Consider the following 71,672-nt stretch of genomic DNA (forward strand, 5'->3'; position numbering starts at 1 on the left):
ACTGGCACCAGCCTAGAATGCCCACTACATACATTTTTCTACTTTCTTTTCACTTTTAAGTAAGGAATATCAATTATTTTATACTATCCCCAGTATTAGATTCCAGTCTTCCCCCCATGATTGGCTAAAATTCATTTGCTACAATTCCCAATATCCATGAATTAAAAAGCAATTATTATTACCTACTCCCCTTTTCATAGACTGAAGAAAACTAGGGTACATTGCAATCATATTTTATAAATTTTGATGATAATTAAAATTATACTCTTCTACTGAAAATCACAAAGCCTTAAGCTTCCACTTTCCCTCATAAATGAGATGACAGATCTTATTAGTGTGGCCTTTAAACTGGATACTTTCAATTGCTCTGGAGAATTTCACACCCTAGCCTGACATAGATTGAGCTAGGGGTTCTGGACAAGACCAGCAGGCCCACCTGGCCCACCAGCAGGCCCATGAGGCAGCCACGGGCAGGGAAGCCCACAGACCACGTGGCGCCATCCTCCACAAAGCCAAGAAAATGGGCCAGAGGACCTCTCTGGTTTCCTCTAGACTCTATAATTCTCGAATGTAGAGTCTGCCTTACACTGTCCTGTGACAAGGCAAGGTAACTAGTGATAATAAATTTGACCCTGTAATCCAGTGGGATCACAAAAGATTAGTGCAGTGGTTCTCAAACCTTTCAGTCTTAGACCCCTTTACAGGACCCCTCAGGACCCTCTTAAGGACACCAAAGAGCTTGCTTGTGGGAGTTATTTCTATGGTATTTACTGTATTAGATATTTAAACTGGTGAAGTTTTGAACCACAATCTCACACAGCACACATTCCATTAGCCTCAGAGGGATGGCATCAGATGTCATTCAGTCTCTGAAAACTGAATAGTGCACTTGCAAGAGTGAGAACTGAGAAGGCAAATAATGACTATTATTATCAAATTAGTTTGATCCTGGACCTACCAGTAGGAGAATATAGTTTGAGAAAATGGGCGTTTAAATCAGACTGTCTGCATTCAAATTCTGGCTTCACCATTTCACTGCTTCATGCCTCAGTTTCTAAAATATTTTACACTATTCATGCCTCAGTTTCTTCAGTTAGAAAATCAGGATAATAATATGACTTACCTCATGGGGCTGTTGGGAGATTAAATAATGTAAGTACATATAAAGCCCTTAGAAAAGCACCAGTGTATGTTAAGTTTACTTACTATTTATACATATCAATTACTATGGGCATAAGCTACTAGCTTTGATTAATAAATCACTATTATTAGTGTAAACCTTTGTGCCTTCCTCATGGGCCTGCCCCTCTGCGTGGTTTATGGATATTGGTGTCATGCCCCCAAGTGCTCCGTGAGCCTATGAGCTCCTGGGGGCCAGTCCTCTCTGATTCCTCCTTGGTAACTGCCCAGCGCTGTGTCCTACATCACGGAGGAGGCCACATTGACTGAATAACTGAATAGCTGACTGCCTCAAATGAGCAAACAGAGAAGTCACTTAGCAGCCAGGGCTCCAAACTCACTGTGTTGAGGAAAGCACCACAAAATAACAGTTTGTTCATGTGCTGTGGTCAAGGAGAGAATTAGCTTAAAACAGGACACTGTATTTTCTAGATCTGGAATTCTGGAACTTTAAAACCAATCATTGCATTCATAAATGCACACAGGAAACTGCACTGGACAGTCTCCACTTGCCCATCCAGACCCTTCCTCCACCCTTTAGCTCTCTGCTTTGTATCTGGGGGAGGCTGACTTCTAGGGACTGCGCCGACCTGCCTCCTAGTGGAGCTGGGCCATGGCAAGGCCAAGGCAGGAGGTCAGAAAAGTAAGCAGCCAGGTTTTCCTCTGGCTCTCTTCCTGCTGGAGCAGATTATTGTTCAACCAGAGGTTGCACCTCCTGCCAGGCAGTCCCCTCCAAGCTGTAGTTGAATCAACCCAGGCCCCGGTAACCTCCGTCTTCTCAGCCCTTCAGGCCTAGGGTGGAGATGGCTCCCCTGCGTTCCCAGTCTTTCCCAGCTGCCTCATCCCTTGTTAAGGTTTCTCCTAACCTTGCCCTACAACAACATGAATAAAACAGCTCTTCTCCATAATTCTGTTCCAGTGTGTCAGTGGTTTCTTCTGGGACCCTGGCTGAAGCAGGAACAGAATATGTGTGTGTGAGTGCACACATGTACACTCACACTAGTGTGGCAGCTTAAACACCAAAGTGTCAACAGAATTGTGGCCATGGAATTAGGAGTGATTTATTTCTTCCCTCTGCTTCTCTACATTTTCTGATTTTTATGCAGTGCAACAGGTATTATTTATATTAAAATTACTTAAGAAATAAAGTATGGCTTCCCAGATTTGTGAAATTTAGTTGTTTCTTCCTGGAAGATCAGGCTCGGGGGACTAGAAGCCCTTGGATCCAGATCCCTCAGGGGCAGATCGTGGTGCTGATTCACTCTGGCTGAAGGAAACGGAAGACACCGGCTATTACCCCCAGATCAGATGTCATGAGGATTAATGAGATAAACATGTCTGCAGCTTGGAATTCAAAATGTGATTAAAAAGAAAATAAGAGGCCCATTATCATTCCTTGGCTTTGGAAAGGCCCTTAGTCTTGGTGGCGCTGAATCCTGCTGCCATCCTGGCTGTACTATGACCATGCCAGGTACAAAGCAGAAGCAAGAGGGCAAGTCTATCATGTGAGAGGAGGATGGCTCAGCCACCTAGAAACTGAGGTATCATCTGAGTTTGTGCTAAATGCAGATTCCCAGGCACCTACCCAATAGGACCAAGATGGGGCCTGGGAATGTGCATTTTAAAGAAGCTGGCCTTCCTCTACTCCCACATACATTCACATCCTGCAGAACGGAGTTGCCTCAGTTCCTGAGCTTTGCGTACCTGTCCTGCCCCCTTTGTACTCTCTTCCCAAAGCTTCAGTGAGCAGAGGAAGGGAGAAGGTGGGGAGGAGGAGAGCCGGAGGGCTGGGCGGGGCAGCCAGGGCAGACCCGCACCACCCTGCTCATCACCGGGAGGGGAGGAAACCCACAAGGGGACATTGACCCCGTCTGGCGATCAGTGCTCCGGAAACCACAGAGACCCCCTGGAGGCTTTGCCTGATGCTGTGTTCTTTTCCATTTCTTCTCTGATTACATTGATCCTGTACTTTTGCTGACGTTGTGACAGTCTAATTATAGACTTCTAGGCTGCTGAGCAAACAGTCGTCCCCCTTGGTAAATCCGCCTGTTACACAAGCACCAGCCCTGGACACTGTCATTATATGCAGCCAACCCCAGGATGTCTGGGCAGCACTGCCACCCGCCCTCTACCTCCTTCACGTCACTGCTGGAGCCGCAGGTGCTGGAGCTAAGTCAGGACACATTCTTTTTTTTAACAGATAAGGAAACTGAGGCCCAGAGCACACACAGAAAGCTAGGAATGAAACCTGAGACTTGGGGTGAAGGGTGGGTAGCGTTATTCAAGGCCTCTTTCTTTTCTTCTTTCTTTTTTTCTTCCACCAAACAACCACTCAGTGCCTATTCTAAGAACTTTGAAGAGGAAAAGTGTCACCTGGCCAAGAGCAGAAAGTATTGTCAGGGTGGGGCCAGCTGGATGGCCTCCATCCTCCAAGCTTCTCAAGGAGCCATTTCCCAGTCCTCCAATTTATAGGCTTCAGAAACTTGTCTGCTTCTGTGTCCCAGAGCTACATGGATCAAATGATCCACTGATTCATTCGAGTAAAGCTCACAAGCGATGAATTTAAGGGCAGAAAGTAAGAGGTACTTGTTCTGATCATCCAGCATCTAAACCTCCTTTCTCTCTTTGGAGGATTCCTACCTTAGGAGGTAGAGCCCACTTGCCAGAAATAAAGCTGAAAATATTAGATAATATAATATTTTTAGATTATATTTTAGATTATATCTATTCCTGAGCCTTCTTGCAACTGGGTCTTCGGGCCACAATTTGAGCTCTGCTGATCAGATGCTCCTACCCAGATTTGGAATCAGAAGCTAGGGATGGGAAGAGGCAGGGACACAAGGACTCTGATTATGGATGGGTGATAGCAGTGCTGCTGGTGGTAATTTCATTGTTTCCAGAGGCAGCAGCAGTCACAGGCCCTGCCTACGTCTATGATGACTTCATGTCATCTTCCCTGGACCAGTTCTGCAGTACAGTTTTTGAGCCTTTTTCCTGGTAGCACAGCAATTGGCCAAGTTCTCCAGCCATCCTGCTGAATCTGTGGACTTCCCAACATCTTTTAAGTAAATTCCATTTTGTATAAATCATTCAGAGTCATTTTTTATTGCTTGCAACTAAAAATCTGTACTGATGAGGCCCGGAAGAGCAATGTTTGAATGCTGAGTACCTCACCTGGTTAGGTGAGCTAGCTGTCCCTAGGCCTTTCCTCTGGCAGCATGGGAACGGTCAAGGCCTCTTTGGAGACAGGCATGGACCCAGTGTGGGCAGCTTCGGGAATGGCTGCTGGAAAGAAAGACAACCAGGGCCTAAATGTAAGGCAGGCTCAGAGTGAACCTGGTGATTGGTCATAAGATATGAAATGATCAGTTAACAATTTACACTTTCATGGAATCCTTTTTCCCTGAAGGAAGATTTGAAAACACTAATCCTCAGATAAGACATCTGAGGCCCCAGAAGTGCAGGGTGCCACAGCAAGGTGTTGAGAATTTGCCCTCCTCTTCTCTCATCTGATTTACTTGCCAAGATGTCCTGGCAGTAAAGTGAGAAAAGGGCACAAAGTTGGCAAAGGGATAAATCTTGTGGAGGGACAACGTTTTCCTGTGTGCTCACTACCTCATTACCTCCATGAAGCTGGGAGGCTAATTCCCACTCCATGTTTGGGTTAGGAAGCTGAGACTCAGACAGGTTGAGCCATTTGCCAGAGATCCTAGCCATCTAACTAAAGTACATCCTTTCTCCAGTGACACCATTAGGGAGGTGGGCAGGGAGGGTGTCTAGAGACACGAGCTCAGAGGGATGAAGTTAGCACTGCTTGTTGCTGGAGCCCTTTTTCCTCCAGCAATGCCACCATCAGCTCTCCCCCTTTCTGGGCCCTGTCTTACTCCCTTCATGCTGGCCCAGTGCCCCAGGGCCTCCACTGCTGTTTTATGCTTGAGCCTGCAGTTACAGTCATACCCAAAGATGCAGCCCACTCCCTTTTCCCTGACCCATCAAATCTGGCCAGTACTGGGTGTACTGGGTTCATCCTCCCATGCTTTGCTCCAGATAAAACTTAGACCTTCTTACTCTAAACCTAGTTCTCTTTCTGTGACACCCAATAAAAATATTGACCTGCAGAAGCCTGAGAAGAGACAGGGATTTATTGGTGAGAATTCTAGGTGGAAGGGGAAAGCCAAGTCATGCCTTGGTCCCACCAGAGACTCACTAGAATGTAGCCGATGCCGCTGTGGTGGTTATTGAGCAGGTCCCCAAGGGCTGTGGTTCTTCTTTGTTTCTTGATCTGGGTGCAAGTGACAAAGGTTTGTTCAGCTTGTGAAAAGTCATTGAGCTGTGTTCTTATTATCTGTGTACTTCTCTATCTGTCAAAATACATCAATAGAAACTACTTAAAATTATTTCAAGGCAATCTTTAGGGGAAGGCATTTTAATAAAGGTTCCTCATAGTAATTCACCTTGAGATAAAGTAATAGAGAGACTCAAGATCTAAGAAATTGCTATATGAGGATAACTGGGCACTATACAAAAGGTTCTTCTTGGCTTACAAAAAAGATTAACGACATAATTTCTTTGTTTCTCTAGGCATTTAAAATAAAATTCTATTAAGACAGAAAGCTTTGTTAGGGTCATGGCCACAAGCAAGGCATGGCTGCATTTGAGACTTTCCTCCTTCTGCTTCTCTTTCTTCAGTTTTCCTAGGTACACATCAGGGGATCACTCTGAATACAAAGGTCTTTAGACCATTTTGATTGGATGTGCTCCAGCAGAGGCTGGAATTTGGCAAGAAGGAGGCTTCAATAATCTTGGAAGGACAGTTTCAATATCTGGTTCCACATCCAGTGGGCAGTACCTGGCGACTTCCTCAGACTCCTTCCAGCTCCAGGATGCCACGGTTTTATGAGGTAGAAAGAACATTGTGTATTTTTTAAAAGACACCAAAACAAATAACAACAAAAAAACGGAAACCAAATTCTAGGAAAATCAAGTTATGTCCCAGGAAAAAAAAAAGGGCCCAAGGAAAAATATATACATGTATGTGAATAATGAATATATTTTCTGGCTCTTGGCTCTCCCCTCCTTCCTACCACAAAGTTGCCTAATGAGCAAAATTTTACCTAAACAAAGGTAGAACCAAACAATGCCAGATAAAATTCTAGGTATGAATTTCTGAACTGTGTTCTACCCTGAGGCTACCTATATTAATGCTGTCCATGATGTACTGAAATAGTAGAAATGGCCAACATTATATAATAATTTGCATCGATTTTATTGTGATCATGTGTCTTGGATTTCTCTGGACAATGTGGATTTTAAGTAACCAGTCACTTTGTTCTCTTAACTGAATTTTTTATTCAACAAATATTCATTCATTCATCAAAACTGCTTGCCAATTTTGCTAAGCTAATTGGATATCCAAATGGGAAAAAATAAATATTGACACCCCAAACTGCACCAAAATTTAGAGATGAATCATAGACCTAATGTGAAGATTAAAACAATCAAGTTCCTAGAATATAACAAAGGAGATGACCTCAATGACCTTCTGCTGAGCAAAGGTTTCTTAAACAGTACATAAAAAGCACTTAGTTATAAAAAGATAAATAAATTAGAATTCTTTTTGATTAAGAATTTCTGTTCATCAAAAGATAACATTAAGGGAGTGAAAAGAAAGCCATAGACTGGGAGAAGATATTTGTAATATATATTTGGACAAAGGATTATTCATACCAGAATATGTAAAAAAAACTTATAGATCATTAAGACAGAACTCCTCCAAAGTGGCAAAAGACCTGGACACTTCCCTAAAAGGGTATCCAAATGGAAATTAGCATGTGAAAAGTTGCTCAACATGGTTGATTATCAGGGAAATGTAATTTTTTTTTCCACCTAATGTAATTTAAATGGAAATTAAATCACAGCGATACACACACAATCCTTTTTAAATTAAAAAGATTGACAATACCAATCTGGCAAAGATGTGGACAACCAGAAACCTCCTATCACTTGATGGAATATAAATTGTTATACCACTTTGGAAAACTTTGGCAGTAGATTTAAAGCTTAATGAGTGTGTAGTCTACAACCCTGCAATTCCAATCTGGGTATAAACCCAACATAAATGAATGCTGTGTCCACCAAAAGACATGTGTAAGGATGATGGTAGATCAGAGTGTATAAGGGCTCAGTTATGTAGGATAAATAAATTCTTAGGGGTCTAATGCACAGTATGGTGACTATAGTTAATAATACTGTATTTTATACTTGAAACATGCTAAGAGAGTTGATCTTAAGCATGTCACCACTCACACACCTGCAAAGGGTAACTAAGTGAGGTGATGGATATGTTAATTAGCTTGGTTGTGACAATTATTTCACAATGTTTATGTATATCAAAACATCATATAGTGCACTTTAAATATGCACAGTTTTTGTTACATTTTGACAATAAAGTGGGAAAGGGTGTAGCAGTTTCATTCATAATGGGCAAAAACTTGATGCAACCCAAACACCCACCAGTAGAATGGATACATAAATTACTGAATCTTTACATAATGAAATAATACACAGCAATGGAAAACAATGAACCATTGTGACATGCCCAACATGGATGAATTTCATTGACATGCTGCTGAGTTAAAGAAGCCAGACACGAAAATTCACATACTACGTAATTCATCCATATCAAGTTCAGACATTGGTAAAATACATCTATGGTGATAGAGGTCAGAACAGTGGTTACCCTTACGGGATATTGAATGGGAAGGCGCCTGTGGAATCTGGAGATGTCCTGTATCTTGATCCGGATGGCAGTTACATGGATGTATGTGCACAAGTAGAAATTCATCAGTCTGTACCCGTAAGCTTTGTGTAGTTCACTGAAATCGTACCTCAAAAAAAAAAAGTTAAAAAAAAAAATGAGACCACATATCCTGATTTGATGCCCAACAATAGAGCCACTGTGGCTTTCCCTACAGGCACTCATACCGCTATGCTATCTCATTAACGTTCCAGGGGACATCCCCATCCCCAGAGAAGGCATATATTTGAGAACTTTTTATATCTTGGCAGACACTTGAGAACCACACTTATTTCAGGCAAAGCGGAGGGCTGGGGTAGGGAAATATTGCATCTGGAAAGCAGTCTTTTCCCCCACCACCCAGTAAAGGATCAGTACAAGCTCAGTAATTGTTTACTGATAAATAACAACTGCCACTTTTTGATGTAAGTACCACTCACCACACACTTCCTATCAGGCACTGCACTAACAGCTTTCCGTTTTCTTATTTAATATTTATATAACTGTACAACGCTGTTCTATTTTTAGTCCTTACAGGTGAGGAAATGTAGATTTATGGAGGGTTGGTTAAGTTACTTTTGCCCAAGGCCTTGCAGATAGTTAGGTGAAGGGAGATCCCAACCCAGGGTACCTGAATTTAGAACCTGGACTCTGAAGTACTTGCTATGGAATGAGTGGATGGTGTCCAAGCGCCGCTCGCGTGTTATGTAACATACACAACTGAGCCCCGTGACAATGAGTAGGGATGAAGCTGTTGTGGTTGCCAGGCTTGGCGCGGGATTCCTGCAGGCCCTTAGCCCCACTAAACTGCGCACAGGTGGTAACTGCGGCCAGAGAACCAACTGTGCCGATGACCTCCAGCTAATTTGCTTGGGGAAATCAGGAAGGTTCCCCCGGCTTGGAAACCGTTAATTTTTTTCCTACTTCAAAACACACTCCGGAGGTAGGCGTGGGTTTCACTCCGCACTCCTGGAGAAAAGCAGCGCGAAAATGCTGAGAAGGAGAGGAAAAACAGGCCTGCGAGGGAGAGGGATAGAGACGGGAAAAACTCGGAGGAAAAGTTACGTGATAGAAATGGCACAGAGGAGTGTAGTGAAAAGTGGAAAAAAAGGGAGTCCCGGTAACTCTGAAGTTAGGGGCGAGGTGACACAGCCCCTCTCTAATGCGCCTGCGCAGTGCTACCTCCTTTAGCGCCACGCCCATCCTTTCTCCCCTGCCGAAGATTTACTTGTTTCTAGGCAACCATTCAGCTGAGGAGCCAATCAGAGGGCACCTTTCGCCCTGCCCTCGCCGTCAGCGCCCAGGAGGAAGGATCCCGTGGGCGATGGCTCCTCCCGTCCCCCCCGCGAGTGGGCAGGCTTAGAGGCGGGGTAGAAGGCGGGGGCAGCCGGCGGGGGCGTGACCAGGCCGTATAAGACCGGAGGGGGTGGCGGCGGGACGGTTCACTTGGTTCCGCTGCCCGACGGCTGTAGTGAGTTCTCCGCTCCTGCCGGGGGCTGCTCACGCCAAGGACCTGCCTCTGTAGTCTCTTTTTCCGCTGCCCAGGTGAGTCCACAGCCCCCTGCTCTAACGAGGCAAGGGTGCGGCGGCCCAAAAAGCCGCGCGCTCCGCCCTCGGGGGTCTGTCCTTGCCGAGCCGAGCTTAAGTCTTCGCCGAGCCTGGTTGGGGGCGCGGGACCGGAGGGGGAGGTGCGGACAGGTGCCGGGACCCAGTGCTCCCTACCCCTCCGGCTCCCGCGACGATTCCTTGTTTCTTCCCACCCTCCAACCCATACACCGCCCTTGAGGCCAGGAGAGACAATCCGAGAGGGAGCAACAACTTTCCGGAGACTTCGGTCGGGGGTTGGCAAACTTCAGCGAGTTCCTGCCCGCGCGTCCCGCGGGCTGCGTGCAGGCCGGCGCGGGCTGAGGAGCCAAAGAGTGGGCGATGGGTGCCTTCAGCTCCTCCGAAGGCGCCCCCGCCGTAGTTGTTTGCCTGCGGTCTCTCGGACTCTACTGGGTGCTCCCGCGGGCACACACACCTTTGCCAGCCCGCCGAGCGCGAATTCGAATTGGGCGGTTTCGGAAGGCACAGTTGGAGACGCAGGGGTCAGGGGCTTATATCAGGCCGGGGAGGAGAGGGGAGCTTCCCAGGCTCGGCGCCAAGGCCGAGGTTTTGAGGAGAGCGCGGAGATACCTAACTTTTCGTGGACTTGCACTAGACTGTGGACACTTTGGGCTGCAAAGTGATCCAAGCGAGTGACTTATGTGCTGCGCATCTCTCGGAAACTTCTCGGGAATACGGTGTCTGTGACCTGGTTCCTCCCCTTTTAGGAATGAAACTTGCTTACCTTGTAAACTAAAAGCCATGACAGTCAGTTGACGCGGCTAGCGGTGCTGCGGGGCTTAGAGGCGCGGCTGCCCCGGGAGGAGTTGCAGGCCAGATCGGGAAGGTGGGAAGGGAGTCGGAGGAGTGTGGCAAATCTGACGCGTGCAGGTTTGTAGCCTGGCCACCAAAACACGGAGCGCGGGCGGGCGAGAAAGCAAAACCCCGCCACCTCGAAGGGAGGACTTCCGGAGAAATGCCTGCGAGTTTCTCTGGAGAACTGGAGTCGACCCATTCTCGTTAGAACCTGTTTAGGGATGGACCACAAGCGAGGGGTCAGCGCAGTCCCCTGCCCCCCTCTCCTTTTTGGCAGAGGAAGGCTTTGCAGAGCTGGCCAAGTCCTTGTTTCAAGTAGGGGCCTTTTGAAACTTTAGTTTGTTTTTTATGGAGTGATAACATGCAAACGATGGAGTGCTTAAAGTGCACTTAATACAGTAAACGTTTATGAAGACTAATCATTTGTATTGTAACAATGGGTATTCAGGATAGTTGGTAGGTGGGTTAGCAACCTGAACCTCCCCAGGAAATGAAGTTAAGATCATAAAATCCTCCTAAAGTAAACTCCTGGCTTGGCCCAGCTGCCCTCCAGGAGGGATGAGAGTGGCCATTGTTGGCTACACTAACCTTTCAACATGAGTAACTTGGCAAGGAAGCCAGTCAGGCAGCTCTGAGGGTGGTAGGAGTGCTCACCAAGAATTGACCTGTGTCTGAAATCCCCAGAGGTACCACTGAGGGGGTGAGACCTGCACTGGGGACCCTGCCATTGAAGCGGGGGAGTGGGAGGAGAGAATGCTGACTTTTCTCTCCTACTTCCTAGAAGGGGTCTGAGCTGGACTAGCAGGGGTTCTGTCCTTTGACATTCTTGTTTGTGAAGATAGAAAACAATATTTCTGGAGTCAAGTTCTTACTTGAGATAACTAAAACCTTGTGTCTTAAGGTATACTCATATGTTTGTTCTCAATAAGGAGTTTTTAGAAAGGTTTCGATATATTTTTATGTAATTGTTGAGGTAGCTGTGAGGGAGTCTCATAACATCAAAGTGGTAAAAAAGTTTTTCCTTTCCAAAAGCCTCTAAATTGTCACCCAAAATAAAGGTCCCTAATTTTGTAAGTAATGTGAGTGTGTGTACACTGAGCCAACAGCAGTACTCTTCATGTTGCGTTTTTTTCCACAATACCTACCTTATATCCAGAGATTAAGTTGAGGTACCTCTGAAGGAAAGGATTTGGCTCATGGCCTGTCAGAATGAGCCTGATCTAGGTGAGCCCTGGTGGCTCTCCCTACTGTTTCTTCAGTTCTACTGTGAGTCCAAGTAGCTCACCAGAATTCCATCCAGAGTTGCAGGAACCCCCCCCACACCCCATTTCCAGTAGTGCCCCATTTAGCCTACTTCCTCAGTATTCAAGGCCAAGGCAGATTGTACACATCCCGCACTATCCAGCAGAGAACAGAAAAGTCGTAGTACTTCTGAAAGTCCGAGGAACTGCTTGGCAGTAAAGATAGCTTAGAGTGGACTATAGTGCCCTGTTCTCCCAGTGCTAGTAAGTGAACACATTTGATAGGAAAGTAGACAATTGTATGATTTTTAAAACTGCCCAAGTAGTACCTTGTTTTTATCTTTCATCTTTTATATGTTGTGGTGCATGGGGCGTCACTGAAGAGTGACAAGCCAAGAGCTCTGAATGGACGTGGTAAAGCTTGTGTTACTGAGACAAGTTGCGGAAGCCCATGACTAATTTCAGTTAGATTAAACTTGTGTTGTGGGGTTTGTTTTTTTTGGCCTCGCACCAGACTCTGAGATGTTTCTGTTCGTGTGTGTGTGTGTGTGTGTGTGTGTGTACCTATTGGGGGTTGAGGGATCTTAAGGGGAAACAATGCAGAGTCTGAGGTGTTAACTTGGGATAAAACATTTCCTTGGTTAGGTAAGGTCTGTTGCTTTTTTGTGTTGTCACTAAGGTAAACAAGGTGATAGAGGTAAGTCTGTCCTGCCGCCTTGGTGTTTTGACTATACAGCACCTTAAATTGGCATAATTTGTGTGAGGATGAAGTGGACACCTCTGTGTTTAAAGAAACATTAACGTGTTTAAGCCACTTGTGTACAGCAGTAGTGCTGATCTCCTGCTATACTTCTGAGACTTCCTGTCTCAATCTCTTTTATCCTTTTATTATATTATTAGGAAGCATTATAAGGAAGCTTATATTTGGAATTAAATGGTTTGGAGGAAACATCTTTGTATAACCCAACTATGTAAGAAATAACCTTATAGATTAGTTAGAATTAACAGATTTTGTACAGCTGGCCCCTGTAGCCTGTCTGAGAAATGTTTGCAGGACTTCTTGGAACAACAGGAGAAAACTAATATAAAGAAATAATTGTTGAAGTCAGGCAACTCTACATAAAATCCTACATATGTAGGATATTTTTTAGTCTTGAGCCCTTTGGAGTGTTGGTCACTAAACTGCATAAAGTGTTTATTTCTTGGCTAGCAGTGATTGAGTCAGTTAGTAGTTAAGTGCTTGCTAGGCCAGGTGTAGAGGCCAAGGGAATGGTGTGTGAAAAGGCCTGTGGAAGGGCTCTGGATGCAGGAGGAACTGGATCATAATGTACCTGAGACACTTAGTTTGTGCTCATGTGTCCTAGCCACTGGCATGTGAGTGCCAGGGAAGCAGGAGCCTGTGCTCATTGCTGAATCCCCAGTGCCAAGAGAGGGCCTGGCATCTGGAGGGTACTCCTGCTAATTGAATACACTCTCTGCTGGTATTTGAGTGCCCTTCCTCTGAAAGAGGGAGGCACGCTTAAAGTAGGTGTCATTCTGGTGGGCCCTAGTGCTGGAGCTTTTTGGATTGAAAGCATCCAGCCTAAAATGCAAGGTGGTTTCTGGGCCTTTTTCTAAGTGGAGGCAGCAGGGGTGTAGGTTTGGAGCTGAAGGGCTGTGGCTGCTACTGGCTAGCAGCTGAAACTCCTCAAGCTGAACTCCAGAGCTCTCCCTCTAGCACTCCCTATCCTGCCCACCCACCCTACCGGCTCACAGGGCTCGCTCAGCCCCCACCCTCTGCTTACTGGCTGGCTAGTTCTGCTGATTCTTTCTTTTTAACTTTTTGTTTCCACTGCCATCACTGACCTGCTTTAGGGCCCTATAGACAGCAACTTGATGAGAACAGTGCAGAGCTCTTCTCCCGGCCTCTGGCCAGTTCTGTGTCCCGTGCACCTGGAATGCCACCGCAAGCACTAACAAACCGCTTACCCTTTTGGAAGCTGAGCTCTCTCTCAGAACCTGTACCTTTCTGACCTGTTTATTCTCAGCCTCCCTTGATGAGTCTTCCTAATTGCCCTACTTTGCCTTGCAGAATACATACTCAAATATTTGAATACATTAATGCTACTCCTTCCTCAGCAAACCATATTTCAGTCCAGTTTTGGGTCCTCCTCAGAGACTTCTGATCTGACCCCACCTAAGGTGTTTCCAACACTTACCCTCCTCAACACTTCATTACAGCTTTGCCTTGCACCTTATTTTCTAGTTTTTTCAAACTTGATCTTTGCTTGGATGAACACAAAAAGTCCCGTTTGTGTCTCTACATTAGCTCTATGTAAATACATATTGAGAGGAAAATTATCCACGAATCTTGAACTGCTCCCACCCGCTCGTGTTACCATATGCTTCTCTTACCTTCTCAGCCCTTACAAAGGTGGGAAAAGAGTCAATACCTGGTTGTCTACCCTTCACCCCCAAACACACCCTGTTTATCCCTGACCTGTGCTTTTGATAGTTGAAGAGGTGGGTGTTAGGAGCCGCACAGTGGGCTCTCCCTGCCTGGTCTCTGCCAGCCCTGTCACTCACGTGGAGTAGGTGTGAGGCAACTGCAGCAGGAAGAACTCTGATCCACACGTAGGAATGAAGCGGACACTAGCACCTGCCATGTCCAGGTGCTGGCCCAACATTGCCCAGCCAGGAACTAGCACTGCTGTCTCCCATGCTTGGGCCCTAGGCCTTTGCTAGTCTTTATACTTACTTCCTCCCTGCCTCTGAGGCCACCTTCGGTTGTGAGGACACTTGGCAGCAAGCATCTTTACCTTCTCAGGCTTCAGTTTCTTCATTCTAATATGAGAGCCACAGTTAAGTGTCTAGTAGTCACATTAAGAAATAAAAATAAACAGGTGAGAATAATTATATTTAACCTATCATGGAAAATATCATTTTGCTATATAATCAGTGCAAAAAATATTGATGAGGTATTTTACTTTTTTTCTTGTACTGAGTCTTTGAAATCCAGTGTGTATTTACACTCAGAGCACTTCTCAATTTAGACTTGCCCCATTTCAAGTGCTCAAGGGTCAAATAAGGCTTATGGATACAGTATTGGGCAGGGCAGATCTAGACCATCACCAGTGTTTCATTCTCAAATTCTGTTTCTACACGTGTGGAAAGCAAGAGCTAACAACAGAAAGTTATGGAAGGAAAGCGAGCCAGGATATAAGCTCCACAAGGGCAGAGACCTTTGCCTCTTGCTTACTGATGGAGCATGAGCTCCTAGAACAGCACTTAGAACATAGTAGGCACTCAGACGATATTTGCAAGAATGAAAGGAAACTCAGTCATCGGGGCCAATTTACTGATGATAATCATTCACTTGTGAGTCTGACCTGACTCTAAAACACAGGATGTTTGATTCTTAGTCCAGCCTTTATTCTTCTGTTTTTCTATAGTTTCTTAGAGAATAATCATAAGATAGTAGAATTTTAAAGGACTGCAGATAAAATCTTCTGAGACTGATAGGGGAGCAGGACTCCAACAGTTTATCAACAAGTAAAATTTGAAAATGCAAGAGGAAATAACTTTGAAGTAAAAGGTGTCTAAGAGCTATCTAATAACAACAACACATGACTTGGTAAATGCTAATTTACTGGTAATCACCCTAATGAGCTGTATTTATTCATGGCTTGGACAGCTCCACATGTGTAGGAACTCGAAAGACAAGGTGGTTTGGCCACCTCAGGAGCAGTTGGTGCAGAAATAGTTACCACATTCCTTTTTTAATCTTGCTCCTTCACTTCAATCTTACCCCGCTTTGCCCACCTACCCAAATTTCTGCTTTTAGCAGCATTTCTCATGTCAGAGGGACTATTGAGTTTACTGATGTTTCCCTGAGGCTGTGACCATGCTCGGACCTGGAATTCGAGGGCCTGCTGGGCAAGTGTCAACTCCACAGGGAGTGGGGGTCCATGCAGAACTGAAACCTGGGTGGGACTGTGTGCGCAGTGAGCATCCTCACTGAGATCGCACACAGACACATGGGAGTGAGGGTGTGGATCTGTGTCTAAAGGATGATAAGTGCTGCGTGTGAGCAACTAGGACTTGCTTGTCCTGACCTGATAAGGCCCAGGGATGTTGCCAGTGACTAGACAGGACTGTTAGCAGACTGAGGTCCTCATTTTGGACAGCTGACAACCATTCAAAGCTCAAAGCTGGGTAGTTAGATGGTGAAGGAGCCTGTGGACACAGCCCTTGAGGAAACATACGGGTTCTCAGCCCTTAAACCCTCTGAATTGTGTATAAACTTGGTCGTCCTTACAGGAAGCAGTCTCTTTCCAGGAATTGTGCTATTTTTCCCAGCCTGGTCAATCTCTAATAAATTAGTAGGGCCAGCTCTGGGGATCTCTTTAAATGAATTCAGACCAGTAACATCTCTGATTTAGAAAGAGGTGTTTGGTGAGAGGAAGTAGAATATCAAACAGCAACAAGGATAATTTCCAGTTCAAGTTGTGCATGTAGCACTTAGTGATGCTGATGCCTTGGAAAAATCAAGACTTTATGCTTAGCTTCCACTAAAAACGTTTACACTCTGACCTTGTTGATATCTGTGGCTATTTCAGGCTACTCCTTTAAGCACTTCTGTGGTGTCCTTGTTATATGAGGGCTGGTGTTTTGATACTGCTTCGTGCTGTTTTGCGGCAACAGCATTAGTTCTTCAGTGCTCTCTCTCCAACCACACTTAGTTAAGCATCCTCTTTTGAAAGACAGGAAAGAGCTTCATGTTTGGAGTCCTCTGAGGGTGGGTGGGTGCGGACAGAGCCCAGTCATTGATAACCATTAGGACTATGTGTTGGCATCAGCGGGAAGTGAGAACTTGTGAGGGTCCTTCCGACTCAAAGCAAGAGCGCAAGGTGGCACTAGGCTCCACAGCCCCAGACACCCCTTTCTTTTAGCTCAGGTGGCATCCTAGTTGCCGTGGGAGTTGCACCAAATTTTTTGGCTCTAGTGAACATGGGTGTTATGGCCAGGAGGATGCTGATAACCCTGAGAAAACAGATTGAGACCTCCGGCCAAATGCGGTGGAGCTGGGTGAGCACAGACCATCTGCAGGGTTTGCTGTGGGCCCAGTGTGGCATGAGGCAGTTGTTTCTTTGAATTGATGTAGAATGTGTGTGTGGGTATTTGAGTGGTCAACTGTAAAATAACTTCTTGGAAAAGTGAGCACAGAATATATATTTTTTGTCCTTTTAACAAACAAGGCATTATTTCATCTGATCTGTGGCTTTGGGCCAACTGCTAGTCTGCACGGTTATTCTGTGTACATTAAGCACAGGTGTGTGTCTGGGTTATCTATCATTTTTTAATGTGTCTGGGGGCAGTGGAGGAGTCTCCAGAATGTGGCCCCCTGGTCATGGGGCCTGGGGCCCTGGAGAAGGGCTGGCAGTGAGCAGACAAAAGGCTTCCTCAGGCTGTCCGCTGGCCCTAGATACCTTCTGGCCTTCACCCCCCATAGAAGTTCAAGGAATAAAGGAGGGTTTCTCTTCAGAAGGCCAAATCCACTTTGACCCCGGTTTTCCTACTTTATGCCCACTTGTCTGCTGCTGTACATATCAAGTCCCTGGTCATTCAGAGTGCCTGGCTCTTTTCTCAAGGGTGAAAGAATCTCAAGGGCTAAACTATGTGCAGGTGGGAAAAGTGGCAGAGGTCCCATCTCAGGTCCCCCAGCACACGTTCATCAGTCTGCTCTTGGCTGTTTCTTTTTTTAGTTTCTGTTCCAGCTCTCCTGGTGCTAGTCCTTGGGGTCCTGGTCACTTCTTGCCAGTTTACCAGCCTTCTCTCTGCAGCAGTGGGGTTATCTGTTTCTTGCATCTGAGAAGGTTGCCTTCTTGTCAGAAGGGAACGTCTTGTTCCGTTGCTTTATCAGCAGATGGATGCTCCTCATCAGCCAGCCAGCAGAGCGAATCCCATCAGGGGCTGCTTCCCTCTGCGAGTGGAGCAGCGAGCCTTAGCTGCAGGTCCGCACCAGGATCAGCCCGTTCCTTAAACCTCCCTCCTGTGCCATTCGTTTTTTCCTCTTAAAGTGTGTCCAGCAAGCTGACTATCCCAGCTCCTTCCATCCCTGGGTTCTCTCTCCTCTGTGGACTTACTTTTGCTAACATACCACTGCCTTGCAAACTAGCTAGCATCTTGGAGTTCTCTCAGAACTGGAGATCCCAGGCCTTCATCTCTCATCCATCGTGCCTTTAAACAAATATTAGCATAACTATTAGTGTTTTTTTACTTGATTCCATTCAATTCTGGCAGCCCCAGACAGATCGGTTGCAGCCCCCTCCCCAGTCCATGACTGTTCTGAGGGCCTTGCTCTCAACCCTTGCCATTGGGCCTTTCCCCACTCAGGGAGCCTTAGCACACTGAGCCAACCTCTTTCCCATCATCTTATAAAAACCTTTGTACCTTTCCCCTCTCTGCTGCCCCTTCTTGCTACCTGATCAATGAACATATCTTCCAAGCCCAACCCCACACACCAAAGCGGCCCCGCCTCCTACAAGCCGCCTCCGCCCTATTCTGCCAGTGCTTCCCTGGACAGTTAACAGTTTGTGTGGCCTCTTTGCTCCCCAGTTTCCTCACCTGTAAAGTTAGGGTAATGGTACCTCCCTTACAGGCCATCAGATGGGTGGAGCCAGATGAAGCCCTCACAGCACTCAGCACTGTCTCAGTGCCTGTTGGGGATGTTTTCAAATAGAGTTTGGTGGCTCCTGTTAGGGCACCTGGCTGAACATCTAGTCCCATTTGGTTCCCCTGGCTGTAGCAGTCTCTACACATACAGCCCCCTAGAGGGCTCTGCATCTTCTAGTACCTGCTCGAGCTTCTGAGGAAGAAGTACAGTTAACCCTGTGGGAAAAGATGTGGGTAGCATTAGTGAAATGTTTACATTATGAAATAGCTGATGGGCACCCCCACTAAGAAGAGGATTTCCCACACTGTGGCCAGTGCACTACCTTCTCTAGTGCCTGTGGAGGGGCACCTCTAAGCCACCTTGGTGGCATTGAAGATGAAAAGACCACCTCGTGTCTTTTGCCCAACTGGAGTCTGCACCAAAGCCAGCAGTAAAGAGGGGTTGACTCCAGCTTTGCTGTCTTCAGAGTGTATGGCAGGGCTAAGGGGCCATAGAGATGAGGTGTCCCAGTTGTGTAGTTAACAGAAGGTTACTTTCTCCTTTTTTGGATAGGACTGATAAAGTCTGTTTTAGAGAAGATCACTTCAGTAGCAGCAAGAACTTGTCATCCCAGCGCACATGTGGGCTTACTGCCCTCTCCCACCTCCCGCCCCACCAGTGGCCGGACTCTGGCTTGGTGGAAGTTGTTGCCATTGCTGTGAGTCCTAGCTCTGGAGGATCTGTGGGCAGTTCCCTTAAATTCTTCCGATCCTCATCCCTAATTTGTGAGCAAGGGGCAGTGTAGCTTCCTCAGAATGCTTGTGAGGATTAAGTGAGAACTGATCTGAAGTAGCTCAGCCTGAGAGTCTTGCTTTTGCTTTTCCACACAGCTCTACACCTTCATTTTACAGGAAAAAAGGAAAAGGTCCAGACTTGTGGTTCTCATTCACTCAGCTAAGGGGTGTGGGGGAGGATATTAATAAGTGTATTGTCATCCACTTTCACTTACGCTTAAATTCTCTAGGCTTTTATCTACAATGAAATAGTCTCTTTTTGCTTAAAGTGTCCTCTGTTGTACATGGGGAAGAAGAGTTTGTTTGGAAGATGCCAGCCATGGGGGTGTGGGGCCCCTCTCGGCCAGGAGCTGGGGACAGCAAGTGCCTTTGTCTGCATACCTCCCTCAGTCTGTCACTGGGCTTGGTCTGTTGCCCATGGCTGGATCTCTAACCTCAAGCTGGCAAGTGTTACTAGGCATACCCAGGTTTTTGAAGTAACATCCCGTAACAGTGGTAGGGAGTGTTGTCATCATGCCTCAGCATTTCCATGAAACCTTTGGATAACAACTTCTAGAGTGTTTGTGTTAAATATCACAGACCTAGACTTAAATATTTGCCATCTTTAAATTCATGGATGTAGATCTCCACATACACCAAGAACTCTCTGGATAGTGTCCATGTCTTATACCAGGCACAAATAGGAATCGATGTTGATGTGACCTAAGCCCTTGACCATAAGATCCAGACTTAACATTCCTCTGTCTCCAGCTTATCCATCTGCCTGTCCTACTGGCCCACCTTGGTCCCCTCATGCTTTCAGAGCCTCTGTCACTCTTGTTTCTGGGATCTAGGTAAGCTGTGAAGCAGGACTAGAAATAGCTCTTTTTTTTTTTTTTCCTTTTCCTTTTCAATTAGGACTCAAACATTCATTTTCAGATCAGTCAGCCCTGAGTGGCTGTGTCCCAGGCAGTTAGACATCAACTTGTTCTCAGAGAGCTTGGTTTAATCTTCTGGACTAATGTATGTTTTCCCCTCATCTTTTGCTGTCATCTCTACAAATCTGTTCTCTTTTAATGTGTATACTGTACCCTTCTGCTGCAGCCAGATGGTAGAAGAAAAGGGAATTCAAGGGTACCTAAGACATTCACCATGAGTCAGACAAGTAGCCTGACCTGAGTAGGCAGGTGATCATCCTCACTTGGAAACATGGGCTTCAATTTTCAAATCACTGAGAAATCATGGTTCCTGCCTTTCCCAGTTTCTGCTCTGCAAAACACAATGAATCTCCTTCTCCGACACTAAAAGGAAAGTCAAACACTTTAGTTTGAATTTACCAGGCTTCAAATTAATTTTTTTTCTAGTCACTATTTTGTTAATTCTGTTAATTAAAATTTGCATTTAACCAGGGCCTTTCATGAGTTGGAAATGTGTATTTCACATGATTCTTTTATATGGGGAGTATATCGATGTCAATTTCAAGTGGTTAATTAAGACTAAAACTGTTACACTAATCTCTGGTGTGTTATCTAAGTATCCAGGGGCCTATGACTTGAATTTATTTTAGTAATACCAGTGTTTGTCTAAGTAACTCAAAAATGTACTTTTGTTATTTGAAATTGTTTGAATGGGTGAGGGAAAACAAAGAATTCCTTTCTAATAAGCATCAATAACTTATTTTGGGCTCTTCTTATGAGCTCAACTCCTAGTAAGAGCTCAGCCTTAATTTGAGCCTTCAGTAGTTTGAGCTCCTCCTTATCTAAATCATGGTAAATTGGGAGAATTAAAAACCATATCATGGACTTGGGATTTGTCATTTCCTACACTATGCTTTTATGTAGACTACTTTTTTCCTAAAAAGTTAACCCCATTATTCATGTACATGTCAGAAGAAGTTAAAATGGAAGATGCCAACCACAGGCATCTTAAATTCCTGAAAAAGTGTTTATTGCATTATTAATGCTCTTGCAGATGTAGTGAATGATCGGTGTAACAGTATCACAAGGGTAGCTTTAATATGTCTGAAATTAGAAATACCAACTTTTGTAAAACTACAGAAAACATTCTTGGATAACAAACAGAATGGGACTAGATAAGATGGTTTATTATTTCTTTCTTTTTTTTTTTTATCAACAGTGGACACCTTATGACTTAAGCAGTACATAAGTAAAAACTTACTAAAAACCATTCTAAAGGAAAAACGGCCCCTCCTCCCCTACCCACCTAGCTAGAGATCAACACTTAAGGCTTGGAGGGGAAGCTTCTAAGTGTATTTCATTTTGGCACACGGTTATGGGGATGCTGGGGAATGATAGGAAAAGAACTGAGGAATTAAGTAAGTTAGCAGATGAGAGGAAAGCTCCTAGGGGAAAGATTTTAGAACATGGCTCATAAGATTTTAAGTTTTTCAACTAATAAATATGTAGGTTCCAAATTCAAAAGGGATAAAGTAAAGTTTTCCTTGTCTCTTGTCTCTCAACATAGAGATGGTATTTGGTATAGGCTGAACTACTTGTGTATTCTCGAGACATTTAGTGATCATATAAGCACAGATTTATGCTTTTACGCACAGAGTTTTGCACTTTTATGTTAATCTTGAACATTTCACATTCATACAGAAAGAGATGCTGCCATTCTTTTGGACAACTACATACATTTGTATACTGTTGTATATGTGTATCAAGTCATTCAACCTTCTGTTGACGACTGCTTATAGCTGTATAAATAATTTTCCAGTGAATATCCTTGGGCACACTTGCAAGTATACCCATAGGATAAAATCTATGGTTATCTAAAGTAGACTTCCTAGAAGTGACATTGCTATCAAAGAGTATATCCACTTAAAAGTGAGTCCCACATTGTTCTCCAGAGAGAACCTGTGGAGAGTGTACCAAAGGTGACTACTTCTTGATCTCTGCCAAGTTAATGAATATAAATGATGCATTGAAGTTTTAACTTGCTCATCCCCATGGTAAGGTGGAATGTGCTGTGCATCTAAGCCACTGATCATGTCCTTTGCCCTTACTTCTCCTGAGGTTCTAGTAGTTCTGGTTTGTAAGAGCCTGTTATTCATTAAGGAAATGAGTACTTTGCCTAATATCATACAAATATTTTCTTTGTTTTGTCTTCTGACTTCTTTGTGGTGGTCTAACCATGCAGATTTTTAAAAATAATATATAGGAAAATGTATCATTTTTTCTGTTACTTTTAAGTTTTATGTGATTTTGAAAGGACTACCTACTTTATGTTAAGTGTATATAAATTCCCTGTCTTTTTCTAGTTCTCTTAAGTCTTTGATTTGGCCCAGAAAGCTACCTTTACTTATTTATTTTTAAAATATAAATATCCAGATAACTCAATTTTTTTCTTTTTGCTATTTTGAAATTCCTCCTTTATGCTAAATCCCCTATGAATTAGATTTGACTTCTAGCTTTTAAAATTCTTCTATTAATTTATCTTTTTGTGCCCATACAACACTGTTTTGATTATTATGGCTTCATAAAATCTCTTACAGGGTTAATATACATCATTCCTATTTTTCATAACATTTTATGGCTCTTCCTGCCCTCCTCTCATATGAACCTTATACATTTTTAGTCTAAAGTAGATTATAACTTTGAATCTACTGCAAGTTAAGAGATTGGAAATTGTATAAAAATTCTCTTGCCTCTGTCTTCCCACCTCCAGGAGGAGTGATAGCTTTCATCAGATTCTCACTGGTCTTTGATGCCCCTCCTCTAAGAGGTGTTAAGAACCACTATTCTAGAGGTAGGATTAGAGGTACATTGCTCTAGAGCCCTGACTTCAATTCTAGATTACTTTAAAAAAATTTTTTCTTTAAAAAAAGTCATGAGTCAAAAGTCATTCCTACAGTTATCCTCCCCTGAACATTATTGAGGATTTTCTTACAATTAGTTGTTCTTTCTGTTCCAAGTACTGATTGACTTGCAGCTCCCCTGTTGCTGTGACTTCTCATACCTGTATCACGAGCCTGAGCCTTGGAAGCCCAGTAACAGGTGATATATAGGGTAAAGCAAGTTGTAGTTTTATAGGTAGATTTCTGTCCAGTATTGTTGGTCTGTATCACCAAATAAATCATAGTTTAGCAGTGTCTCAAAGCAAAGCCAGAGCCAGAGCTCTCTGAAATCATTTGAGCTTAATTGTGGGGTGCCATGTATAATAGGTACAAGTGCACTGTGTACTAATCACAAAAGGGGCCACAGAGAGATCATTAAAAGAGAACACTGGTGTCCCCAATCTGACTTGAAGCCAAACACCAGCCACAAGAAATAATAAGCTTTTCATCATAAATTTTGCTTGATATCCTTAATTTAGGAGTGCTTTGATAGGGTAGTCTAGATAGCCTAGGGTTTTTTGACCTGTCTAAACAGGATTGAGGAAAACTTTTAACTTCCCTTTGGCAAATATTATTCTCTAGCAAGCAGAGGAACACACATCCCCAGATTGGTCTTCCTAGAGCCTTTGATCTTGTGATCAACCTTCCCGTTGCCAGCTTAGCAAATTCAGCCCCTGAACCTCCTTGCTAAAGGGAGCCTGTGATCCAGCTTGATGTGAGGTGCCTGGTGGCCAAACTGGATGACCTGCCAGGTCTTGGCTGCATGCTGCCTTCTGCCCCTCAACCCCAGCCAGGGGCTCATATTGCCTTTCTGTCAGCTCATATCACCTGTGAGTGAACTCTCTGTGGTCTTCCTGTTCTCCCCAATCAAAGGACACTTCTTTGTTCTATCTTTATATTCCATTTTCTTTCTGCCACACACACCTTGTATTGATGTGTTCTCACCTACCTTCTTGGTGGCCATTTCCTGGAAGACTCGTCTTGGTGTGTCCAGTGGCATCCCAACACTGAGTGACAACCATCCCAGTGATCTGAGCACCCTAGATAAGGTGAGGGTCCCTGGCACCAATGTGAGACTAAAAATCCTGAGTTGGGTACCTGGGACAGTGCATGCTAGATGTGTCTTCAAAAGCACCAGCTGCCAAACGGTGGGAACTGCAGTAGTCACTGGAATGGATTTGATTGGGGGTCCAGCAAGTCAGAAAGGGGGATGAAATCTTCATGGTGAAGTCTGAAGACAGCACCTTGCCCCTTTTTTTTTCCAGCTTTTCTAGCCATCTAGCTAATATGTGACCCATATAGACCCTGACTTTCTAATCCATCAGTATTTGTTTCTATTTATTAGGATTTCCAGGGATCTTTTATTTCATTTCTTGAAAAGTTTAACTTAGTTGGCAATTACTTTGTGGTCCTAACAGGTGGAGTGTGAGAAGTGATGTTTTTCTCCAAGTCCTGAGTGCTGACTTTATTCTTCAAGTAGTGTTTTCTAAAAGACAGTTGAAAAATTACCGTGCCCTGAGGATGTTCCTGGGTAGGGCCCTCTTGCTGGACTGTACCACATAACTGACCTAACCCTCTGTTACCCAGGAATTTTGTCATTTCAGACAACCCCTTGGTCCTACCTGGGTAACAGAAGTTCTTGCTACATGGCTCTCAGAAGTGCAAAGGATGTGAGAGTCTTGCTAAAAGGACATCGGTGTACCTGATTTCTGGCAGGATGGAACTGGCCTCCTCTTGCTGTGTTTGCTGCCCAGAGTTGAGGATCATCTAACCATGGAGTGGGGGAATTCTTCTGTGTGGATCCTGTGTTCTGTGTGTGGGCTCTTGGCCTGGATATTAGCCAGTTCGTGATGTAGCTAGGGAGCCAGAAACAGGAGAGGGGATTTCCACAGAAAGTAAGGACATTAGCAAAACTGATAGTCCCTTTATTGAACAATGCTGTGTTTAGGTTACTTGGTTTAATAAGTTTGCCTGCTTCCCTCCACACAGACCAGCACCCTTCACCCCCAACCCTCACACAGACAAAACGAGCAAAAGAATCAAAGCCAAACCCACATAAAACAAAATTACGAAGTCACCAGCTTGGCATAGGGTAGGCTTGTGTGTGTTTTGTCCTTACTCTGTGCAGGCACTATTCTTCACAGGTTTGACTCAGTTATAACAACATCTTTTACTGCTATTTTATAGGAAATAGAAATAAAATGTCCAGAGATAAATCTGCATCTTCTCTGAGTCCCCTGAGTTGCTTTGCCATAAAGAAGTGAATTCTAACTCTGTTTCTCACTCACTCACTTCCAGCGTCCCTGGCAAGAACATCCCCCAAGATGGCAGAGGAGAGCAGCAGGACCAGGGACTGCACATCCTTCAGCGTGCTCAGCTGGGATCAGGTCAGTCGGCTGCATGAGGTCCTGACCGAGGTCGTACCCATCCACGGACGAGGCAACTTTCCAACCCTGGAGATAACTCTGAAGGATATTGTCCAGACCGTCCGCAGCCAGCTGGAGGAGGCAGGCATCAAAGTGCAGGACGTCCGGCTGAATGGCTCTGCAGCTGGCCACGTCTTGGTGAAAGACAATGGCTTGGGTTGCAAAGACCTGGACCTAATCTTTCATGTGGCTCTTCCCACAGAGGCAGAATTTCAACTGGTCAGAGATGTGGTTCTGTGCTCCCTTCTCAACTTCCTGCCGGAGGGTGTGAATAAGCTCAAAATCAGTCCAGTCACTCTGAAAGAGGCTTATGTCCAGAAGCTGGTGAAGGTCTGCACAGACACTGACCGCTGGAGCCTGATTTCCCTCTCCAACAAGAACGGGAGGAACGTGGAGCTGAAGTTTGTTGACTCCATCCGGCGTCAGTTTGAGTTCAGTGTGGACTCCTTTCAAATCATCCTGGATTCTTTGCTCTTTTTCTATGACTGCTCCAGCAGCACCATCTCTGAGCATCTCCACCCCACAGTGATTGGGGAGAGCGTGTACGGGGACTTCGAGGAGGCCTTTGACCATCTGCAGAACAGGCTGATTGCCACCAAGAACCCCGAAGAGATTCGGGGCGGGGGACTGCTTAAGTACAGCAACCTCCTCGTGCGGGACTTCAGGCCCACAGACCAGGAAGAAATCAAAACCCTAGAGCGTTACATGTGCTCCAGGTTTTTCATCGACTTCCCGGACATTCTTGAACAGCAAAGGAAGTTGGAGACCTACCTTCAAAACCACTTCGCCGAAGAAGAAAGGAGCAAGTACGACTACCTCATGACCCTCCGCAGGGTGGTGAACGAGAGCACCGTGTGCCTCATGGGGCACGAACGGAGGCAGACCCTGAACCTCATCTCCCTCCTGGCCTTGCGTGTGCTGGCAGAACAAAACATCATCCCCAATGCCACCAACGTCACCTGTTACTACCAGCCAGCTCCTTATGTCAGTGACGGCAACTTCAACAACTACTACATTGCCCATCCTCCAGTCACCTATAGCCAGCCATACCCTACCTGGCTGCCCTGTAACTAACCTTGAGACCTGAGGGTTTCCATAGTGGGAACCCCAATAGGGCAAGGGCTCTCACATAGGGGAGCCTCCTTCTAGATGTAGGTGTTTGGCTTTTAAAGGGGAACTCAGCTCTGATTCTGCTTTTTTTTTTCTTTGTGTACCCATTGGAATGGGTCAACACTTTATCATGAGCCAACCTGAAGGGGGGACCCATTGTTCCAGTGCCACTTTGGGAAAGGCTGCAGGAAGTAGGACCTAGCCACATCTTTCAAAGACAGACACTAACACGTCACGTCCCAAACATCAGCACAGGGGCACCTGAGCTCAGTGCATAACTGATATTGGAAGAACGCTTGAGCAGCGGACGTGCCCCTTTGACCTACATGCCTTGTCACACGAGCCTAGAGCAGGCCAGGGTGGCCTTCACTTGGGGTTCTCAGCAGTTCTGTGGAAGTTGTGCTGGTAGTCTGTTTTCTTGGATGAATTTTAGCGTGGCAGAAAATGATAAATATGAGAGTGCTCTCGTGACTTAATTTTTGTTCAGGGGACTAAATTGCTTATATGTTTGTTCCCTGTCAGCAGAGCTGAGAATTTCTCTCATCAGTAAACCAAAGCCAGAGGCTGGAGAACTGAGATCTGGTTGGCAGTGGTTCATGGTTTAGATGCTGTGCTATCACGAGGAATTATGAAATATTGCTGAGAAAAAAAATGACCTTTTCTTGAAATGTAACTTAAAAACAAAATAAAATGTGCAACATAATGTTAAAGTAGAATTGTAGTGGTGGTGGTAGGGTGATTGTAAATAGGAAACATGAATGTCCAATTTTTTTTCCATTAAGGAATTCTTATTGAGTGATACTTTTTTCTCTCTCTCTCATCAACTCATCACTTTCATTTTGCTCTGCCTGAGACTAAGGATTGTGCAGAGTCTAGAGTCATTGTAGTAACTGACAGGAGGGTCTTCCCGTGTTTTAATTGGAAACCCATTTTGGTCACATTCCAAGTATGACAAGCTGGTTTTCTGGATACTTTGGCTGAGTTTTTTTGTTTTTGCTTTTTCAAAAATAGTGATTTCCTTCTCAAGGTTGTTTTTTGTTTTGACAGCAAATGAATCCAGGAATTTCAATAGACCTGAGTAAACCCGTGGAATGATCTGCTCGCACAGGCAGAGTTCTTGGGCTTCAAATAGCTTTAGAATCGAACCTGCTGTCCCTGTGCTGTGCGTGAGGTACAGGTGTCGGGTTCACTCGAGCCTTCTGGGCTCTGGAGCTACCATGGCACCTTGAAATGATGAATGCTAGTGTATGTGGGGAAGAACTGAGTGAATGAAGAATGGTCTTCCTTATTCTGGTAGATGTGACCGTACTTGTTTGTATTCTGCACTTTGGAAGGAAAAAACAGTGTTAATTTCTAGTCTAAAGCAAACCTGGTAAATGGGAGAGTTCTAGGTTGCTGTTGCTGTCCCAGTAGATTTAGCTAAGGGATTTTGTGTTTTGAAACTTTTTTGTGGGATCTTTTGGAAAGCCTCACTTTAGGGTATGAAGGGCAAAACACTCAATGTTGCCAGCCAGCTTGGTTTCTAAAGTAATTTTAATGAAATCCAGGCTCCTGATTTTTACTTTCTCCTGTGGCCATAAAAGTCCCAAGCCCTGAGTGACTGCTTTCTCCTTGCTTTAAGCAGTGAAGTTACCTTAAAGCAGAAATGCTTAGTAGAACATGAGTGGTTTACCTTTTTCTGAAGATTGCATTTTTGGGTTTTTTTCTGGAATGTGATGTCTTGATCCTCTTAAAAGCAGACTGGTCATGACTGAGACCCAAGGCTTAGCGGGTATCTATGTTGTGTTACATCAAGGGAAGAAAAGCTACTTCTTGGTGTAACCAGCTCTCATTTCCTGTGAGCTGTAGTTAGACTGGAACTCACTGGCTTTGAGTCAAAGCCAGTTCTACATGGAGGGGGGACCGCGATGCTTCAGTGTTAAAAGGCAGACAGTGAAGAGTGAATTCCAACGTTAAAAACTGCGTGGTCAGGCTGCCAAAGTGGTCAAATGGCAGCATGTTCGCACAAAAATGACAGATCTGTTTAACCAAAGCTTTGAAATGTGATAAAGCCACCAACATAAGCACGTGCTAATGGAAGTCAGTACTGCTTCTGCTAGAAGGCCTGGGCATCCGGGTTAATGAGGCTCCAGGTGAAGATCAGAACCGTGTCAACTAATTAAATTTCCAGTTTGTCCTGGTAGTTGTTTCTGCTTGTATTTTTTTCCTATCTGGTACTAGTCCTTTGAAGATGAAGGGAAGCACAGAATGTGCCAGAGATTCCCAGCCCCCAAGTTCTTTACAACCGTGACACAATGACTGTGTTGGTACAGTCTGCTCACCTGAAGTTCTTAATCAGCCCAGCTGTTTGGGAATTTGAGAGCAGATGTGTGTTCTGGAATCATCAGGGTGAAAATCTGTACTGACCAAAGCAGCACTTTTAAAACACCACCTGGTTTAGCGGTATGCCAGCCTCAGAATAGACCAGGTAACCTTGAATTTCAGGCATGTGGAAATTCCAACTGAAACCTGCCTTTCATGCTGTTCACACAAGCACCAGGTACTCTGAACTTGTACCAAGTCCAGTGGTTCCTCTTTTTTGTGTGTTGAGTAACATGAAACTTGGCAGTGGACAAGGGCACTAAAGTTCAAGTGCAAGTTCTAATATAAATTTTAGCAGTCTCATTTGCTTCAGAACTCTGAACAGTTTTCAGATGCTTTCTGCAAGTATTCAACTTGTTTACCAAGCCTGCTTCTTGGCATCAGTTTGAGCAGCAGTGACATTTAAACAGTACCTTTTCTCCTTGTATTGGCAGAAGGGTACAGTCTAAATTCCTGGCCTTGAGCTTCGGTCTCAACCTTCAATTTTACCTTGACAGTAAGACACTATTCCTCACTCAACTTCAACTCTGAAACTAAACTCTGTATCACTAATGCCTTGAATTCAGGGTTCCTGCTAACTGCGTGTGGAATGTGGCATGGCCCACACCACGGAGGACCTGGCTGGTAGATGGAGAAGTTAGGTAGGAAAAATGCTGGGTGCTTGATAAATGGTGACAGATGTGGTTTGATGTTCAAGTTTTATTGGTTTGTTTTTCCCCAGTTTGATTTTCTTTTTTCCCCTGAGGATTTAAGTCACTGTGGGCTACGTATGAACCTGTATTTTGTGGTGGTACATTAAGAATCAAATGACTAATGCCCTGAGTCTGCTTGCCCTTCAGTGCCCCGGCTAGGGCGAGCCTCTTACCCTTGTGGTAGGTTAAGATTTTAACTAGTACTGCTTTAACTTTTGGAAATGGTGCCACTCAAAGCAACATTAGAAATACCTCCTTTCCAATTAACTGGTACTGATGCCTTATTTTAGGATGCAGCTACATTCTGAGCTCAAACATCCTCTTCCGGAGAATAAATGGTAGTTATCCACTTGTGAGAAGAGACCCTAATGATCTCGGGGGTGGGGAGCATCATTTCCTGAGTGTCTGACTGGGGCTGTACACTAGGGAGAACCCTTCAGCTGGATTTGACAGGTGAAAGAACTTCCAGTTGCCAAGGTTAGATTCCTGTCTTTAATCTGGCAGAAGCCAAATGTCACAGCTGACTTTGGAACAATTCCAGTTCAGCCTATTACATTCAGAGGACCAAGGGAGGTGTGTAGGGGGATTTATGTAAAAGACCTGGCAACTTTTTGGGATTATTTGTGGAGACTTCCAAGGTGAGGACCAGGAAAGAAAATGCTTTTTTATGAGTTCAAGATCTAGATCTTGTTTACCTATCACTTTAAAAGCAAATACTCTCAGTGTAAGCAAAAGACAGTGCTTGGAGTTTTGCCTGGGCTGGTGAGAGTTGGTGCAAATCATCATGGGTGTTTGCAGAGGAAGGCGAGAAGAACATTCTGCTGAAGAGGAAGTCATTAAATTAATGGATTAAAAAATAGCTGCTTTAGGAAAATTGAGTTTTTAATCTATGAATTTCCAAATTAGTACAGATGAAAAGTCAGACACTCATTAGACTAAATTGGAGGATTTCCTGTTATTCTCTTTTGGTATATCCTTTGAAATACTAATTTTTAGAGCTCCTAGGATGTGTGAGGTTTCCACTTTGGTGTGATGGTCACTGACCTTCCCATGTGATGTAGGTGAAGTTGCTTGTCAGTGCAAAATGTGTTAGAACTTGATGAAATAAAAATTTGAGTTTGAGAAATAAAAATATTTAAAAAAATAACCTTGGTAGTTATGCTCGTTTCTTTGTGTGTCCTCAGTGGTGAGCTTGCTTTAGGTTTCAGAAAATATGTTGCATGATGGTGGACAGTTGTCAACATTATCCACCTTACATACATCTCTGAAAGATGGTGCTTTCTCTGAGGGGAAGGAAGTGTGGGTACTTGGGGGGCCATCATTCCCTTAGTATCTTGACTCTTCTCCAAGGTTCCCAACTCATTCAAGCTGAGTTTTGTTACTGACCACAGCCTCTCAGCTAATGCCTGTAATAGGTGATGTAGTCTTGAGATCTGCCTTCAGTGGCACCTTGTTTGATTCAGTGTTAAAGGCTAGGTTCTCTTGAGCTTGACCTTGGCTCCAAACCATGTCAGAATCAAAATAACTTCAGCAATACTATATGTAATTGCTACCATGGTTTCTTCACATTTTAGGATAGACATGGACAAGTGATAAAGTGATACTGGAGTTGTTAATAGATGTTTGGAGAGGGCATAAAGAGGTCCTGTAGACCCTGAATGGTGAACAACTTGTTTCCTGATTCCTCAGATCCAATTTGCAACCTGGCTGTACCCTCAGCCCTGCCCCTTTTATGGCCTCTTTTCTTTTGAATTTAACTCTTATGGAATTCTCTGTAACTCCCATAAAAGAATATATGCTTCTGTGTAAAATCCTTCAGCCTATTGTCTTCAACTTGCCCGTTGCTCCTCCTTCTAAACCTTTCAGCCTGAGATGTGCATTCTTCGGAGTCCAGTGTGTGTACAGTCCTTCCAGATTATTACTTTGGAGTGTTGTTCAGCGGTCCTTTCCCCTCTGGAAGCCTGACTACCAGCCCACATCACCTACGCTGTGTCTTGGTTCCTCACCCCTTCATCCCAGCCCTGTCAGCATCCATGTCAAGTGGCCTTTTCGGCCTTGTAGTTAACTACCTCCCTTCTAGCCTTTTACTTGTTATTGGCTAGACTTTGGATCTAGAACTGCTCATAAAGCTTGGAGTGACTTTCTGTCTTCTCCCTCTATGATCACAGAAATTGGAATCAATCAAAAAAGCAATTTTTTGATTTCAGGTTTGCCTGTGAGCCAGCTTCGGATCTTTTTCCTCCTTGCATGGGCCTTCTGGAATGTCCCTGGACCCTGCCATTTTGGTACTGCCTTCAGCTCTTGCCTGGACCATTTTGTGTGTCCTCTCAGTTATCTCTCCTCCATTTTTCCTGACCTACCCAAAGGTTCTTTCTGAAAAAGATGAGCCTGTGTCCCTCCCACGCCTGTGTAAGATCTTACTGTGCACGGGCAAATGTCAGATTTAAAAACAGGAAGCGTCACAGTGAGCCCGTTCCCCTAACCAGCCTTCCTGCTCTACCAGCAGGCCTTCTTCCAGTTCCAGAGCACACGGTTCCTTCCATGCACCCCCAACATGCAACATGAGCCACTAAAAACTCAGCAGAGATGTCACGCCTTTGGCTGCCTGGGCTACCTCCCCCTGCCTGCTGTTACTATTAGTGTACTTACTGTGTTGCGTCAGTTCTTCACCTAGCTTATCAACACCTGTGTGTTTCATTTTTCCCTGCCTGCCTCCCCCGCAACTGGCATAGGTTTGGTGCTTCATATGTTGAACTCTGTGCTTTTATCCTTGGAGGACGTGGAGTTGGGCCACCAGCAGCTAAGGGGCTGAATCCTGGATATTAACCTGTAGTGTTGTAATGCCTCATTTTAGTGCCAGAAAACCTCTCAGTTCAGGTATTGTCCAAAGCAATATTTACACGCAGAGCAACTTGTGTTGGAAGTGGTGGTGCTCAGTTCCCCGGAATGAGTAGTCATGTCCTGGACACTGTAACACTATTGATCACAAGTTCTTGACCTCCTGAACAAGGTCAGTATTAATGGCTGCAATCTTCACACTCTGCTGTGTTTTTCCTAACTCCCCACCCACCTAATACCACCCACAGACTTACCCTTCTGGTGTTTGAGTAAGACTTCTCTTGTGTCACCTCCAAGTGTTAATTCCTCAGCATTGGAGTGGTGCTTCCATTGGCACCCAGTATCTCCAGACTCCAGAAGTACACTTTCCACCAGTGGGGAACTTTTTTCTCCTTCACTGTGCAAGTGGTGACTTGGGTGGGATAGTAACATGTGGTTGTATTGGAATTAAGATCTGCTGGAAGATGCTAAGAGCATCAACAGGACCTGCAGGGTTTACCAAACAGCCTCTGGGAGAGGGAAAAGGCCAGAGCTTTGGTGTGCCACACCCTCTTCTGCCTTACCCTGGAGTGGAACTTCATCCTCTCAAGAGGCCTTCAGCTGCCTCCTTGTGCACCTTATGGCAGGCACAGTTGCAAGGCAAGCCAAGGGTGCAGCCCAACCTGGGACATGGTGAGAAGCTGGATGGCACCATGGTGTCTGGGCCATCCCTCACCCCTAGCCAAAAGCTGAGGGGGAACTGGTGAGGTGGAATGACTTTCTGCCCAGAGGAATGCAGCGGAACAGGGCCCACATGCTGCTTTCTCACCTCCAGGCCCTGGGCTTCCTCCTATCTCACAGGGCCGTGTCCCTCTCCTAAGGGGAAATGCTGTCTAGGAGAAAGTGCTGGCCTAGCAGGTGAGCTCCTGGTTGCTTGACTGGCATCCATGCTGTGAGTGCTGCCAAAAGGCCAGGGCGGCTGGGCCAGCCGGGAGTCTCAGTTTCATCTCTAGGTAGGTATTCCTCACCTAACTCGGAATAATCAGGCCTACCTGTTCCTGCCGTGACTGAATCTCAGGTTGGTCAGTGCCAGGGCTTTTTCATCAAAGCAAGTCACCACTCAGGCTGCCTTTTACTGTAGGCAGTTCCTTAAGAGAGTTCCTAGGGGGAGGCGTGTGAAGCGGGAGTCACCTGTCCTCTTTCCAGTGCTTACCTGCAAGGGAGGGTTCAAGGCTGGGTGCGTGTGTGGGCTTTGCTTACAGTGTCTGTGGGAAATTAAAGCCGCAAGAAAATGAAATGACAGGCTCACATTTGACTAAGGCTTTTGGCTTACCAAGGACACTTTATGTAGTCAGCTTATGGACCTCAGAAACTGGAAGATGAGTGGCAGTATTCCCACTTCACAGACAAGGAGCCAGGAGCTTTGAGGGCTCCGGAGGTGCCCAAGATTATATATACCTTGTGTGAGGCAGAGCAGTGCATGCAGCTGGACTCCAAGGCCCCATTCTTACCCCTGTTACCCCCCTGCAGGCACTCTCTAAACCACAAATCACCTGCAAACGTTCATTGTTATGCAGCCCCCTCTGAAGGGCCAGGAGGTGTTGAGTTGCCTAGTAATAGATCCGTTTCCACTCATACAGAAAAGGAATTCCTGGGACAAGCCAGCAGCTTTTCTCAGACGACCCTCCTCCTGTAAATCAAGTTGTGGGGGGTGGGGGGCCTACTGCAGGCTGGCTCACATGTTTGGGGAATATCACCCTGTGCCAGGGCCTGTGCTAAGTAAGCATTAACATTTAATCTCCCAACAACCTGGAGACAGGACATTTATGTTTACAGAGGAAACCAAATTGTCATATAGCTGGCAGAGCCAGGGCTGGGCCATGGCACGTCTGACTTTGGGGCCCAAGCTTTTAGCCCTTCTATGATGCAATTTTGCCTTCAACCTGTATTTTACAGGGTAGCAAAGCACAAAAGTACAAACATCCCACCTTCCAGCAGGGGCCTTTAAAGTGGAGTGAACACACCTTCCTGGTCTATGGTTAGTAAGCAGAATCTTAAATGGAGCCCACAGGGACTGATAAAACTGATTAGTTAACAAAAATTAAGCCAACTGACTAAGCTGACGTAGGGTGCCTATACTGGAGTGTGGTTGGTACGAAACACATTTTGCATTAGAATTGAAATTGAAACAGCATTCTTTTTTCCGTAAGAAATTACATAATAGAGGGGTATTTAAACTACCTGCCAGCTGGAGGAGAGGAGAGGGTAGAGGAGTGCAGGAGGACCCTGCAGAAGTCGGGCAGCCAGCTCACCCACAGCTATGGAACAGTGACACTGAGAAGGGACAGGACCCAGAAAACTAACAGCAAAACCCAAAGCAGTTCTGGAGTCAAACACCTGTTGATTTTCATGCACTAAATATAGTGGAAGTTGGGTCATCTCATCCTTACATAAACACTACAGCTAGGCAAATACTTTATAAAAAGGATTGTTGCATTGGCTTGAGTAAGCGGGATGCTGGGAGAAGCAGCATTTGGGCAGCTGGGCCTGGCCTCTGGGCAGCCTCCTGATCCTCAGCCTCCCGCTGCTATTTCAAGTTTCTGTGCAAAACTGCCCTCTGTAGTCCTTCCCTCTCTGAGGTGGAACTCCACGTATCTCATTGTTCTTGCACCTCGTGTCCCTTCCCCCAACATGAGGGATCAGTTTCCTTGGCCTTCCCGTGATCTGCACGGGGCAGGGGAAGAGCCCCCTCCCTCCAGACTGGCAGTGGAGGCAGCCTTTCCTCGGGCTTGTTTTCCACCCTATTTCAGACACTCCTGAAAGGAAAATCATTCTTTCTTTGCCTTTTGAAGTTTGTCTGCTGGTGAATCAAGCCCAGCCCCTTTCTCAGGGAAGTCAAACCAGAGGCTTATTGCCGCAGTTCTCAGCTCTGAGGCCCCAGGGGTTGTGCTTCCAGCCTCTTGCCTGAACACCAGGTCGGTGCCCAGCAAGGTGCACGGGATCCCAGATGAGGAGCCCTAGAGAGGCTGAGGAGCCACTGGGCAGGGAGAAGAGCAGGAGCTTTGGAATGAGAGGCGGGCCCCAGCGTGCACCTCCCTGCTTGGTCCCACATACTGCTCCAAGCCCAGCTGTCCTCGTCTGACACTGGGGCTGCTGCGAATTCGAGAACAAGGTGTTTGATATAAAACCCCAAGCCCAGTACCAGTACTCATCAGTGGCATCTATTCCTTGATATCATCTGCCCTCCAGGAGTGAAGAATCTGCTAAGAGAAACAAAGTGACATTTAAAGCACTAATATGTGTGCCACAGATTCTTTTGCTCTACTGCACATGAGGATGTAAATAGTAACACTAGCTGCAGGTCATTAAAACCTACAGGGCCAGTTAAGGGTATGACACGCTCATGACAGCTCTGCCAGATAAGTGGCTGTAGTCTCTCTCCTCATTCTACCCCCACTTAACACAGAACAAAGACTCAGAAGGGCTGAGCAACACGCTGCAGCCCACATAGCACTGGAGTGGTCAGCTGGCCTGGGCTGAGCAGCGTCACACCTGGAGCCGAGGTGGTGTGGACCATGCCCGGTGGCTTGGCTGGGCACCGGGGGCGCCAGCAGAGCACTGCCCTGCCTGACTGCCCCATCATTGCCCACTGACCCATGCATTGCAATATCCTCATAATTACCACCAGACGACCAACGAGCATCCTTGCTGAGGTGTTGCCACTCACACAGTTCCCCTCACCCCTGAGCTGGGGGTGGGCAGAGGACGAAAGATAACTGCTCTGGAAGATGACAGTGAACACAATACACAATGAAGTCATTTTATTCTTTTACTGAACAAACTTTCCTGTACCAGGAATTCAAACTACACACTGAAAAAGCCCAGAACCCTCCTGCTCCAGGGCGGCCAGCTCTTTTGTAGATGTGTGACAGCCAGTTTTGCTGAGATGGGCACATTTCTAATAATGGTGTTGAGACACAGACTACTGTGCATGGAAGGGGCGTGTCCTCTCTCCAAAGCTGCTGTTTCAGATGTCCCTCTGCTGCTGGGGCCCCAGAGCCGGCCTGCACGTCCCTCGCCAGGGCCTGCTCCCTCGGCCCCATGCAATCGTCGTCAGGGAAATGGCAAAAACAGGGCTTTGCCTGCCTGGGATCTCACACACTGACACACTCCCTAGTGCGTTTGTACTTTCTCTGCTAGACAAGGCCTCCCCCAACCGAAGAAGAAGGTCAGTGATGTCTTGCAGGGGCGGCAGCCGGAACCTGTGGGAAAAAGCACGTAGAGGGATGTTGCATAGCCATGGGGTCAGGCTGGGGGAGTTGCTGATCCAACAACCATCATGGAAACCAACTACATAAGTAGCATACTGGGGGCATTAGAAGGGTTTTCTAGCTCAATAGTCAGTAATCTTTTTCTGTAAATGGCCAAATAGTCAATAATTTAGGCTTTACGGTCTATGCGGCCTCTGTTACAGCTGTTCACCTCTACTGTTACCATGCAAGCAACCACAGATGATACGTAAATAAATGGGCATGACTGTGTCCCAATAAAACTTTATCTTATGAACACTGGAATTTAAATTTCATGTCATTTTCACATATCATGAAGTATTATTATTTTGATTTTTTATGACCCTTTTAAATGTAAAATCCATTCTTACTTGCCAGCTGTGTGAAAACGGGCAGAGGGACAGATTTGGCCCACTGCCCGCAGATTGCCAGCCCTTGCCCTAGGTGAGAGTTGGCTTCACAGCAACACACTCTTCCTCTTTTTGGTATCTGACCCCCAGTTGTGTCCTTCAACCAGGTGGGAGTGCCAGGCCTGGTGCCTGGGTATCGCTGGCCTTCGGCTCGCTCTCCCCACCCCCTCCATGTGATCTGGTTGCCTGTTGCACCTGCTAGCATGAGGTCCTGTCATTGCAACTCTGAATTGGGCCTGGAGTTGCTAGCCATGTGGATGTCACCACCCTCTGGCCTGGGGTGGTCCTCTTGGCCTGCCTTCCACTGTACCTCTCACCCAGATGGAGAAGCCCCTCTTGCTGTCAGTGAGTTGAAGGTTCCCAGAAAGGGATTCCCTCACTCAGTTATTTATAGAGTCCCCCAATATTATAATTCCTACTAGGCAGGCTGGTTCTGCTCCTCACAACCCCTCCCAAAGAACTTGGGACAATTTGCTTGGGATTTGCAAGCTGCACCTCTCTGTATTGAGACAAATGTTCCTTGTTGCCCATGACCCCTCAGGATCCCAAGGTGTTCCCCTAAGGCTAAAGCAAGCCCCTTGTTCTGGCATCCTGGGGGCTGACTCCCAGACTCCAGAGAACTTCACTACTTCTCTCAGGGGGCTCTGGGCTGTTTAAAAGTGCAATTGTTGGTTGCACCTGTCCAGGCTGGGTGGTCCAGCAGGATCTGACCCACCTGGCTCAGACCTCCCGGCCCCAGGGGCTCAGTGTGAGCTTCTGTAGGAACGCAGGTTGGCAGAAGTTCAGAGCAACAATGCCCTGACATACCAAACACTCAAATGAAAAACTGTTGCTGCTTCCCCTAATGAGTCTAGAAGGGGATAGGGAGATTACCAGCAAAAATCAGTGTCATTCTACAGGCCATTCAGGTGTCAGGGGACAAGGTGGTGGGGGGTCCTTAACAAGAAAGGCTCAACCCTGCCAAGAATAAGTCAAGAAGGTTCAAGACATGAAGAAAGTATCTGAAAGGGACTAGGCACTAAGAGGAACACAGAAGGGCTAGCCCCCTGCCTGGGGAAGGAGAGGGTGGAGCCGGAGTTGGTGTTGGGACAAGCATGTGCTGGGTTCCTCCTGCACATCTGTCTTTTCCATTCAAGAAGAAGCAGGCAGTGAGAGTGAGCCCTGAGTGAGGGTGGAGGAGTCAGATGGACTTTGCAGTGCCGTTTCCCAACCCTGTGACCTTTGGTAAGTTATTTAACTTCTCTGTTTCCTCAGCTATAAAAATGGGGATGCTTTCCTGCTATGGTTGTAAGGATTAACTTAAAGGAGATAAAGCTAGTGAAGACCCTAACACTAAGTAGACGGTTAGTAAATGATAGCTTGTGTGTGTATGTGTGTTATTTAAACAGGGTGATTCTTCAGCAACACAGTAGTCCTCATTTTGGTCCTCAGATTGACTGATTAAAATCACCTGGAATGCTAGATAAAATTCACTTTCCTAGGATCCTACCCCAAGATTCTGATTCAATAGGTCTGGGGGGCGGGTGGCAGAGAATCAACCAGATAATTCTCGCATGCCCACCATAGCCGTAAGGTAAGGGTTACAGAGGTGATGTACTACAGGAGCAGGGATGGTCGGCCCTTAGGAGCTAGAACTGGGATCCAGTCTCAGAAAATCCCAGGAGATGGAAAACCCTTGGAGATGGGATCACATGTCACAGTTTCCAACAAGAAAGCCAGGCAACCCGAAACATCAGGCCAATAAGCTGATGGCTACCCTTAGCATCAGTTTGAGTCCTTAAAGAGTTGCTCACACAGATTCAACCAGAGAGTCCAATCTGCCTGTCCTTTTGTTAGACTGTTAGATCAGATGGTGGAAAGATGGCTTTGTTTTTGTGGTTTGTAGCTGACTATTGCTAATACATTGCATTTTTACTGCAGAGTTTGAAAACCTCATTGTGCTTGGGGAGGAACTGTGTACTGCGTAGTCATACAATCAAGGGGATTGTGGTTTGCCAAACAGAACTGAGTCCAAGAACTAAAGTCTGTTCAGGGGATGGTTCAGAAGAATCTTCCTGGGGGAGGGGTGGGTGACCCAGCAGCTCGGCTCACCCCCGTGGAGCCTTCTTTCCAGTGGCCCTGCTGCTTCCCCCAGCCCAGGAGTCCTCTCCTCCTTGGCTACCTGCAGCCCAGGGTGCCACCAGACACCCTTGGGCCACTGGGGCTGGCTGAGACAAGCTGGATGTTTTTAAAGGGAAATTTTTCTAAATTTTAAAAGAACAAAAGGAAAATAAATATAGAAAGGACAGAACTAAGAACATAAGATGATGTACAGAGTTTGGCTCCTGATGCTTCCCAAGGTAGCCTGTCCTCCGGGCTCCAGTCCACGCCACCCCTGGCTGACCAGCTCTGTGCCCTGATTCTTAGAGGCTGGCTCCACCATCCCAGCCTCCATGGGTGGGACCCCCAATCATTGTCACCACACTACCTCTGTGACCTCTTGACTCCTTTTTTTTTTTTGTAGATAATTATTTTTTATTGAAGGGTAGTTGACGCACGGTATTACATTACATTAGTTTCAGGTGTACAACACAGTGATAAAACATTTATATACATAATTCTAGGTTCCAGCTATCACCCTACCAAGCTGTTACAATATCTTGACTATATTCCTTAGGCTATACACTACATCCCGGTTACTTATTTATTTTACCATTGGAAGTCTGTCCTTTTTTTTTTTTTTTTTTTTTGTGAGGGCATCTCTCATATTTATTGATCAAATGGTTGTTAACAACAATAAAATTCTGTATAGGGGAGTCAATGCTCAATGCACAATCATTCATCCACCCCAAGCCTAATTTTCGTCAGTCTCCAATCTTCTGAGGCATAACAAACAAGTTCTTACATGGAGAACAAATTCTTACATAATGAATAAGTTACATAGTGAACAGTACAAGGGCAGTCATCACAGAAACTTTCAGTTTTGCTCATGCATTATGAACTATAAACAGTCAGTTCAAATATGAATACTCATTTGGTTTTTATACTTGATTTATATGTGGATACCACATTTCTCTCTTTATTATTATTATTTTTAATAAAATGCTGAAGTGGTAGGTAGATACAAGATAAAGGTTGAAAACATAGTTTAGTGTTGTAAGAGAGCAAATGTAGATGATCAGGTGTGTGCCTGTAGACTATGTGTTAATCCAAGCTAGACCAGGGCAATAAAACATCCACGTATGCAGAAGATTTCTCTCAGAACGGGGGGGGTGAGGTTCTAAGCCTCACCTCTGTTGATCCCCAATTTCTCACCTGATGACCCCCCTGCGACTGTGCCTGTCTTAGGTTGTTCCTCCCTTGAGGAATCTTACCCTCTTGACTCTTGACTCTTGACCTATCGACCCTTGCTGGGTTCAGATTGCAGAATCCCAGGGACAGATTCCCTGCTGCTCATTATCCGGGATCTTCCCTTTTGGTTTGACACTTGCTAAGAGAGTTCCCAGCAAAGACCTCACTGCTCAGGTGAGACACATCCTGCCTCTTTTCTGCACACCACTAGCTGGGGCACTCACGAACCCAGGGCAGATCACCTGTGGCAGGAGCGGTGTCCGCTTGCAGCTCCAAGCAGCCTGCATTTCCCCTCTCTTCCGTTTGAATAGATTGCTCCAGTCGAGTTCATCTGTTCTCAGAATCCTTCCATACCCTCCACCTTGGCCTCACATCACTTTTCAGGTCTGTGCCCCGTCTTTCCCATCCCTACAGCCTCCCTGAGGCTTCCACGGCAGTGAGAAGAGAAGACAGGGCTGTGAAGCATGCACTGTATCTGTCAGCCACCACTTTACACTGGTCCAGAGGCACATGCGACAATAGGTGCTGGGACTGGCCTGGAGACCAGGAGACCGTGTCCTCTTCTGGTGCGTGTGGCCTTGGCTCTTCTGGCAAGATTCAAAGACTGGAGAGAAGCAGTCTCTGCCCGTGAGGAGCTTGTTGCCCCAGGACAGTGCTGTATAAGGCCACTGCTGTCACACTGTGGATGCATACTGAGCTGGAGGAGTACAATGTTAGGGTCTCCATAGAAGGGACTGGCTGGGGAAAGCTCCACAACGGAGGTGCCTAGAGCTGGGCCTTGTAGCATGAGGCATTTGGCTCCATGTGCCCCGATGAATGGGGATGCAATGAAGCCATGGAGAGCTTCTGAGCAGGTGAGGGACAAAATCAGATCTGAGTTTGAAAAGACCATTGTGGTCACTGTGGGGGGTGGGAGGGCAGAGGTGAGATTGGGAACAGGGAGACCCAAAAGGAGGCTGAGGCAATGGTCCGGACAACACGGTGAGAGGGTGTAGACTTGAACTTGGGCACAGCACAATGACAGAGCCCTTTACACATGTGAGCATCATCAGAAATAATGTAATAGAATTCATTTTGCAGACTCATGGGCATGTGGCATGCTTGTTTATTTTAATTGGTCATTGTATTTTATCTCCTGGCATATGCTCATGCTTCTCCATTCTCCCCAGTTCAGCAACCTTCTTGACTTCACCCAAGCCACTCCCAAAGCTCTGACACCCTCTCAGCCCCACTTCAAGCATAATCAGCCTCATAGTGAAAGACAAAGAAAGGGTCTAACCCAGTATTTTTCAAGGCTGTGCCTTTGGAATTATGGGGAGGACAATTCTTGTTGAAGGACTGTCCCATGCTCTGCATTTAGCATCTTGGCCCTTGGGGAACAAGGTGGCTGTAGTATCCCCTAGGAATTATGACAACCAATGTCTCTTTAGGAGTGATACTTGATTGATTACCATCCATGCCCCACACATGGGTCCTGTCTCCCAGGCAGCAGCTGTCTGCAGGTGTTTACCTAGTCTGCCAGCCCCTGAAATGGTATCGACCATCCCAAACCCTCAAATCAGGGTGGAGTAAGAGGACAGGGTGTCCACCCAGTCAACCTGTACGCAAGCCTGAGATGTCTTTATTCTACCCTCATATTTGGTTAAATAGAGCTGGGCAGAAACCTCTGGGCTGGAAGTCATCTTCCTTTAGAATGCTGAGGCATTTCTTTTTCGCTGAGTTTTAGCTTCTAGAAGCGCTGTTAAAAAGTCTGATGCCCTTATCCTTGGTGTGTGGCTTGTCCCATTACCTGCCTTCTTAGGGGCTTCTTTTCACTTATGAGGTTCTGAAGTTCCACTGCTCTGGGTGTGTGTGTGTGTGTGTGTTAACTTTACATTCCCTGTGTTGGGTACTCCATGGGGTCACTTTAATCTGAATGTCATGTCCTTCAGTAATGGGAAAATACTTTTAATTTCTTTAAAAATGTTTTTCACCTTTTCTTTTTCTGGAGTTTGATTACTGAGATGTTGGACATCTTCCAGTATCAGGATTCCCTCTGGTTTTCTATCACATCTTTTTCTCTCTTTGAAAAACATATATACCTTTTTTCTAACATACTTTCAAACTCTTCATTGAATTTTTAATTTTTACTATGCAGTACAAACCTTTCAGTCATACATATATATGGAGGTAGAAACCTGACTCATAGTAAAGTGTGTGGACTTCTGCTTAATCTCCACGTCCAGAATAGGGTCTCAGCCATCCTCTGAGCTCTCGTTGATACCCCCAAATCCAGAGTCCTTCCAATTCACCTTCAGCAGACAGTAAACTTCCTATCTTCTACCAAGGTCCCATCTGCTATTATTCTCATCCAGGGCATTTTTCATTCTTCACACACATTGCAATTGTCATCTCTAGAAGTTCAATTTGCGTCCTTTTATCTTCTGTTTCTTTAATTAATGCTTTCAATCTTTCCTCTGTCTTTCTGAAAATATGGAATAGGATGAATTACATTTTTGTACTTTCTGTATGTTTTTTTTAAATTGAGACTTTTTGAATAGCAGTTTTAAGTTTATAGAAAAATTAAGCCAAAGGCATAGAGACTTCCATATACCCACTTTTCCTTCCCTGCCCTCTCCCACACATAGTTTCCTTATTATTAATTAACATCTTGCATTATTGTTACAACTGATAAGTTATGTATTATTGATACATTATTATTCTTAACTAAAGTCCATAGTTTACATTAAGCTTCACTCTCCGTGTAATATAGTCTATGGTTTTGACAAATGTCTCACTGGATCATATGGTGAGAGTACGTTTAGTTTAGTAATAAACTGCTTGCTATACTGTCTTCCAAGTGGTTGTACCAGTTTGCATTCCCACGAGCAAAGAATGAAAGTCCCTTTTGTGCCGCATCCTTGAAAGCATTGATACTATCAGTATTTAGGTTCTAGCCCTTCTATTAGTGTAATAACTTCTAAAGTTCTTGTCTATCAAATTCTACCATCTATGTCATTCTCCACCTGATGCCTAATGAATGATAAGGCTGTGTACCCTGATGGGTGGGAATATAAACAATTCTTAGCTCTATGGAGCACTGGGGATTGTTCCTTCTGATCCTTTATGGTGGTTCTATCCTCAACCCTGCGTAGTTTCCTTACATGTAGGTACTGGTCAGTGTCAGCGGAAGACCTCAGGGACCCTCTGCACATGTCTGTGGCTCTTTCCTCTCTGGTGCTCTGCCTTGCACTCTCCCAGATTCCCAGATCCATCTCCCAAACTTATCTCTTCTTGGCTTTCTCCTTCCTGTCTTAGGAACCTGGAAACTCTCTCCGGCCAGTGAGCTGAGACAATCAGAGGACATAATTCCTTTTTTCCCGTCTCTCAGGAATCACTGCCTTCCATTGCCTCAAGCCCAATATCTTTCATATATTTTGTCTGGTTAAAGTTTTTCAAGCCAGAAGGGTAAGAATGGTCCCTTTTATTACATCTTAATTTGCTGGAAGTGGAAATCTGAAGATTTCTTTCAAATTGAACCAATTATTAATAAAAATAAATCTTTATTCCTGCAGTGTTCAGAATCGGTAGAATCCACAGTGGTGTGGCCATGATAGCAATAAAATCTACTGAGCACACCTCTTCACCTGTGGCTGAGTTCAACTTTCAGGGAGCTATCCAGGAAAGCCATGTCATCTACCCACCTCCTCCCTGAGAAGGGACCTGCAATGGGGGGAGCCAGTGAATCAGGAGTGGAGGCTGCACCAGATTTCATGCAAAGACCAGAAGGCCAGGCTCTGTCTTTGGAAAGCCTAGCAGTGGGGTCAGGTGGGGAGCAATGAGGGTACTAGGGAAAGACATAATATCAATGCTGGTTTTCTGATTAAAAAGCTTTATCTGTTTGTCATTCAATCTCTTTAAGACACTGTAGGAGGTAGTACTAATTAGGAGCTCTATTTTGGCAATTTAGAGAAGATCAAGCTAACTGAATGACTCCCTGGTCCTCTATCTGTTATCTCTGGTGGCCTATGGTGCCATAGCTCTGGGTTATCCTGCAGCTCAGTCAGTGGGAGTCCCTGAGCTGGTTTGTTTCTCATATACCCAAAGATTAGCCTTTCAACACAGCATTTCAAAAATTTTACCTTCTTGATAGAATTTTTTCTAAAATTTGTTGCATACTTTCCTGCCTCAGCAAGAGTAATAAAAATGACAAATATCATCATCATCATCATAATAATAATAATAACTCCATTTAATGAGTTTGGCAGTTTTATGTACTTTACATGTATTAATTAATTTAATTCTCACAAAGACCCTGTGAGGTATGTGCAAGTATTATCACCATTTTGTAGATGAGGAAACATACACCAGGAGATTAAGTATTTGTCCAAGGCAAAAAGACCACTGAGCATAATTTTTCCTGTTTTTGGTAACTCAGAAATATCACTAGGACCATCAAAGATCAGACTTTAGCCGCAAGCGTAAGACACGCAGATGAAAGGTCCTGGATGTGTCAGAACTGACTTGGGGTTTCCCAAAGGTAGGTTCCCTGGGGACTCATTGAGGATCCTGGTCAGCAGCATTTGCTCTACATGGGAGCCTACAGAGAAGCCATGGAGGTGCCCCTAGAAAATGAAGGTGGGGGTACGTTGAGGACAGGGGAGTGTGAGGCACTGGAAACTATGTGGATGGGGAAGCATGTCACCAAGTGGCACAGGATAATGAAGGTGCAGGTGGCAGCCACAGTGGGCTTTGGGGAGCAGGAAGCTGCATGATTACTGGTGACACTTCAGGGGATCGTAGGGAGCCATTCAGACTGGGCTCCCCTGTAGCTGACTGGGTGATTCAGACAGCTACCAAACCCCGTGGTGTATTATTTTCCTCATCGATAAAATGGGAAAAATACTTAAAGTTCAGGTAGGATTGGCTTGGATTAACCCAGATATGTATATAAAGCGATTAGCAGAATGTCTGGAATGTAGTAAGACCTCAGTAAATGTTCTTAGCTGTTTTTAATAATGAAGTTCTGGAGTGAGGCCCAGAGGAATGGTTGCCTTTGGTTACATAACACATCCTGTCCATGACTTTGAATTTAGTCTCAGAGTCACAATAGGCAAGTTTCTGTGGAGGGAGCTTGTTCCCTGAGTGGCGAGTGGCTGGGTTGGTGCCCATTCCCAGTTCCCACCCTCCTGGGAAGCCCTTCTGAGCAGAGCCCCATCCATTCTGGCTCCCTGGGCCTCTCCTCACTGTCCCCTAGCTCAGGGCAGTCACATGACTGGCCCTCACGGTGCCCAGCTCACTCCAGCAGGGACCAGGCAGCCTGCACTGTGAAGGGCTCCTGTGTCAGCAGCCCAGGGTCTAGAAGGTGGCCTGAAGCAAGTTGTCTAGTGAATAGTCTGGAGAAGGAAATATTTTTTAAAAAACAGAGGTATTTTAGTATTTACTTAAGAGAGAATTGATCAGGGATTTTCTGCATTTTTTCCTTTTAGTATCAAAAGCCATTCTTTGACTGAAATCCCTTGTGGTCACCCAATATGTAAAACAGCTCAAGCAGTGCAGCTGTGCTGCACCCAGGGGGTGCCTGGGAGCCTCAGGAAGTCCTTAGCCCACCTCCACAGAGCCCCAAGGGCCATACTTGAGACCCTATAAAATAAGAGGAAGATATAAACTAAGTTACCACTCTAAGAAGCAGAACCTCCTAATAAGCATGTCCCATTGCCCCTCATGGGCATAGCACCTCTTATCCCATAGCTTTAAAGTCCAGTTCTCAGAAATTACATGCTCTACCTGTAAACGCCCACTGATTCTGGACCAGTGAACCCAAATAGGTGAGCTTTTATTAAAAAGAAATTTTTGAATCAACGAAGTGAGAAGATTTATTATACTTCACCTTTTCTGTTTGGTTAACTATCATCCAGTTTAACCAGTAAAGACCTTACCGGTCCCTCAGAAGTGCTCCCAGAGGTTTATACCACCTCCCTCCTCCTCGTCCCCAAGAGCGCTGCCAGCCTGACCTTCAGGATACTTTCCCCCTTTCCCTTGTACTGTTATCTCCTGTGTATGCCCCTCTAAGTGCTGTAATTTAGTTTCCCTGGTTTTGAAGTAGCCAGAAATGAATTCATAATTTCATTCTTTTTGAACTTGCTTCTTTCATTCTGCAGGATATTTGTAAGATTCAGCTGTGTTATTGAGTGGAATATTTTTATTTGCAGGATTTTGAATATGTCGTTTCCTTGGGCAAGCCACTGAACTTTTTTTGAACCTCAGTTGCCTCACCAGAAATTATGGTTCAGTAATGGTTCCAGAGCCTGCTGCACATTCTTATCTTATTGGAGAAGAGATAAGATAAATGAAGCATAGGGGTCATAAGCCACCAGTGGGGATGGAAGAAAAGAGAAATAAACAAGTTTCTGTGAGGAACAATTACTTTTCCAATGAATAGAACAATAAACGTATCTTTGGGAGCAAGGCGATTTCAAAAAGAGAGATTTTTCCGTAAAGCTGGAAATGTTCTTACAATTCCCAAAGTGGTTTTCTCACGTCAGTAAGTCAGTGGGACCCTTAGTAACAGGGCCTAAGTGGGTATCTCTGATGGAGAGTAACACCTCAGTCTTCTATCACATTCCTTTTTGTTATTAAAGTGCCATATAAAAACTGAGAAAATTACACATAGAAATGATGAATGTAATTGGTTGGTTCTTTATCAGTCACTTGAATTTTGTAGAACAGAATTTTGCTGTAGTGACCCCTAAATTTTACTTACCATCTTCTTTGTACCCCACCCTGAGTGCCCCAACCATTGCTGTTCAGCCCTGCCCCAACACCTATCATCATTACACCCTGGCCCACAGTTCCACTGGCTTGACAGTCAGTCCTGGACCAACTTCTAGTTGTCACTGACCTTTGCTGGATTTGGTGGGAAAGCATCATGAATACACAGAATACTCACACTGCCTGTAGACCACATCCTGACTTCCAGTAACCTCCCTGGTAGCTGCCTGACTCCTCCCAAGGTTAATCTCACTGAGATCAAATATGATTTTGCCATGTATAGACTATAATATAATTCCCCAGTGGTTCTTTCCCTGGGGTTGGAGAATATTTTGTGTAGGCAGAGGCTGGGGACACTGTACACTGCTTTAACCTAGACTTGTTTTATTGAAGCCACATGGACATGATGAATTAAAACTTTTTTCTAGAACAGCACTGTCCAATAGACCTCTCTGCAATGATGGATATGTTCTATATCAGCTCTGTGTGATACGGTTGCCACTTGGCATGGTAGCCACTTAGCGACTGTGATTAAGGAGCTGCATTTTTAGTGTAATTCTTTTAATTTAAATAGCCACCCATGGCTAGAAGTCCTGTTATTGGACAATGCAGTCCTAGCGCATGCCTTTATTTTAAAGCTCTTCTAGGTGCATATTGAGCTTTCATGTCTTCAGTACAAAACAGACAAAACAAAAGCTTCTCGATCTGCACTATCATTTGTCTCATCTCCGCTTCCTCAGCTCCCACTTTCTTCTGCAGTCTGGCCTTGGCTCACCAATGTGCAGAAATTGCAGAGATAAGGCCAAACATGCTCTCAGAATGGCTAAATCCCTGGTACCTGATGTAAGGTTATTTCTCTTTTCTCTCTTAACCCTTTAGCTTCATTCTTTCATGCAATATGTTTTGACTGGGTGTCTGTTATATGCAAAGATTTCAGGTGATGATGAAAAAAGCACACTGTCCCAGTTCCCATGTCCCATGTTACAGCCAGTGGGGCTCATTTTATAAACCAATGACATTCAAAGTAATGGGACCACAAGCCAGAAGTATGTTTTACCTTGAAACCTGACATGCATCCATGCATGCAGATATATTCATAACAAAAGTTTCAGGGGAAGATCTTTACCTAAAGTTTATGCACAGCACATTAAGATTTTTGATATTATTTTTAAATGCTGGTGGAAACTTAGTTCTATTTTATGACCCACCCACAGTTTGAAAACCCTGCCCTAGACGCCAGGCTCTCCAGGCCCTGTTGTTTCTGCTGACCATCTCATGTTGCCTGCCTGCCTGGAGTGCTCTCACCCCAGCACGTGTCTCCAGCTCCTACCCATGGCTGTTGCTCCTTCCTTAGAGCCCTCTCTCCCCAAAGACTCCCATAGATCCCATTCTGAGGTCTAACAGCCTCCCAGACATCCCTGACCTGTCCCGGACTTACCCCTCACCCACTAGTTCCGAATCTCATCTTCCTACTTACCCTAGGGAGAAACCCAGAAGATGTCCTCAATGCATTCCCCCTCTGCACACTGCATCACACGGAGTCTCTCAGAGAGATCCCTCTCTGCCGTCTCACTGCCATTGCTTCAGCCTGAACCCTCCTCACTTCTGCTGCAGATAATGTAGCTCAGGCGTCTCCTGGATCATCTCTGCCCCATAGCGCTTGGAGCAATAATGAAAACTTCTCTATCTTCACTGTCCAGTATGGTAGCCACTAGCTAGGTGTGGCTCTTGAGCAGTTAAAAATACAGTTAGAGTGACTGAGGAATTTTAAAACCTAAATTTTAATTTCAGTTTAAATAGCTCTATGTGGCCAGTGACCAATGTATGGGGCAGCTCAGGCCTAAATGATCTCCCTGTCACAAGTGCACCTCCTCGCAGTCTCTGAAACAAGACACAATCAAGCAGCCCCCATTGTGTAGGCTCATGAATGACAGAAAATGAAATATGAAAGCCATAGAAATATGTTAACAACACCATTAATTATTAGGTAGTAGCACAGATCCACTCAATTTCTCAGACAGAATTTTTCACAAATTAACAAAAAAAAAGGAAGAGGGCACCTTGTCAGGCAGCCACTCTCTGTGTTAATTGATAATTAGATATTAACTGGGCATTACCCCTGTGCTAGGCATTAATGATATAAAGATAAATGACATATTCTCTCAAGGAGCTCCAATTCCAATGAGAAAGAAAGAGACCGTGAGCAAATGGTTATAATTCAGTACAGCAAGGGCTAAAATGGATGTTTATACAACCTGCCTAAGAAGCCAGGAGAAAGGGTGGTTAACTGGGCCTTGAGCAGAAAGCAATGCAGAAGGGGTGGCATTTGCATGCTGGTTTGAAGGATGAAGAAAACTCTGCCAGACAGAGAAGGTGGGCTATTTAAGCCCAGGACATTATTCTACAGTTTGAAGGGACTCCCAAAGTCCAGCTCGTGCTACAGGGAGTGGAACCAGGAACCACTTCCTGAGGGGAGAAGTACTGAAGAATGGTTTTGTCTTAATATTTTATCACTATGTACAAAGGCATGAGGTATGGGTACTGCTGGTGTGTTTGGAGAAGAACGAGCTGTCCATTATGGGTAGAGGGGATTAGTGTGGAATCATGGGGTAGGAGGCACCTGCAGATGAAGCTTGAATAGGGCCTCACAGTGCAGGTGGCAGAATCTGGCTGCACCTTGGCCCCCAGGTCACTCAGCTTCAAAGGACCTCAGGGCTGGGGGTGTCAGGCCTCTCAGTGGGTGTGTTTGGTATTTCTCTGAGAGCTCAGGACTGTGAATGGACATGTGAACCAGTGGCAACAGGGCAGTACAGATGCCACACAGGCCGGTTCCCAGTGGAAGTTGGCCCCAGAAGAGCTGTGTGGCCTCAGAGCTGGGCGCAGAGGGGCTGCTCTGTAGGCTGACATCCCTGGTGGGATGGGCAGCTGCCAGGCCCAGGTGTACCCTGCTCAGGCAGCCCAGCCAGGGCTCTGGGGTGGAGCTGCCCCACGAAGACACACACACACACACACACATACACACTCAGCATACCAGAGTTCTGAGGAACCTGGTGAAAAATGGGGTGCCTCTTCCACTATGTATGTTGAAAAAGCCAATCTGGGGCTTTTCTGCTCTTCCTTATGCTGCCAGTGCACCTACCCCCCAACCCCGGCACCTCTCTGATCTCAGGTTAAGAACTTGGCTGCTTTTTTGTAGACTCTGCATCCAAAATTCTCCTACTAGAAGTGAGAGCTGGATGGAAAGAGAATACAGTTCTTTTGACTCTATTAAGGGCCCCACAGGTGTTCTAAATATAATCCAGGTGTCATCTGGCCTCTCCCTCCTTTGAGATCTAAAGATTACATAGATAAGTTTGCTCCAGGCCCTCCCTTACTCTCCTTTAGAAAGTCCCAAGCCCTTCCTAAGATTTCTCCAAGATTACCATTGTGGTCACCTTTGACTCTAAACTCCTGATTCCACTGGATTTCTGCAGTTTCTGGATTACCCTGAATCTCTGTACTGTTCTTGTTCTGTGCCCAATGGTGCCAGAGCCCAAATTCATCCTCTTACACAATTCCACAAACACCCCAAATCATATACAAGGCACACTGCTCACTGCAGACTTGACTGGAAATTTACAAGAGCAGGGATTTGTATCCCAGCAGATATATATCCAGAGAATACCCAGGATACCCAGTTAAATTTGAATTTCAGGTAAGCAATTTTTTCATTGTATGTTCCCAGTGTTTTTCCTAAATCTAGCAACTTTAGTAGCAATGCCAACAACTTCAGACTGAACATTAGACATTTCATTCTTGGTCTTCCCCTGCTGGGGATTCCTCATGGTCTGCTCGCCTCTGTGGTCCCCAGCTCCCACCATCTTGCCAGCAACCTGCTCTCTCCGCTGTTCCCCACCCCCACCATTAGCTCTACTGCAGGTTACCTTGCCTATCTAAAATCATCCTAGCTTTGAGTACAATAAAAGGGTCTTTCATTCACCCAGATCTGTTCTCCTGTGAAGATTGTTCTCCCCACTCACGTAAGTATTATACGGCAACACTCTTAATGCAAGCCCTCAAGGTGACAGTAGGCCTTATCTACTCACAATGGTTGCAGATCCACTTCACTGGCTGTGGTGTTCCTGATGGAGGAGATGTACTCGGCTGAACTGTTCATGAATCCAACACACATTTATTGAATTTCTATGACTTCATAGACCCTAAGTACAAAATGATAGATGAGACGTGAGTCACTGAGTGGTGATTGAGACTTAAGTGCAGGCAATTGCAGGACTTTGGAGTTGGTGGAAGGTGGAAGGATACTTAGTGAGCCATGAAATCCTACTTCAGGGGGTCAGTCTCCATAAATGGAGGAGGTATCATCTTAGGCAGTGCAGGATGAATAAAAGGGAATTCACAGGCCAAGAAAAGGGGGCAGATATTCTAAGCAGAGAAAATACAGGCTCAGGGAATGCTAGAAAAGTTGGTATGGGGGAAGATGTGCAGAAGAGGCCAATAAAATGGGATGTTCCAGCAGGTTTTGGGCACCTCTTGTTTGTTGTACATTCCTTTTTACAATAAAAGGAGCTCACTTCTATTGGTTCAAACAGGAGAAGAGGCTATAAATGTATTCATGTCCTATTCCCATATAATAAATTAATAGAAACTTAACACCTTAAAACAACATATTATTATCTCACAGTTTCTGAGGGCCAGGAATCAAAGCACAGCTCGGCTGGGTCCTTTGCTTCAGGGTGTCTTACAAGGCTGCAGTGAGGGATTTGGATAGAGCTGGGGTCTCATCTGAGGCTCGCCTGGGGAAAAATCCACGCCCAAGCTCACATATGTGGTTGCTGGCAGAATTCAGTTCCTTGCAGGTTGTTGGACTGAGGGCTTCAGCAACTCACTATCTATCAAAAGGAGGTCACCCTCAGTTCCTTGAATATGGAGCCCTCTGTGACTGCAATTTGTTTCATGGAGGATGCAAGCCAAAAAAGGCAACAGAAAGATGTTCTAACAAAAAGGAAGTTACAAATTTATGTTATCTAATCATGGAAATGACATAACATCACCTTTGTAGTGTCCTATTGTTTAGGAGCAAGTCGTAGGTCCTGCCCACATTTAAGAGAGAGGATTAAACAAGGGCATGAATACTAGGAGGTGGGGGCCATTGGGAACTATCGTAGAATCTGTCTATCACATTAAGCAATGGTAAGTTGTGTGTATCTGTGGTGGGGCGTCAGTAGGCAGTGACCATTCCCTTTGCTGAGGGAAGCAACATATTGGGTGAGAGAGGGGACAGGAAGCCCTCCCCAGGAGGATTTTGTGCGTACTCATGCACTGTAGCTCACTCAGGTCAGGGAGGGCTGCGCTTCCCTTACCCACCCCTGCCCTGGGAAGACATCCTATCTCTGGAAAGAAGCCTGATGCGTGTGAGCTAGGCTGAAGCTTGCTCTAATAATAGACCATTACAGTTTCACCATTGGGGCTATGTATATCTTGCCAGCGAGATTGTTGAGGACACAAATCAGGATAGTGGCCACAAGGATGGGAAAAAAAAGACTGGAACAGGATTTAGAAAGTAATGACTTATGGCTGATTTGATGTTGGAATAATGGTGTCAGAAGGGGGAAGATAAATTTCTATGGCAGGAAATTGGGTAGATAGTGGTCTCCTTAACCAATAGAGGAAATAAGGGTAGAAGGTTTGGAGACTTTGGTCATGCTGATTTTGAGAAGATGATGCTTGTAATTGCCAGTATGTTTTCAGAACTCAAGGCCAGGATGAGTGCTAGTGATGGGCAACTGGGTATCAGAGTGAGGAGGTGGTAACTGGAGCCACCTCTGTGTATTCAGAGCACCCAAGAGAAAAAAGTTGGCCTAGGACAGAGTCCTTGGGGAGCATCCATGCAGAGAGCTAGCAAAGGAGGAAACGCCAGGGAAGGCTGAGAAGGAACAGCCAGAAAGGCAGGCAGAGAACCAGGAGGCCCGGGAGAGTGCAGTGTCCCAGGAGCCACAGTGCTGGCTGGCAGTGTCAAAGGCAGGCATGAACTGAGGGGTGGCTGTAGCATGTCCCTGTGACTGCAGTGTCAGGGGCAGGGAGCAGAGGGGGAGAAGTCCTATTGCAGGGGACAGAGAAGTAAATGGGAGGTGATGAGCACCAGGTGCAAGTGCAGGTGATTTTTTTAGAAACAAAGGGCAGTAAGGCTCAGTAGGCGAGAGCCAATGTCTTGGAGCACAGACTTCAGGGCTTAGCAGCTTAGTGGCTTTAAACATCTAAGCAAGACTCAGGCTCTCTGAGCCTTGTTTTCTCATTGGTACCATAGCCCCAGAGGAACAGGGAGAATAGTAGTCACCTCATGAGGGTGTCATGCTGTTTAAATGAGGCGGTGCAAGTAACAGCACTGTGAGAAAGAGCTCAGAACTTAACCTTTGGTTTCTGCTCCTACCAGCTTATTCTCTGAAAGTTACCTTTTAAAAATATTTCATACCACAGCTGAACTGTTCCCACTGCACGAGGTAACATTAAAAACCCCTGTGTGAGTCGGCTCCCACTTATCTCCCCATCCTCACTATGTTCCTCCCATACCCTTGAAAGTGCAAAGCTCTTTCAACTCCTATCCAAATGGGGTTTCCCCTGCTTGGGACACTCTTTCCGCCCACCATTGTCTGGCTGTGTCCTCATCTACTCTTCAGCTGAGTGATGGCGTAAGCGTCACTTCCTGAAGTCTTCTCAGACTCCTTGACCTAATTTTGGCTCCCTGATTGTCTTCTCCAGGCTCTCACACAGCTCCGGACACATAATGGGGACCTGATGAATGTTTGCTCCTGAGTAAGTGAGAAATGAATATCAACTGGCTGTGTGCCCTTGAACTGGTCACCTGACCTCTCTGGGCTTCAGAGCCTCCTCATCTGTAGCATGGAAGGAGGGCTATAGGTCTCTAAGATCTCTTTCAGCTCTGGCAATCTTTGATTCTTTCACTCTAGTGTCTGTCTAGATTCACTGCAAGGATTTGCTGGAATGGGCATGTGGAAGGACTTGGGGAAGTCAGGGGGACAGGAAGGAAGCTGGGGGCCATGGCAGAGGAGTGGGACATCCACTCAGCCCAGAGGACTATAGGCACCACTTGTGACCTCACGGGCAGGAGCTGGAGGCAGGGGGTGGTCAATCAGAATCCAAACCTTGGCTTTGGACTTTTACTAATGCTTGGGTTTCAATTCAGGGAGTGGTCATCTCACACCATTGTTAGACCAGTAGTCAATCTACTTCTGGAAAATAAATATTAGCCACGTGAACACAGATACAGTGTGCACACAAGCCACATACACATACAGACATGGACCAAATGCACATTTGCAATCACCAAGACAAACATGAGTGCACATAGGGATCTACCAACAAGCACAGCCCATGCCCCGGAGGGTCCCTCTCCATCTCCCTGGGCCCAGGAGGACAGCGCCGTCCTCTGAGTCCTGAGGGCCTACAGACCCCAGGGCTGTGCACTTGGGCCCTGAGGATTGGGTGCTTCCGCTCTGAGGCCCAAAACAGAGCTCAGGAAGGGAGAACAGCTTCGCCAAGTCTCCAGGTGTGCAGCTATTTGCAGCACCACAGCCCAGGGGGCTGAAGAAACTGAGGTCTGTCCCCAGAACCAGGGTGGTGCACAGGTGCAGCTTTCAAGAGACCTAGAAAACAGTGGCGTGTGGAGGTGGCTGGGGCATGTCGCTTACAAAACAGGCTCACCCATGATCTCACTTAACCCTCACAGTGGCTCTGCTCTGCATGGGAGGTATTTGTAGGTGGTGAAACTGAGATTCATACATGTAAAGTGACTTGCCCCCAGGAGTGCAACTGCAAGTGGCAGATGTGGGACTCAGACATGGTCTCTCTAGCAGGTGCTCTCTTCCCCACCCCTCCCAGCTCTGCCTCTTGCCTCTAGCACTTGGCTCCTGCCTCTGGGGACCCCAATATCAAGCTGCTGATGTGTGCTGCCCTCAAACACAGCCTGCTGGAGCCCTGACCTGTGCTGAGAGGAGCTGGTAGAATGGTGAGTTTTCTAGAAACTCATGAAAGTGCATCCTTCCAGAAGGGCTGACGCAGAAGCTCCAGCTGCAGGCCTTGGTCTAAGCACTCTTCTCAGAAGGGGCAGAGGTCTCTGGAGGAAAGCAAACGTGAGTCAGAAGACAAACAGGTCACATCTGGCTGCCTGGGCATTGAAATGATTGTGTGGTGACTAATTCTCGAAAGCTGACCAGCTAAAATCTTTTTGAAATGTAATGCCCTGTTGACAGTTTCATCAGCCCAAAGACACATCTTCTGCTCTCTCGTTCACGCTCACACACACACACTCACACTCACACACTTGCCATGGTGGTGGGGCTGCAGAGAGAAGGACTTTCATAGCCTAAAGGACCTTAGAGCTCACTGAGCCCAGTGTTTCCAAAAGTGCCTTGATGTCAAGAACCACCTGAGGTGCTTGTTAAAAATGACAGATTCTAACCAGGACCCCCATCCCAGCCACTGGAGCCAGAGTCTCTGAGGGAGGGCACAGGGGGGCTACATGTTTTAAGAGGTTTTTGAGAAATTTTTATCATCGGGAAAGTTTGGAAGACTCATTTAGACCAACCCCTTCATTTTTATAAGCCAGGTTTTAATGACCTAGAGAGGCCCCTTAAGCTGCCCAGAGTCACACAGCAAGTTAGCTGGCAAGCACATGAATTCCCAGTGCCAGTTCCTGGTGCAGGAGCAGGGATGGAAGGGTTACCAAGTGCCTACCACGGACTGGTGGGGGTCGGGAGGAGGTCTGAGTTCTACTAAGTTTAGCACTAACAGCAAAGAGGTGCCAGATTCTGTGCTGGGCACTGCTTGTGTCATTTAATCCTCAAAGCTGTGCCTTGCTGGCCACCATTGCCTTCCTCCTGTAGGAACTGAGGAAGCTGGCATGTGGGCTGTGTGCTTCCCAGGGCCCCGAGTCAGGATTTGAACCTGGATCCAGGAGAAACCAGCTTGCAAACTGTACTGCATTAGCTCCGAGAGGCGCTTTGCCTGTTTTAGTTCGTCTGATTCATTGGTGATCTAGGCAGTTTCTCTTTTAAAGATGAAGAAGCCGAAGCTCAGGGCAGTGAGGTAACCTGCTGAAGACTGCGTGGCAGCAAACTGCAGAGGCTGATCCAGCCTGGGTCTGTCTTACACCAAAGGCCACGCACCCTTCGGGCACCTAAGGGGGTTTCCGAGGCTCCTTTTGGGGCCCAGACCACTTCTTCTGACCTCTGTAACGGCACAGCCCCCGCCACGCCTCCACCCCGCCAGCGGCCTGGGTCGAGGCCCCTCTCCCACCCTCAGTGCCTGTTCCTGCGCTTCTGCTTGCCCTGAGTCCTTTTCTGACCCTCATCTGCTCTGTCATTCTAAAGCCGGGCTCCGCGCACTTTCAGTAAAGTGCCAGACAAAGCTGCTGTCACTTCTGCCCACCGAGCGGGGAAGGACTCACAGACACGTGAATGGATGAGCGTGTCTCAATTAAACTTCACTTCATGGGCTGCATGCAGTTCGGCCCCGCCTGTTCTGCAAGAATGCTGGGGCTGCCTATTTGAGCAGGTTTTCATTTGCTATTGCTCTGTGTGGAAGAGAAAATGTGTCTGTGCGGGCAGGTGCATGTTTGAGAGGAGCACCCACCCCTACCCCGTGCCATTAGGCCATTAGGAATTAGGAATCCCCTGCCTGAACTGTGAGGAGAGTGCCTAGTCCTCAGGGATGGTTTGTTCACTCGCTCATTAATTCATTCACTTGCAGAATGTTTTTTGAACACCTGTCATGTGGTAGACATTGTGCCGACCTCGTGGAGACAGGCAGAGGAGTCGCTGCCCTCACAGAATACACAGCCCACCTGGGGCTCCCAAAGGGATGAGTTAGGTAGGTGTGGAAAGCAGGGATGCAACTTAAGTTGGGGGCCAGGGAAGGCTTCCAGGAAGAGGCAATGTTTAAGCAGTGACCTGAAGTTTGCCCGGTAACTATCCAATTGATGGCAGGGGCAAGGCAGGGCATAATCCGCATGAAAAGAAACACCAATTGACGCTTTTTAAAAGATCATTTGTCGAGCATATGCACACTGCTGAATTGACCTTCTTGGGGGTGTGATTCTTTCAGACAACACGAACATTTGGTTTTCCCATGGACAGATGGACCTGGATGTTTGTAGATTCTGTCCCATGATCTAAATGGCCCAGCCCCTGTACTGGGAGAAGGGGAGGCTATAACAGATGTTTTGTGTAAATTGGTGAATTGACGCAGATGTGGACAAAACCATGCAAAATTTCCATTTGTTTCTTTATCTGAGCTGGGTCTTTCACATCATTCCAAAAAAATCCAGATCACTGACTCTGCTAGATAGAACGTTATTTTTAAGGCAAATGCTTAAAATGTGACACTGTAATGTAATCTTTATTTAAAACACAGAATGACTTACTGCCTTTAAAAAAACTTGAAAATCTTACCTAGTAATTCCTTGTTTCCAGGGCTTAAAAGACTCAAGTTAGCTTTTTAAGGAAAATATAAGAAATGCCAACTATATATGTGACTTAAACTAATATTTGATTCAAATGTTAATTTTCTTTTTACTTTTTAATCTGCTTCCCAGAACTTGTGTAGTCCTGGGAGTGTCTGTGCTATTGATTCAGCTCTGAGCACAAGAGTTGTTGGACTTTATTTATCACTTTATGTGGATAACCTCTTTCCCCAACAGGACTCTCACTGCTGCATACCAGGAGCCATGTGCCCCAGGCAGGGGCTTACTGCCTGTTTGGAAATGATGACGAAGATGATAAAGAGCGTTTTGGTGACAGCACAGCACAAATGAAGATAATGCATTGCCTGCCTCCTCCTGCACCCTTGCTCCAGGCTCCCTGCTGGTGATGCAAAATCCCCTGGAAGGATATTCCTGGCAGGTGTCCCCCAGGGCTTCTGGCTCTTCATTGCCCCTGAGCCCTGAAAAGTACACCCCAGGAACGGAAGGGCCTGCTGAGGGCTTCATTTTCCCACCACAGAACAGTCTCTGGGGAAGCTGAGCCTTACCGGTGAGAAGTAAGTCTTGGAGCAGCTTGGCGTGGGGTTTTCAGACAGCTTCACAACCTGCAGCCTTCAGGAAGGTCCCTGACACTAGGTCATTCCTCCAGTGAGGACAAGAGAGGTGGGCTGGGGCCTGCTGCTGTGGGGAGGGGGAGAGGCCTGGCCCGTGGTCTAGAATGACAGGGACATGGGGCAGGGGACCCAGTGTTCTGATTTGAAGAGGAGGGGAGCTTGCCTTGAAGGAGCTGAATCCTGGCATGTGGGGAGGGAGACCTCGGGCTAGAACTTCAGTGTTGACTGTGGTTCTGTGGGCATGATTGGGGTTTTCTGGTTTCCTGAGCTGAAAAACATCTTGTTCTCAACACTATGCAACAGGTGGCCTGCCCATGAGGCAGGAAGGGGCCACCGTCCTGCCAGGTGTTTGTTTTTCCCCCTGGTGCAGGTTTCCAGAGCTCAGGAGCTTTCCATTCATATGTTATTTACCGAACTTAGTACAGCAGCCCAGCCAGGGCACAAACCCACTATCAGGATGGCAATAGGTTGCATTCTCAGTGCCAGTTCTGTTCCCATGTGTTGGCTGCCTGCATGGCTTTAAGATAGTCCTTAGGCCTCCTCTGGTCCTGCAGGAAAGAGGCTGTGATCATTTATGGCCGATTTCCATGGGTGTGGCCCCACAGAGGCAGTGCTGTGGGCACTCAGTAAGTGTTCATTGATTAAATTCAATCCACCCAGAACTTCTTTCCCCTTGAGTGCCCCGTAGAATCCACACTTCCTTTGATGGGTCAGCAAAGGACAACTACTTCTTGAGCTATCCCAGGATCTCTTGTTGGTCAGGGCAGGGAGCAAGGGGTAAATGCCTTCATTTGTCAACTGCTTGCTGAGTTTCTACTGCGGGCTGAGCCCCATGCTGAGGGTTGAGGATGTGTGGTGTGGGCCGGAGCTGGGGGCACAGTTGCATCCCCCTTTCTCTGCTGAGTTAGAGGGCCAACAAGATGCCTCCCTGCTCAGAAGAGTCAGACAAGTCCCACCACAGGTCCGAAGCATGCTTCCTGGGTGGCTGAGGGGTTGGATGAGGAAATCCTCAGCCAGAGGCCTTCTTGTTCTGCACTTCACACAAACACTTAGCCCAGGCTGCTCTTGACTGGTGGCTCTTCTTCTGTCCCCTGCGCTGCAGGCCTCTTGGTTCCCTCCAGCAGCTTAGATTGGGCCAGTAAGCTCTCCTCTTCATGCTGTGTACACTGTTGGAACATGAAGCACTTTCTAAAATTAAGCTAGTTGCCTCTGGGTCCTGCTAAACTCTGGTTGTTCCAGAAAGAGCAGATAAAAAATGCAGAAGGTCCTCTGACTGGAAATCTACCAGCTTGTCTCCTCTCTCTTCACCCAGCCCCTCCCTAAACCCGTTGGGCATGTCTGGTTTTCCTGGCCCTCAACACATGCAATCTGTAGATAAGAATTTCCAGAGCACTTGACTAGCAAGAGTGTAGTTACTAGTCATTTGGTTAAGTCATGATATATGTTTCCTTGTAACTGGTTCCTAAAAAACTCAGAATATGCCACTTCATGCATTTTTAAATGGTTAAATAAATGGTTTGAAACCACAGAAAAAATTAATATTGAAAGTCACATAGGGCCTTGAAAACTATCATATAAATAAGAGCAGGAGCTGTTGTTCCCTATGCTTTGAAAAATGAAATTTGTTTACCTGTCAAAACATGCTTGCCCGATCTGTTCAGACATATAGACAGCCTTGTGTGCGTAAAAGACCAACATCACACATGCTGATGAGCATGCCCGTGCCTGAGCGGACACACTCATATACAAGCACACAATCTCAGGCACACACCCTTGCCTGCTGTTTCAGTTTCTGATTGTCTGCCATGGTTGATTTGTAAAGATTTGAATATCCCACAACATGTGGAACATAACAGCTTGGAACAACTGTTAGCTGCTACTTATCATTAACATATGTTCGTTTTCCCAGACTTCCTCCCATTACACCAGGTATATGTCATGAACACACTCAGTTACAAGCTTAGTCTTTGAAGTCAAAGGGATCTGGATGTGGGTGACTAGCAGTGTGACCTTGGGCAAAGCCTTGATCTCTGAAGCCTCAGTTTGCTGATTAGTAAAAGCAGTAGGTATGAGGACGTCTGCTTCACAGAGCCGTGGTTAGGATGAAATGTTACAATGTGCAAAAAAATAATGCTACCTACCAGGTCTGTGGGGGAGGTGCTTAATATATGTTAATCTCCTTCCCTGTAAACAGTAGGAGGATTTCATCCAACAGAGAGTAGGAAGGAGCTTTAGAGGTCATGGCCAAGCCCCAGCCCAGACAACTCTGCTTCTTTTAGCACCCAACCCTGAGCACCAGCACCAAGTCCCAGCCAGCAACAGTCCCTTAGGGAAGGGTTGAAAGACCCAGCTGGATTGAACACCCTGGCTGTACAGCCCAGGAATGGCTAGCTCTAGGGACTAGCAAGGAACTTACTTCCATAAGAGGGAGCCCATTTCATTGTCAGGCATGTCCAGTACTTGGAGAGTGCTTTCTGAAAGACTGGACAAGACCAGCCTCAAATTGTGGAAGCTAGGAAGTTTTTTTTAACAGATGGAGGCAGCTCTGTAAAACATGGTACAAACAGTTTGCTCCTGGGTGGAGATATAAGCCTCCCATACTCCATATGTACAGTAGCTGATGATACTACCCATACTGGGTGTCATTCAAAGGGTTTACACCATCCTGATCTATTCTCAGACCTTTCCTTGAGTTCCAGACTTGCATATCCAACTATATTCTTAACATCTCCACTTCAATATTTAATAGCTATCTCAAATTCCACACATTCAAAACTGAGCTCATGATCTTCACTTGCACCATCTCAAACTTACTCTTCCTGTAGAAAAAAAAATAGCAGCCGAAGGATGGGTTGGCATGGGGGTGGCTGTATTTTGGGAGGAAAATGACCCATAGAACCACTGTTGATACCTTGCATTTGTTTCTAGGGTCAGGAAGAGGGCATGATCCATTCACTGTGATCCTTCCCTTGGTGCTGTTTGTTGCAAACATTATTCCCAAGTGCAAACTGAGGTTGTGGAATATATTTTCCTTTTCGCCAGGATGATATTAACTGGGCACTATTGTGGATCAAAGCCTCAGTTATGATCTCATCATGTTGCTTCTAAGCAACAACCAAAGACATTCAAATGTGAATTACAAGCACACACATTTCTAGAAATCTAGTCCCGGAAGCCTCAAATCTCAATCACTTATGTGAGTGGGCATTAAGTTTGTGATGACTTTATGATGACTTATGTCATACTCTGGCAGCTTACTGGAAACCACCTCATTCTATGTGGGAGAAAAAAGAAGAAATGACACGTGCGTATTGTCTCAGAAACTATGGCTAGGACTTCCCCTGTAAGAACACACATAGTCATCACAGACACCCTGTGTTAGTACAAGACTGTCACAGGGAGGCCATGTGATAAAGGAAAGTTATGAGGCTTGGGTTCTAATCCCAGGTCATCTTTGAAATAGTTGTGGGATCTTAGGAAAATCACTGATCCTCTCTGAGTCCTAGTTCCCTCAAATGTAATGAGGGGGGTAGATAGAATGATATTTAAGATTTTTTCAGTTCTGATATTTTGTAATCTGAGTGTAACCACAAAACTCATAGCCCTGCAGGACCTTGGACTATACCTTCATCATTTCCCTTTGGAGCCATCAGGAGGTGGTTCTAATGAGATTCACTGTTGCTGCCAAAGCCAGTCTTTCTCAGTGGTCCTTCCTCAGGTCACTGGCTACCCGAGTGATCCTTCTAAAATATGCAGCTGATTTTTTTTCCCATTTCCATTTCCACTAAGAATAATTCATTGCTCTTCCTCTTGACTACAGGTTGCAATTCTCTGTTTCTTCACATGTCTAGTAAATTTTTATTGTATGCTAGACTTTGGGAGTGATACTTTATAGGGAGCCTGGACTTTCTTATTCTCCTTTAAGGGATGGTAACTTTTGTTCTCCAAACAGAAGGAGAAAGTGAGACCCCCCTCTAGTATTTGTGTGGCAGGTCATATGCCAGAAGTGCTGCAGCCTTTCTCTGTCTCTCCCAGTCTTGCCTCTTGGGCATTTTCTCTCTTTATGTCTCACAAATTCACTCAGTTTTCTGATGGATAATCTAAGAAATAAAAACAAGTGCTCAACTCCTAACAAATATTTCTGCTAGAAAAGATCAAAACAGAATAAAAGCAACAATGGCAAAATTGTACTTCTTAGATTGTTTTTTAACCAAAAAAATTTAACGAAATAATAAGATCTCTTAGAGCATATTAACTTATGTAAAATTTGACCCAGGAAAATCATAATTGGTAGAAATAAAGGCCATAGACCCTAATAATGGCAAAAGCTTTAACATTACAATTTTATTTGAACAAAATGAACAGATCAATGAATGAAAACTTTGCTGTACGATGCAAAAGAAAAAATAGATGGCAAAAATAATTCTGGTAACCTAAAAGTAAGGAAAAAATAGGAAACTAATGACATTGTATAGAAAAATTAACAAAGGAAAATGAGTTGGCTCAACAGAGTTCATGATAAAATATATTTTCCTAACAAACATTTATTAATGTTTATGCAATTATGATTTAAAATATTTATATTTAAAACATCTCCAGGATGAGAATGATGGGTTCCAAGTGCCTTGCACACCACGGTCCTCCTCTGTTTGTCCTTGCCTTGCCCCTGATCATCTTTTATCTGACTGGCCTTCTGAACTGGCCACTGGACCACCTCCTCCTCACCCTTTGGCCCATCTCTTTGATGACCCTCAAGGCACAGCTGGCCCTTCCTTCTTGGCACTCCCAGAATCCTCTAGCTCTGCTGTGCTGGGTTAAACATACACCAGTCTGGTAACTGTTGGCTCTTGGAAGGTAAGTGCTCTTCTATGCACCTTGACATAAGGTTCTTGATCTTCAATACCCAGTTGCCTACATGAATGAGTTTGTATGAAGTCCTGGTCTGGGCACTGGAAGCGGAGAGGAGGAGATGCACAAAGGTGATCAAGACGGAGCTCCTGTGCTGGCTGGTAGGCAGATGGCTAAAGTAAATAGTATAAAGAGCCACCATGGGAGCACATGAGAAGCACTGTGGCTGGGGCAGCAGGCACCCAGACCCAGCTGAGAGAATGTAGAATTTCTTTCTTAAAAATGCACTGGGTGTTTCCCTTGAATTATAACAGAGGAAACTTTAAAAATGGAAAAATTTGGAAAAAAAGAAAATCACCCATATTTCTATCACATAATATAGCCATTTAATTTTTTTCAGGCCTTTTGTTTTCTGTGTAAGTTTGAGGGCTTTTAAGCAACTTTTTATTTTGAAATAATTATAAATTCACTGTGAGTTGGAAAAATAGAACAGAGAGGTCTCACGTTTCCTTCTACCAGCTTCCCCCAATGATAATGCCTTACATAAATACAGTATAATATCAAAACCAAGAAACTGACATTGGCACAATCCATGGAGCTTATTCAGATTTCAACAGTTTTACATGCTATGGTTACTCTGTCAACACAGATATTATAGGCTTGTATGTGTGGTCTATATTTTAGTTTTTCAATCAACTTCATCTCATACGTCTTTTTTTTTATAGCATTGTATAGTCCTAAGAACCATGAGTTATGGTGACTGTGTGATGAACATCTTCCTACCACGTGTGGCAGTTTGCCAAATTCCTCCTCTTCTTTTGAAGTTTACATTGCCTTCAGTTTCACTGTTATAAACAATGCTTTTTTATATTTTATAGTCTTTTTATATTATATATACATTTCTACATTCTATATTTTTTCTCTCTTAGGATAAATTCCCTGAAGAATGGAGGGTGATAAATGCTTATGGAAAAACAACATATTTTTCATAAGATAGCAAGATTTGAACAGATTTTGGCCTGGGGTCTGATCAAGTAGAGCAGGAACAATTGAAGATACAGGAGGGAGGGTCTGATGACTGGACAGAGAATGGGAGAAGCTGGGGGTGTGGGAGGTTAGTTTCATCCGTGGCCCCAATTCTTTATACCTCTCTGTGTCCAGGCCCTTTTATGTAACTGGAGTTCCTCCCTGAAAGCACAGTATTTCCCTACTCTGCGTGGCCTACTTTGGCTGTAGAATGAGTCAGAAGTGAGTGTGCCTGTTCTGAGCCCAGGCCTCCAGGGGCCTTGACTGTGTCATTGAGGTGTTCTGGTTGTTTGTTACCTAGCAATTTTGTAACAAATGCTAACTCATGCCTGAATAGAGGTAGAGGGAATGAAGACAAAGAAGGCTCAGATCTAGGTAAGTCCAGACATTCCAGAAAGAGCTGCAGGCATTTGGGGCTTGCTTTGCAAAGAACTTTTCTCTTCTGCCTCAGATGCTGGGTAGGCAGAGGATGATGGTATCTAAAATGAACCACTTGGTTTTATATGAAGAATTGAACTCTTAAAGGCTCCTGTCTCAGCTGTCTGGGCCAAGGGGGTCATAAGAAAAGAGGCTAGATTTTTCTTTGGGGGAAGCACAAGACAGGCACCTCTGAAGACTAGAATTGCCATGTACAGCTACACAGGCTGTGTCCTGAATAAGGGAGCCTGACCAGGGGCAGTGTGAGGTGCACCCATGGTTAAAAACTCTGAAGTCAGCACCACAGAGCAGACCTGGCAAGGAGATAGTCCTAGCCTGGGTGGGTGTGAGCAGGTTTTCCTTGAGTTCCTGTGAGTCAGAGAGTTTGGGGACTGGAAGGATCTGAGGCTCATGCAGACCACCCTTCCATTTAACATGAGAGAACAAAGAAGCCCAGGGATGTAAAAGGATTGGCCCAAGGTTACACTGCTTGTGAACAGTGCAGTGGGTATGAAAACCCAGGAATTTTTAAGTCTCTTCCCTTGTTCTTTTCACTCCCATTAAACCCCAGGAGCAGGAAGGATAGTTGCTGCAATATTGGGCCATGGGAGGGGCTTTAAATCAGTGTCCAGAGAAAAGTCTCTCCCAGCAGAAAACTGCTGGCGCAAGCAGCTTCCTCAGGGCCGTCAGCATAGTGTGCTGACGTGCCCCAGGCTGCCCTGTCATGTAATGCCACGGTGTGTTCTGGTTGAGCTCAGGTCTCCTTGACTAGACAGCATGCTCCTGAGACCGAGACTGGTCACACCCTCTCCTGTGTCCCTCCCAGGACAAACAGTCCTGTGCTTGTGGTTAGGATTCAGTAGATGCTTCTGAAGAAGAAATGCATGTTGAAATCTCCTAACAGCACTCAAACCCAGGGTTCAGACACATTTGGGGACCAGAACCAACTGGGTTTAAACTTCTAGAATGCCATCAGAAATGTTGCTTTTCCATCAGTGGCAGAGAGCAGAGTGGGCAGAGGGCTGGCTGCTCTGGGAGGTGAAGACCGAGGTCCCCAGATGCATGGGCAGCAGGCCCAGCACCCGGTCCAGAGCACGGCCAGTGTGTCCAGCCCTGCCCTTTCTCTAGCCAGCCATGCAGCTTGGGCCCACTCCTCCCCTTTCTGGGTCTTGGGTCTCCCAGCTGGGATGTGAAGGGATGGATGGGATGGTTGCTACAGCACCCCCCCAGCCTGGCCATACTTCCAGTCTTGGATTATGTGCAGACTCAGAGCAACTGGCCCAAGAAGGGAAGTCTGCAGACACTTCCTCTTGCTCTGCCTGCCCCTGCATCCAGTCCCTCTCCTGGCATTTTCTATTTTCACCTCGGTCTGGACCCAAGCCTTGTTTGGCTCTGCTTGTTTCCAGCCTTCCCTTGGAAACTGTCTTGTCTGGAGTGCCTGGCTAACTCCTGGATCTGGGCCATGGTCTCCCCAGGGCCACAGAACAGCCGGGATGAAGGGGGAACCTTCATGTCAAAGTCCTGGACAGCTGCCAGGCAGAAGGGCAGGGCAGGGCTGGCCCTGTCCCCAGGGCCGCAGGGTCATGGCCTTCTCCTTCGTGGCTGTCCCCCTCCACCATCCCTGGGGGGAAGGAGAAAGCCCCAGATGCTGCTACAACAGAGCAGAAGGGGGAGGCGGGCAGCAGGAATGATCCCAGGGAGGGGAAGAGTGGCTCCCCAAGCCTGAGAACTGGAGGCCAGAGCAGGAAGCCCCCAGGACAGAGAGAGTACAGGACGAGATGGCAGGCAGGACCCCTCAGAGCCCTTTCCCAAGAGGAGAGTGGACACTCATCCCAGAATATAGGGCACTCAGTCCCAAGTGGCCTGCCCCAAGCCGGAAACTGTGAACCCTTCATATTTTACCTTAAAAATCCGGCGTCTGACACATGATAGATGCTTAGTAGATGGTTATGGAATTAATCTGAATTCTGCATGCTACTGGACTATCTGTATAATCCCCTGGTTTGGGGGCCAAACTTATGCTCCATGGAGGTCAGGGCACCTGCCTTGTGCCTTGCAGCAGCACGACTGGCCGAAGGGGCTCTGGGTGTGCCATCCAGCCCCTGAGCTGTTGCTTTGGCTTGTTGACCTTGTTGACCTTGTTGACCGGATGAAGTTGCTTCTCCTTCCTGGGCCTCATTTTCCCCATTTGTAAGACAGAACAGAGAGGCAGGGATTCGAGGTCCCAGGTAGCTCTGTAATCTCAGCATTCCTGTACCCAGTCAGGAGCATCTGCGTGGACTCGGTGAAAAGAGTACAGGGGAAATGCTTGGGGAGAGACAAGCCTCATCAGTGGCAAAGCTCTTTGTGCCAAAGGAACAGGAGTGAAGGAGTGTTAAATGCCCTGTGCCACTTCTGACCATCTCTTGAATTTTCTGTAATTTTAGGTTTCTGACTGTGGCTGAAGATCAGAAAATGAGTTTCTTTGCACTGTGATTCATGTGTATATCTATGTTAAGAAAAGAATGCCAAAGTCTGCATTGGCTTTTCAGATTTGTTCATTCATTCATTCATTCATTCATTCATTCAGAAAGCACTCATTGAGCAACATAGTGTGCCAGGGGATGGGATTGATCAGGAGAGACTCAGTGAAGTAAACAGGAAATTATACCACAATGTGAAAAGTGCTATGATGTCATGAACAAAGTGCTTTAGGTGGCTGGTGATGGAACTCACTATCCTTTCCTCTGGAATAAACCATGTGGCATGTGCTCAGCCCCATTACTCCCTGAAGAGGGGGTGGTGTCTGTAGATGAGGACACTGAGTTCAGAGAGGTTAAATTTCTTTCCCAAGATCACATGGCATATATCTGTGGACTCCAAATCCAGTGTGGCATCTGTTTCCTCACAGCCATGGATATAATGTCATGAACTACCTCCTTTCAGGGTTCCTTTAGGGAATCACTTTTGCTTTGTTAAGTTTTTTTCGTTCCCACTTGAAAAAAAAGAATAAAAGTAGCTGCTTACCCATTGTCTCCATAAAGCTGAGTGGTCTAATGCACTTATATTATCCTTTAAGAAAATGAAAATATTTTAAGATTTTACTTCTGATCCTATTGGCCTGAACAATCATTTCCATCCCTTCCCTCCACAAAGAGCCGAGGTCTTCAGACCACACACGATTAGACATTTGCTCACATTGGTGAGTTGTCAGAATCATCCTTATCATTGTGGGGTTGTTTCTCAGCCTCCCAGATACCACACCTAATTTATTTCCCTTTCTGCCTTCCAGAAATAAGAAGCTCCCCCCCCCAGATTGCTGGGTCACATAAAGTAAGGCAGAGGCAGAAGCCGGTTAGCCCCTTTACCTGCTGAGAATCCTTGCCAGGGTTCTTGAGAGCAGGTGAGCACATTTGAATTGAACTCTGACTTTCCTATGTGACCCTGGCCCTGTCAATTAGCCTCTCTGAACTTCCTGAGTTCATTTGTTATACAGCTATATCGACAGGAATCTCACAAAAGGATGCCAGGATTTATGAGGCAGTTTGTAAACAGTCTCCTTTATGAATGGAAAGTGCATATCAGGGGGTATGTGGACAAGGCCATGTGAAATTGGAAGAGACTGGGCTTTAGAGTTAGAAGATCCAGCTTCAAATTCTGAACGTTTCTAATGAGTTTTGTGACCTTAAGCCGGTCTCCAAAAGTCCTAAGACTCAGCAGTATGGCCAAGCTAACCAGGGCACCTGCCCTGCCCCCACTTCCCAGAGCTTCTCAGAGAGCCAAGGAACCCAAAGCTGACCCCGCAGGAGGCCTGCACGGAAGGGCGCCAGTGTGTGACCAAGGGCACGTTTCGGCATCTGCAGTCCTCTAAGGGGAGAAGTCCTGTGAGCTTCGGGCCATAAGATCCCACCAAGGCAAGAAAGGAAGCTAATAATGCCCCCCTGCTTCCCCTCCCTCCTGGGCTCCCTCCACATCATCCCGCTGGCCTTCTGCACTTTTCAACACACTTTTCAGAAGGGCCTGCCCTCCATCCTGCTGGAGCAGCACGCACCTCCGGCTAGTCTGGAGGCAGGCCCCCTGCCTCACCTTCTGGAGGAGCTGGAGGCTGGCACTGGCACCCACTCCTCTTTGTCATACCACACAGCCCCTCTGGCCAGGGCCCACTTCCCTAGCTTTGGGCTCCCTCTGCCACGAGGGCTCAGCCCAGGAGGAGTCAAGAGAGAACAGCTGGCTTACCAGCTTGACTAGCAGGCCCCACCTGGAGGTGCCCTGGTGGGAGGGCCAGCCCCGGCTGGTCTTTGGGGAACAAAGAGCAGAGACGAGCAGCTAAGGTGTGCCCTGTTCGGCCTGCCTGGCTCTCCAGCCCCTGAGGACTGATTCTGCCTGCTGGAAATTTGCCGGTTACCTCCAGGTGGCCAGCGAGGGTGTGGCACCTTCACAAATAAGGAAAACTGGGATAAGAGGCAATGTTTGCCCCTATGAAACAAGGGTGATAGATTTGTGATAGTTTTGTGATAATTCCAATTAGGCTGCTCCGAAACCATTGTTTCATCTGCAGCAGCTCTCCTCCATTATTTTTTTTTTAAGAAATCAAAGGCCATGACTGTTTACCTTCACTTTGAAGTATTATGTCTATTTGCTTATTTGATTCAGGCAGTTTGAGAACTATATCACTCTGTTTTTCATGTAAAATATTCTTCCTTTAAGTCACAGATCTGTAAGAAACAACTGACTGTGGAATAGAAAAGCATATGACAAATGTTGACTAAATAGAAAATATGTGTTCAAATTTGACTGTAAGATACATGAGCTGTGTCAATTATCATTGACTGTAAGCCAGCTGTCTACATGACCTGACGTGGTAAATGCTGGATCAATACTGATTGTTTCTGGAAATTCCAACATCAGGTCTCCTAGGTGAATGGCATTTTCCATGTTGGGATACCTTTCTTAAAAATGTTTGACCTATAAATAACTGCAAAACATAATTAATGATTTTTTTACATATATTTAAAAAGCAATTTTTGGAGCAAATCCATAAACATTTCACATAATATCATACAGAGTACAGTTCAGAAAAGCTGCCTAAAGAGTACAGAGATTTTGTAGTTCCCAGATACTAGAGCAGCTAGTCCCCCACCAAGCTCTTGAAGGCTTGAACTCGATGGTTCTCCAGCTCTCTGGAAGACGTCCTCTGCCACGGGGGCATGGGCAAGGCCAAGAAGCAATCAGTTCCAACAGTTGCCCACACCTAGGGTTTCTTCCTATAATTCAAAGGCATAGCTCACCTTCTTCTCTTCCCTCACACTGTCTTTAGGGAGGGCACCAGCAGCCGCAGCCTTCCATCAGCCAGTTCACAGAGCAGAGCTGGACCCACAAGGCCGTCAGTCTGTCTCACACCCCAACATCTGGACAGTTGCTGTTGGAACACCTCAGCGCTGAGGAATTCGCTGCTTTATTTTAAATAGGCAACAGTCTGTTTTATTTTCACCTCGTTCAAACAGTCGATCCTGTGAGCAGAAACCGGCCTCCCTGAAAAGCCACCCATCGTTCTAGCTCCTTCTGGGAAGCCAGGCCAATTTTGCCTTCTTGTACATGACTGCTTTTCAAATGTAGGAGAACAACTCTCCAGACAAACGTCCCAATTTCTTCAACTTTGGGAACACTGGTCCTTAATAATTTGGAGGCTTTGAACCTCCCTCTGGAAATCCATGGTAATTGGCTTGTCCTCCCAGGAAAAACGTGCTCATACAAGTCCGCATAGGCAGCTCTGCATTCTGAGCCCACCCGCTGACTCCTTAAAAGCCCATGGACCTGAGCTAGGAGTCTCGCAACCAGAACTCTAATGCCAGATGTTGGGGGTGGAAGGGAACTCACAGATAAAGACTCTGAACTTCCAGATGCCCTGGGCACCTGGCTTGCTGGGCAGCATCAGGCCTCCGCTGGGATCCTGGAGGCGGTAATGGGATCAGTAGGGCAGGACAGCCAAGAAAGGCCGAGAGTGGCCTTGGAGAAGGGAGCTGGGTGAGTACAGCGGCCTCTCCACAGTCACCTGAGCCTGCTGTGGAGATGAGGAGCGACTTGATCTGCCTGCTGAGTCTGGCAGAATGAGCTGCACCGTTTTGAAACGACCTCCACCTCTTTTCTAGGCACCAGCCTCCCCACAGGCCTCCCAGCTCCCCTTCTGCCCCCGCTGTTGGTTCTGAACTAGATAGGCCTGCCCAGGCTTTATCCACAAAAATGCTGAGAGTTTGGCCTCCATCAGGTACCCCTTGGTTTTATTTCTCTCTTTTTTGTTTTTCCTGAACTGAGGCAGGAAAGCGATGCCCCCTCCCAATAATCTTATTTTACAAAGAAACACGGAGTTATCGCAGAGCATACACTGTTTTGTAAGCTGCCTTTTTTCTTTTTGCTTAATAATATAGTGTGATGCTTGTTTATGTCACTACATAGTCTGGATTTGGGAGGGATTCTAGAGGGAAGAGGGAGGGAAAGAGAGAGAGACACACAGGAGACAGAGAGTGAGGAAGGGAATGAGGGGCAGAGGAGGAGGGTGTGGGCTCCAGAGAAGCTGTTACAGGAGGAGGGCCCAGGCAGGGCAGGGCGCAGGGCGGGCTCTGGGCTTGGGCAGCTCCGGTGTCCTTGGTGCTCCTTCTGCACACTGACACCGAGCGCATCAGTGGGGTTCCCGCGGGCCACACTGAGGGGCTGCTCGGTCTCTGGTAAGCCCAGAGGTGGCTGGACTCCCTGGGGGAAGCACACACTCACGGTCCATTGGCAATGAGGCCAGACGTAGAGCCAGCACCGTACTGTCTCTCTGAGTTTGACGTGGCTTCTTGACCCCTTGGCACCCTGGTTGCCCTCCAGGGATGGGAACCATTTTGGCAGAGACCTCATGAATATGATTATATATTTAAACATCAACAGATTTTTTTTTATTTCAATGGTTTTCTTCTTAGTTTTACAAAAGTGTTCTAAAAGTTACTCCAGTGCCATCCTTTCTTGAGGCACTTCCCCTGTCCCAGGCCCTTCATCTCCAGCTAGGGTGGCCTGCTTTCCTCTGCTCCTGTAGCACCCAGGCACCCTCCATCACAGCCTGTGTCACTCCATGTTGAAAGGACCTGAAAGCTCATTGCTGGCAAGGCCTCTGTGCTATTCATCTCCGTCACCCTGGAGCCCATCTGGCAAATGACTGGGCCAGGTGATTGGCAGACTGCACCCAACCTGCG

The 71,672-nt window shown here is 46.0% G+C and overlaps 1 protein-coding gene and 1 long non-coding RNA gene across 2 annotated transcripts; one reads left to right on the forward strand and one right to left on the reverse strand.

The window, feature by feature from the left end:
• Positions 1-5,301: 5,301 nt before the first annotated feature.
• LOC130683406 (uncharacterized) lies at positions 5,302-18,217 on the reverse strand. Its single transcript, XR_008997103.1, has 3 exons — positions 10,305-18,217; positions 7,925-8,066; positions 5,302-5,540 (listed from the first exon to the last, which is right to left on the reverse strand). It is a non-coding gene; the product is annotated as an uncharacterized LOC130683406 (long non-coding RNA).
• TENT5C (terminal nucleotidyltransferase 5C) lies at positions 9,391-30,015 on the forward strand. The gene is made up of 2 exons (XM_036924454.2): positions 9,391-9,520; positions 25,178-30,015. The coding sequence occupies exon 2, from the start codon at positions 25,204-25,206 to the stop codon at positions 26,377-26,379; it is 1,176 nt and encodes a 391-aa protein (XP_036780349.1). The 5' UTR covers positions 9,391-9,520; positions 25,178-25,203; the 3' UTR covers positions 26,380-30,015.
• Positions 30,016-71,672: the final 41,657 nt, after the last annotated feature.

Source organism: Manis pentadactyla, chromosome 4 (genome assembly GCF_030020395.1).
Source record: "Manis pentadactyla isolate mManPen7 chromosome 4, mManPen7.hap1, whole genome shotgun sequence".
Taxonomy (NCBI): Eukaryota; Metazoa; Chordata; class Mammalia; order Pholidota; family Manidae; genus Manis; species Manis pentadactyla.

Coding starts and splice junctions, on each gene's coding strand:
- TENT5C (XM_036924454.2), top strand. CDS start 25,204: ATGGCAGAGGAGAGCAGCAGGACCAGGGACTGCACATCCTTCAGCGTG.